Raw genomic sequence first — 72,089 nt, 5'->3', positions numbered from 1 at the left:
ATTGAAAGAAGTTGACAGAGAGTAAGAATAAAAGAGATGGTGAAAGAGAGAAGAGAAAGTAAGAAATAAAGAATGAGATGAGAGTGGATGAACTGAGAATCTTTGAGCTTTTCTTAGAGTCTATTTCCTTTGTTTTTTCCTTGCTTATATTTTTTAATTTTATATTTAATATACTTCAAATTGAATTTTTTCTTCTATTTTGATAAAATCTCTTCAAAGAGTGTATTTTAGTTGGAGTTCAGATGAGATTTGTGCTTCTCATGTTTTTCAATCTTAGATTTGTGTTTTTGATATTTGAAAATGTGTTGATTTCACATTTGTTGTTTGTTTTCTTATTCAAGAAAGATTTCAAATACTTGAGTGTTGACTATATATTTTTCTGATTTTCATATGTCTTCACTAGATTCTCAATCTATTCATCTAATAAGATATTCAGAAGGTTTGTTTTTTCATTGTTGTTTCTTAAGAATTTTCTTGATTTAATATTTTTCTTCATTATCAACAAGTTTCAGTTCTGACTCTGACAAAGCTTCATCTCTGCAATTATATAGTTTTAATAGAGATATATAAAATACAGAGTAAATGCTTCTGTATGAAGATAGCAATTTCAGTTTGTATACTTATTTCTCAATTGTATTCAGAATTTTGAAAGATCTGATATATTTGTGATCAAGTTTGTGAATAGAGTGTAGTATGTGAAGGTTTTTTGCATTGAGAATGATATAGTTATCTATATTAAATTGTTTGAGCTTATGTTTTGTATTGTAATAGGCTTTTTGTGTTTGATGTATGATTTCCAAGTTCTCTATAAGCTTTTGATGTATTTCATCAATGTGTTTGATGTATGTAGCAGTATGTATTGTGATCAGTTGCAGTGATTTGCTGATATTGATTTTCAAATCTGATTGATATCTTATTAGAGCTTCTGCAGATACTGTTTCAGTCAAAGTGTGTTTTGAAGTATTGTAGACAAATTGTGCTAGAGATAATCAATATACTCAATCATTCTGATAATAATTGACAAAATATTGAAGATAGTGTTTCAAGATTTGATTTTGTTGTTCAGTTTGACTGTTGATTTGAGGGTGAAAGACTGTTGATAGTTTTTGATATGCACTCAATATATAACAAAAGATAGATCAATAGTGGCTTGTAAACAGTGAATCTTAATTAAATATATGATTTTTTGATACTTTATAAATTATGTAAAACTTGGTATAGACAATTTCTGCTAGTTTATCAGCTGTAACACTCTTGATATAAGAAATATAGATTGTAAATTTTGTAAAGATATCTATAATAATCAAAATAGTATTATATATCTGTTGAAGAAATGTAGAGACTGGTAAGTCTGTAATAAAATTTATAGCAATGAATTCAAAAGAATTTGATGATAGAGAGATTATATCTAACTCTTCATATTGTCTATAATATTTTAACTTTACTCTTTGATAAATATTATAAATGAATATATAATCTTTAATATCTCTGACTAGCTCATGCCAATAGTATTTGTTCTGAATACTGTCTATAAACTTTTTTATATCAAAGTAACCTCTCTGCAGATTATTATAGTTTGCACTGATAATTTCATCAATGAGTGTCTTTTGTTGAGAGATATATGCACAATCATCAACATGCAATATATTATTCTCAGAGATTGTTTATAGCATATTTTCAGCAACAGTTATACTCTTCTCTGTTATCTTTTTTCTTTGTTTGACAGTATAAGAATCTATCTTTTGTATCTTGCTTAGAAATGAGATGAAAGATTCAGATATTTCTGTATAAGCTGAGTTCTCAAAAAGAGTCTTGTTGACTGCATTGTGGGGTATATATTGCTCAATATATAACAGAGAAGAAGAATTCATATAAGAGATATAAAATATTGATGTATGAAATGCTTCTGACTTATCAGAAAGAGTATATTGCTCATCAGAGACTCATACACAGATCACATCAGAAGAAATATCATTTTAAGAAAAAGTATCAGCTTTTCAGCCTAGTTTAACTCCATATCTCAGCTTCTGTTGCAGAGTAGATAATATAGTTTGATTATTATAGACTTCACTGTAGTCTGTGTAATGACTGAGCTCATCAGCAGAATTCTTTGATTCAGAGCAGTGCAGTAATATAAAGTTATAAGTAGATAAAGCTTTTATTCATCTGATCTGACATTTATTCAGTTTCTTAATTGTTATAAAGTATTATAGATTGATATAATTAGATTAGACTTGAATTGAATACTGGCTTCTCTTCAGATAGTGTCTTCAATTCTTAAATACTGCTATAATAGTCAAGAGTTCTTTATCATGAGTATCATAATATGTTTCCATATCAATCAATTTTCTTGATCAGAAGATAACTGAATGTCAGTGCTTATCATTCTGCAATTGTAATAGAATAGCAGCAACTGCAAAAGTAGATGCATCAGATTCAATCTGAATACACTGAGCTGAGTCAAAATGAGCTAATAGAGAAGCACATATAAAGCAAGATTTGAGCTCATTGAAAGTGCTTTGAGCACTTTCTGTTCATATAAAAGTGGTCTTTCTTTCTCTTTTTTTATTTCTCTTAGTTAATTCAAATAATGGGGCTGCAATAGATGAGAAAGATTTAATAAATTACTGATAGAAGTTAGCAAAGCTCAAAAAGAACTGAATCTCTTTAATTGACTTAGATATAGATTATTTCATAATAGTGGAAACTCTGTCTGACTTCATCTCAACATCATTCACATCTATAATAAACTCAAGAAATGAGACTTTGTTCACTTCAAATTCACATTTAGAGAGTTTTGCAAATAGATTCACATGCTCAAGACATTTCAGTATCTTAGAAACATGCATCTCATGTTTCTGTTTTGAACTGAAAAATATGAAAATGTCATTCAGATAGACAATGCAACATATATCCAGCAAATCAGACAAGACATTGTTAATGTATGCTTGAAATATAACTGAAGCATTAGCTAGTTTAAATGATATAACTATATATTCAAAATATTCATATCTCATTCTAAAGACTGTCTTTCAGCAGTCTTTTGCTGCAATAAATATATAGTGATAGATATTTCAAAGATTCAGCTTAGTGAATATCTTAGCTCTTGAGAGTCTATTAAGTAATTCACTTATTAGAGATAAAGAATATCAATTCTTGATGATAATTTGATTTAGATCTTGATAGTCTATACAGAGATAAAGTCTATTATTTTTTTTGAGAATAAAGAAAATAGATGCATCAGCTGAGCTACTGAATGATTGTATTCACTCTTTATCTAGTACATTCTTTAAATATTCTCTTAAAGCAGCTAACTCAGTTTCAGAGAGATTATATATCAGTATAAATGAAGATTGTACATCAGACTCAAGATCTATACAGTGTTCTGTCTCTTCTGATTTTTTTGCACTTATAGCAGCTTCTTCAGAGAAAATATATATGTATGATATAACATAATCAAATAGATCAGTCAGCAAGTCTGAGTATGCAGCTGAAAATATATAAAAAACATACTTAGAGTCTTTTGAATATTCTGTAGATAATACTATAAGTATTTTCACTTTAACTTCTGTGAAAACTTCAGCTAAAACATTCTGTTCAGAGATAATTTGAGACTGTTATTTATCTTCAGAATTTCTAAAAAAGAATTGTCCATCTGATCAATCTATAAAAGAATTTGTTTGCTTTAACTAAGAAAATTCTAAAACAAGATTGTAATTCTCTATTTTCATTACATGGAAGAGATAAGATGTCTGCTGTGTATTATTTTTGTGATTAGTGACAGTGATTGCAATGTTATACTCTTCAAAGAAGCATATTATATATTCATCAATCAACTTAATTATCTTGATGTTGCAGTGAGCAGCTTCTAAGTTGTAATCTTTTGCTTAAAATTTATCAACACAGTTCACTTCTGACTCAGAATTCACTAGTGTAAGTATCTTCTATAGACTCTTAGATATGAGAAGTTCTACTGTGATAATGAAGCTTAAGATGTTTTTACATCAACTTTCTATACTTACAGTGGCTATTGTAAGCTGAATGATATACTTTATGCATTTTTTGAATTTTTTAAATTCTTTGAATTCTTCAAATTGAGTTTTATGTCTGATTTAATGTTCTTGAATTCATCTTTCAGTTGTCTGAAATATGAATCAATGGTATATTCTGGTCATTTACAATAGCAGTAATATTTTAATTGTGTGAAGTCATTGAACTTGATAGAATCATTTCATCTGTATTTATTTTGAGATTGATTGTTAGTATTATTCCTTCTATTAAAATTTTGATAAGAGTTTTTGAAATTTAATTTCTCTCTAAGTTGCTTCTGTCTCTCTGGCAGATTTGACTCTGCAAGTGCAAGTTTTTGAAATGTCATATTATAATTCAAATCTTTTAGTTTAAGTATATATTTATCAAATTCACTGTGAACTGAATCAAGAACTTTTATATAAAGATGTGTTTTTCAATGATACTTGCTATAAAAATGCTGCAGATGTCTTTCAACTGATTGTAAATATAAAACAAACTGTTGAACTGTCTGATTTTCTTGTTGCTTTATTTTTCAGTAATCTCTGTCTGTATTCTGAAAGCTTTTGTCTGAATTGATGACTTGATACTACATTCAGCTAACAAATTCTTCTCAAGATGATAAAACTTATATATCATATGTATGTTGATATCATTATTGTTGCATCTTGACATTGAAATGAGTGACTGCTTTGATGATTTTGTGATGATCATGTTTGTTGTAATAATTAAGATCACTGATATGAAAAGCAATAGCAGTGGTAATAAAGGTTTCAAATTTTTTTATATTTCAGTCTTGAAACTTCTCTGCTTCTCTCTGAGAAGAGTGACTGCTTATACTGAGATTTTGAAGTTCTAATTATCAAAGTGATATCTGATTATATTTTCCACTGACAATAGTTATGATGCTCTTTACTAAGATATTGAATATTCTCAGTACAAATTTTGATAATCTGAGAGTGCTGATAATGTTTTCATGATTAAAATTCACACTAGTAGTATTTCTATCATGATTCAGAAATGTTTTGAGTATATTTTGAGTGATTGAAATTGTCTGATCTAACTTCTGCAGTAAGATATCACACTTGTATTGCAATTCTTACAATTTCTTCTCCACTTATAACTTTTTGATCTGTCTAGCTACAGCTATCTTCTTAGCCTCAATTGCACTCAGATCTTCAGAGAAGATGTCTTTCTCAGAACTATACTCTGAGCTTGATTTTCTTGAAGAGAAAGATATCTGTTGTGCACTTTCAGATTCATGAATGTGTATTTTGTGATTTTCTTTAGTGATGTTAGTTACTTCAGATTTGACAGTAGTATGAGTACAATGAACACTGTGTATAAAAGTTATAGCTATTACTCAATGAACTGTCTTTTGAAGATTGAGTGATTAGAAACTGTGAGAGATGATAACAGTGTGAAGAGTGAATAGTAGAAGATAGTTTATAGTGTGGATAATAGATAATAGTATAATAGTAAATAGTAGTAATACAATAATAGATAGTAGCTAATCACTAAGAAAGAAAAGAAGAAAAGAAAGAAGAAGATGTATGAAGTATATGCAAGCATATATGTATACATATAGAAATAGTAGTAGCGAGAACATAGCAATAAGATAGCAATAATAAGTGAGAATATAAGGAAATAGTAAATGAGTGTATTACACATACTTATCAATATTCATCTGTAGTTCTGCTTCTTATAAACAGTCAAGTATTTATTATATATACTTACAGTATTTGATAAGTAATTCATCAGTAAAGATCAGAATATTGTTTATATATACTGATACAATCTTATTGAGCAGATCTTATAGAGCTCAGTTAATGTATTTCTGAAATATACTAGAGGTATTCATTAACTCAAAGAGAGTCACTGTTCATTTATATAATCTGTAACATATATAAAAGATGATTAGCTATTTATTATTTTTATTGATTCTTATCTTATAGAAGGCTGCAGAGATATTGAGCTTTGTAAATTATTTTACTTTTTCTATTTATTTGAATATCTTATTAATAAGTGGAAGAAGATATTAATCTTTTTATATAATCTTATTGAGCTCTTGATAATTGATGCAGAATTATAGATCTTTATCTGATTTCTTTGCAAATAATATAAATACTGCAGCAGATGAATTGCTAATATAAATAAAGCTCTTATTCAGTAATTCATTGAGTATTTTTTATAGAATAAAAAGCTCATTGTGCAATATACTGTAGAGAGAGTCTCAAAATGATTGTAAATTCTTACTGTTTTTCTTGATAAGCTCAATTATATAATCTATATCACACTCTTGATAAAAGAGAAGTATCTCAGCTGCTTTTTCATCAAATATATCTGTGAAATCTTTGTATATTTCAGAGAGTTTTTTACAGAGCTTTTTAGAGTTCTTGAGTTCTAATTTTTCTAATATCTTTTTGATATCTATCATGCTAGCAGCAAACATCTGAATATTCTTTTTCTTATATATTTGATAAGTTAATAATTTAAATACTTCTGCTGATATCTAAGTAAAATCAGTGATTCTATCAATATTTTTTTTATAGATATAATTATCTTCTGAGAAAATAAAACAATAATTATATACATCTAATAAGATTTTAAATTCTGTAAGTTATAACAGACTAAGTATTAAATCATATTTAAGATTCTATACTTTATATATAAAAATACTCTTCTTTTTGTATTCTTCTATATTGATATTGAATCTTATCATATTGTAGAAGGCAGATCCTCTAGAGTCATTAAACTCACTCAGTTTATATAGCTTAAAGAAAGAGATATGCTGAAGTTTATACTTCTCTATCAGCTGAGTATTTATAAAAGTATAATGAAAAAAACCACTATCTATTATTGTGTGTATATTGACTAGACTATTTATAATGACAGAGATTATAATTGTATCTGCTTGTATCTTCTACTTGAATCTTCAGCTGACTTGTTGCTTTTTAAACTCTTATCTATATTTTAGAGTGAAAGCTCTTCTTTTCTCTGTTCTTATCTATTCACAGACAACACAGTGTTCACATGTGTGAGGGATTGACTTGAAAGAACTGTATTTGAACACTGATTTGCAAAGTGCTCTGACTTATCACAGTGTATATAGACTTCTCTGATGATTCAGTCAGCAGCATTCTTATCTAAGATATTGAAAACTCTTGAGTATTCAGTATTTATATGTGACAGATTAGCATCTGTTAGTAGTTAACTTACACAACCAACCCTCTATCACTTATTCACCCTCTCATGTGCTCTTATATATCTACAAAATACCCCTCTTCTTATAATCCCATTTCATACTTGTGTAGTCTCTAACAATTTCTCTGTATAATTTCTAACATTCTTCTGCTCTGTGCTTCACTGCAGTATGATCTCTGATATTTTTCTATTCTAATTCTTCTTTTATAAAAACTCTTTTATATAACCTCTTCTTCTGATCTTTCTTCTCTTTCTTTTTTTAATTGATTTATAAATTATTATCAGAATAGTGTCAAGTTTATTAATAGTGCTGTTGAAATGAATTGTATGAACTGTGCAGATGATATAAATGATTTAATCTGCAACATCAGTAATATCTGCTTAATCAGTAATATATCTGTTATATTATAAATTGATTCATCTGTGTTTAAGATCTGAGTGTCTAATTATTAATTTCTATATTCAAGTATGTTGATTATATTTAAGATCTGAGTGTCTTATTATCAGTTTTTATACTCAAATATATCAATTATATTAAGAGATCTGAGTATCTAGTCATTATATAAGTTTCTTATTAAATCTGAGCACTCTCATTATTAGATATATAGACTGTTGTATCTAAATATCTGTGATACAATCAACTGTCTCACAAAGAGATCTGAGTGTCTATAAACTGTATCACTGCAAATAGTATTCATAAAAAAGCTTGATAAGCTTAGTGCTGCAACACTGTGAATAGTATTTATAAAAGCTCAAATATCTATAAATATTCTATTCTCTAGAATTATATATCTTTAGATACTGAAATGAGTTATCAATAAATCTACAAGTATCTGCTGCATTCAAATATAATAAATAATAATCTAGATCTATAAAGCATTCTTCAGTAGTAAGTACTGCAGATGACTGAGCTATAATAATAGCTTACTGAAATAAGTATATCTATATTTACTGTTCTCTCTATATCTACATCTCATGAGAAGTCTCTGAGAGAAAAGCTTTCAATTCTTGATAAATATATAGAAGATCTAGTATTATATTTTATATAAAAGTTAAAAGCAAATGTCAAGTTGAACATTGATGATCAAGTAATAGACTCACTATTGAATCAAGTATGATATATCCACAGCAGATTAGATAGTGATGTGTTAGTGAAATTTCAACTCTGAATAAGCCACTATTCAGATAATCAGTATACATTAGAATTGATCTTCTGATAACTTGACACTCTTTTTCTTGATTCTATATTTTAAATTAAGATGTTAGACTGACTAAATAAAACTCATCAGAAGAACACTCTGTTGACAATCTATCTGTCTGAATTCAATCATAAACTCTTAGAAATAGATGAGTAGAACTGAAATGATATTATCAAAATCAATATACTGTTCAAGAATTTGAACTTTCAGTTGCATAACTGAAGTATAGAGTATCTGAGACTCTCAATGTACAGTGAATATTGTATGAATCTCTGTCTATTTGATAACAATCTGTCTCAATTCTGTATATTTCAGAACTGCAAAGAATTCTACTAAATAAATATATATATTTCAAATTGCTCTGCAATAACTTCTGCATCTGAATCAGAGTCAATGAACTGAATCTCTTATATAAACATTGAATATTTAAAAGTTTTCAACATCTCAGATAAGAATACTGCTGATCAAATTATTAGAAAAGTCTGTATATACTGTGATAAATCAGAGCACTTTATAAATCAGTGCTCAAATACAGTTCTTTCAAGTTGATCCCTCATATATATGAACACTGTGTTATCTGTAAATAGACAAGAATAGAGAAAAGAAGAGCTCTCACTCTAAAATATAGATGAGAGTTTAAGAAGCAATAAGTCAGCTGAAGATTTAAGTAGAAGATGTAAATGAATATAATTATAATCTCTGTTATTGTAAATAGCCTAGTCAATATATATGCAATAATAGATAGTGATTTTCTTCATTATACTCTTATAAATACTCAGCTGATAGAGAAGTATAAACTTCAGTATATTTCTTTCTCTGAACTATATAAACTGAATGAATTTAATGACTCTAGAGAATTCATCTTCTACAATATAGTAAGATTCAATATCAATATAGAAGAATATAAGAAGAAGAGTATTTTCATATATGAAGTATAGAATCTCAAATATAACTTAATACTTAATCTATTATAGCTTACAGAATTTGAAATTTTATTAGATGTATACAATCACTGTCTTATTTTCTCAGAAGATAACTGTGTCTACAAAAAGAATATTGATAGAACTGCTGATCTTACTCAGATATTGATAAAAGTATTTAAGTTATTAACTCATTAAATATATGAGAAGAAGAATGTTCAGATATTTGCTGCTAGCATGATGAATATCAAGAAGATATTAGAAAAATTAGAGCTCAGAGATCTTAAGAAGTTTCACAAAGAACTTCTCAAAATGTATAAGAACTTCACAGATATATTTAATAAAAAAGTGGCTGAGATATTCTTCTCTTACTAAGAGTGTGATATAGATTATATAATTGAGCTTATCAAGAAAAACAGTAAGAATCTGCAACCATCTTAAGACTCTCTCTATAGTATATTATGTGATGAGCTTTTTGTTCTACAAAAAACACTCAATGAATTACTGAATAAGAGCTTTATCTATATTAACAATTCATCTGCTGCAGCATCTGTACTATTTATAAAGAAATCAGATGAAAATCTACAATTCTGCATCAATTATTAAGAGCTCAATAAGATTATATGAAAAAATCAATATTCTCTTCTACTTATTAATAAGATACTTGAATAAATAGAAAAAGCAAAATGATTTACAAAGCTCAACATCTCTGCAGCCTTCTATAAGATAAGAATTAACAAGAGCAATGAATAACTAACTGTCTTTTATATATATTACAGACTATATAAGTGAACAGTGATTCTTTTTGAGTTAGTGAATGCCTCTAGTATATTTCAGAAATATATTAACTGAGCTCTATAAGATCTGCTTGATAAGATTGTATCAGTATATATGAATAATATTCTGATCTTCACTGATGAATCACTCACTGAACATTGTAAGTATATATAATAAATACTTGACTGTTTATAAGAAGCAGAACTACAGATGAATATTGATAAATGCAACTTTGAAATCAAATCTACAATCTATCTAGAATTTATCATTGAAGCTGAAAGAGATATACAAATGAATTCTAAAAAGATGAAAGCAATTCTCAACTGAGAGACATCTATCTTGATAAAAGAGACTAGAAGTTTTCTAGAATTTGTCAACTTCTATCAAAGATTTATCAAAGACTTCTTAAATATTATACAATTACTAACAGATTTGATATGAAAGAATGCTGTATTTCAATGAATTATTAAAATGGACACTGTTTTCAAGAAATTGAAGCATATATTCACAACCATCTCAATGCTGCAATCATTCAATCTGAATAAGTATACAATTCTCAAAACAGATATCTCAGATTATGTGGTGGATGAAGTATTAATATAATACAACAGTAAAGATGTTCTACAACTCTGCATCTTTATCTCAAAGAAAATATCATTCACTGAATATAACTATAAAATCTATAACAAGAAGCTTCTGATGATCATACAATATCTTGAAGAATGAAAATCCAAGCTTGTGAGTATAGAGAAGTTTGAGATTGTCACTGATTATAAGAATCTAGAATACTTCATAATCACTTATAAGCTTACAGAGAAGCATATACACTGATTGTTGTTTTTTAACTGTTTCTCATTTACAATCTGTTATCAATCAGAGACAGAGAACACTCTTGCAGATGCTCTATCTCACTGAGAATAAGACATACTCTTCAATAATCTAGATAATAGATGAAAACACTGAGAATATTAGTTAATTAACTCTGTAATTATAAGAAGTTTCATGTAATCAGATAGCTTCTGTGTATATATTAATCTGTCTCAAACTCAGAAACCTTTACTCAAAGAGTAATGAAAGTAAGCAGCAGAGATGAATGAATCTTAGCAATAGACTGTGAAAGCTGTATAAAGCAAAGCACTTCAATTTCTCACAAGTATATATTCAAGAATAGATATCTCAGTATACTCAATCAATAATGACAACTGTCTATACTTTTAAAATAGATAATGAATCTCTAATTCAGAACTCTTATAAATATAGATTATATAAAATATTCACAACTCATCAATAACTGAGTACTCAAAGTATAAAATTATATACAGTATTATTACTCAAGAATTCTACTGACTGAATATATTGAAAAATATACATCAATTTATACACAATTGTGACTGCTGCAGCTCAGTAACAGCATGATATAAATATTGAAAAAAAATACTAAAATCTCTATCTGTCTTCAAATAAACTTAATATAATATAACTATCAATTTTATAGTTTTCTTATCTGAGAGTAATAATTTTATAAATATTCTAGTTATTGTTGATTGTCTTAGTAAGAGTGTGATACTGCAGCTCTGTAATAAGATGAATACTGAAGTTATTACAGATATCTTTATTAGAAACTCATTCTATTATATATATAATCTATTTTTATTCATTGTATTAAATAGAGACAGTCAGTTTATAAACATACTTTGAATCTGTATATATCAGCTATTGAAAATTGAGTAAAAGTTGTCAACAGTATACTACTCAGAGACTGATGAAGTCATCAAGAAAATAATACAGATAATTAAAAATATTCTCTGAAAGTTCTACAACTATATATAAAATGACTGAAGCAATCTGCTGCTGTATACTGAGATTGCTATAAACAGCTAAGATTCTGCTATAATAAATGTAAGCTCTTTTTTCTTCTATACAGTTATAATTTAGAGATTCTGAACTTTCTTGAGACTCTCTGAGAGATTATATATATTTACAGTTCTGTGTAAATAGTAGAGAATATAGTTAGCAAGCTCAAGAAAATCTATAAATGAGCTGAAGCTTCAATAATCAGTATTTAATAAAACTATAAAAATCAAACAAATATTAGAAGAAATTCTGTAATTTAATATAATATAAAGAATAAAATCTGACTAGATCTCAAGAATATAAGAATAAATCATCTCTTATATATACTGAACTATCATCATATTAAATATATAATAGTAGAAGTGCTAGATATTCACAACTATCAACTGAACACTCTGTCTGATATTTATAATATCTTTTATATGAATCTGCTTCAATCTGCAGCTGAGAATCTATTCTCTTCACAAAAGATCTTTAACTGACAATCATCTGTTATTATAGAAGAAGATAATAAACTTGAATAAGAAATTGAAGTAATCTTCAGTGATAGAATCAATCACTGCTGCTGTGAATACTTTATCAAATAAGTAGAATATAATTGTTCAATCTGAGAATCTATATCTGCTATAAATGACACTATTATACTCAACATCTATAAATTCTCACTTATTCTGATAGAAGGGGATAATGTGATGAGTTAGCATCTGTTAGTAGTTAACTTACACAATCAACTCTCTATTATCTATTTGCTCTCTCACATACTCTCATATATCTACAAAACACTCCTCTCCTTGTGATTCTGCTCTGTGCTTGTGTAGTTTTTAATAATTCCTTTATATAATCTCTAACATTCTTCTGCTCCACACTTCACTGCAGTACAACTCTTAATATTCTTTCATTTCAATTCTTCTTCTATAAAAATTCTCTCATACAACCTCTTCTTCTGATTTTTCTTCTCTTTCTTTTCTTAATTGATTTATAAACTGTTATTAGAATAGTGTTAAATCTGTTGATAATGTCATTGAAACAGATTGTATGAACTGCACAGATGGTACAAACAGTTTAATCTGCAACATTGATAATATCTGCTTAATTGATAGCACGCCCATTACATTATATAAGAAATTCAGTTTATTGACTCTGATTTGAATGCAGAAGTTGTTACAGAGCAATTTGAAATATATATATTTATTTGACAGAATTCTTTGCAGTTCTGAAATACATAAAATTGAGATAAATTATTATTAAGTAGATGAAGATCTGCACAGTATTTACTGTATATTGAGAATCTCAAATACTCTATACTTTGATTATACAACTGAAAGTTTAAATTCTTGAACAGTATATTGATTTTAATGATATCATTTCAGTTCTGCTCATCTGCTTCTAAGAGTTTGTAATTGAATTTAGATAGATAGATTATTAATAAAGTATTCTTCTGATAAGTTTTATTTAGTCAGTCTAATATTTTGATTTAAAGTATAGAATCAAAAAAAAGAGTATCAAGTTGTTAGAAGATTAATTCTGATATATACTGATTATCTGAGCAGTAGCTTATTCAGAGTTGAAATTTCACTAATATATTACTATCTAATCTGCTGTGAATATACCATGTTTGATTTGATAGTGAGTCTATTATTTGATTATTGATATTCAATTTGATATTTGTTTTTAACTTTTATACAAAATATAATACTAGATCTTCTATATACTTATCAAGAATTGAGAGCTTCTCTCTCAGAGACTTTTTGTAAGATGTGAGTGTAGAGAGAATAGTGAATGTAGATATACTTATCTCAGTGAGCTGTTGTTGTAACTCAGTCATCTGCAGTGCTTGCTGCTGAAGAATATTTTATAGATTTAGATTATTATTCATCATATTTAAATGCAGCAGATACTTGTAGATTTATTGATAACTCATTTTAATATCTAAAGATATATAATTCTAGAGAATGAAATATTTATAGACATTTGAGCTCTTATGAATGCTATTCACAGTATTGTGATGCTAAGCTTATCAAGCTTCTTTGTGAATACTATTCACAGCAATATGATTTATAGACACTCAGATCTCTTCATAAGATAGTTGATTGTATCACAGATACTTAGATATAACAGTCTATATATCTAATAATAAAAGCACTCAGACTCAACAAGAAACTTATATAATGACTAAATACTTGAGTCTTTTAATATAATCAATACACTTAGATATAGAAACTGATAATGAGATATTTGAGTCTTAAATGTAATCAATACACTCAGATATAGAAACTAATAACTAGATACTCAGATTTTAAACACAGATGAATTAATTTATAATATAATAGATATATCATTAATTAAGTAGATGTTACTGATGTTGTAGATTAAATCATTTATATCATCTATACAATTCATACAATCCATTTCAACAGCAATATTAACAGACTTGACACTATTCTGATAACAGTTTACAAATCAATTAAGAAAAGAAAGAGAAAGAAGATTAGAAGAAGGGGTTGTATAAGAGAATTTTTATAGAAGAAGAATCAGAATGGAAGAATATCAGAGATTGTACTGCAGTGAAGCACAGAGTGAAAGAATATTAGAGATTACACAGAGAAATTATTAAAGACTACACAAGTGCAGAGCAGAATTACAAGGAGAGAGGTATTTTATAGATACACAAGAGCATATAAGAGGGTGAACAGATGATAGAGAGTTGATTGTGTAAGTTAACTACTAACAGATGCTAACCTGTCACAAAAATGTGTGTACAGATGCCCTCTTTCAAATCTCTGAATAAATTCACTGTCAAGCTCTTTCTGTACAGTAGATATAAGCTCTTTTTGTATCTCATCACTCTTATAATCATCTCTTTTAGACTGGCCGCTGGGACCATGAATTTCACATTTGATTTGATTTGATTTAATCTCAGTCCATTTCTTGGCATAATTTTAGTGGGATCAGAACCAGAATAAAAGTGTAAAGTGACTAGAATTATCAAAATATAAGTGAAATGGGACTAAAAAATCTTGATATTCCATGTAAAGTGACTGACTATCAAAAATAAAAACATAATCTGAGACTGATTATGATTTTGACTCAAGTTTGATCTCATTCTGATGATTATATAATACATCAATCTGATGATATTATTGGTGGAGATATTACCTCTATCTTGCTTAGTGCTGCTGTCAATCTACCCGCCGCTGCCAATCTATCTATCACTGTCAATCTATCTACTGCTGCCAATCTATCTACCGCTGTCAATCTATCTATTGCTGCTAATCTATCACTGCTAATCTATTGCTGCTAATCTATTGCTGTCAATCTATCTACTGCTGTCAATCTATCTACTGCTGTCAATCTATCTACTGCTGCCAATCTATCTACTGCTGTCAATCTATCTACCGCTGTCAATCTATCTACCACTGTCAATCTATCTATTGCTGCTAATCTATTGCTGCTAATCTATTGCTGCTAATCTATTGCTGCTAATCTATCACTGCTAATCTATTGCTGCTAATCTATTGCTGCTAATCTATTGCTGCCAATCTATCTACTGCTGCCAACCTACCTACCACTGCTAATCTATCACTGCTGCCAATCTATATAGAGTAAATCATGATCCCATTTGATCCCATTTTATAAAATGGGATCAAATGGAATCAGAATCACTAATTTATTAGTAAAATATGATCTGGGACTAGATTTTTAATATAAACAGTGTAAAGTAACTAATTTACTAAATACTATATGGGACCAGAACTAAGATATCTAATAATGAGACTAAGGAAAAATTTGATCCCAGTCCCATGCATGGTCACACAGCCAGTCTAATCTCTTTGCTGATGAAGTTTTAACTGCTGTCAAATTTGATGAAGTTTATGTGTACAAAGTTGAGACTCAGAATATTTTTGTTTAACAACAGATAGAATATCAGCATTCTGCAAGTTTTGTGAAAACAACTCTTTAATAAGATATTGAATTTCATCATTGACTTTTTATTTCTTGTATTTTCTAATATTTCATTTCTGAAGACAATGGCTAAGAGTAGATTGACTAACTTCAAGATTATGAACTTGTTTTAATTGAGAGATAATATGTTGATGAGTTTGGTTCTGTTGATGAAGATCAATGATAAAATCTTTATGAGAAAGAAGATGAGAATAGTCAGCAGAAGACATTGTAAAAGAAAGTGAAAGAAAAAATATTCATTTATCTTAAAAAAAAGAGAAAGAAGAGAGAAATAATAATATACTAAAAAAGTAAAAAAGAAATTGAAATAGAAAATACACTAAACTAGCTTAAGAGTTCTTAGTTATAAAAAAAAATTTTCACACAAAAAATTGATTAGTAGAATGATTGGTATAATCACAAAAACAAAACAATATATCAGTTTTCTGAAACAAAAAGTATACACTCATCTGAGTTTCATATCATTTGTATAAATTCCTCTGAGATCATCTTCTCTTTCAAGGCTCTATAAGTCTGTTTACAAGCATCAATGGTTTTTTTTAATTTCTTGATTATTTGCTTTTTCTATCATTCTTTTGTCAATTTTGATTCAATTTGTTCTGTACAAAGCAGCATTTTCAAAACAGAGAGCTTCTGATTTGAAATTTTTTTCAAAAAACTATAGTAGCTGGCAATATTATTGAAAGAATGATGTTGTAATTTCTTAAAAAGACAACTGCTGATATCTTTCCACAAGCAAATCTATTGATTGTATAAAATAATAGAAAGTTTTTCTTCTTTTTTCATCAGCTTCATTTCTTTCTTGTATGCAGTCTGCAAATCTTTCTTAGTTGATATATTTTCTTTATCAAATTGTTGTTCATCTTTCATCCATCATTTCACTTCTTGCATGGTTTTCTCAGAATCTAACAAATGATTCCACACTGTGAGTCTGTGATTGATACTTAGAATGATTAATATAATAATCAGTAGAATAGAGGATTTATTTTTCACTTAATTTAGAGACATCTTTCAGTCTCTATTTCAGCATTGATGCTGTAATCTCTGTGCTAAGTCTATATTCTATCAACATCTATATTAACAAAATTTCAAGATTTTGTTAATTATCTTTTACTCATGATTTCTGATTTTTTATTGTCAATTATTTTCTATTGTTCTTCAGTATTTGCTTTTCTGAATGCCTCAGTTTTTTTCAACTGTTGAATATAGTAATTGACAGCTGCACAATCTACATTTTTAATCTGTTCAACTGTGGCTTCTTCTTTATTTATTTTTGTTCATTGTTTTATTGCTTTTTGAATATGAGAATTAACTGAGAGTTCTGCTTCTGCTTTTTATTTTTTGTCAGCTGTGACTTCAGATTTTGATTCACAATGTATTATTTTAATAGATTTGAAAGTGAGAATCAACTGTGGCAGATATAAAGACTGAAAAATCTGAGACAAGAGGTGAAACTGAGGCTAGAAGTGATTGATTGATATAATGATTGATATAAAAATGAGCTCAGAGCAGAGAGCAGAGGGCAGTAGTAGTGATGATGAATGAAAAAAAAAAATCAAAAGAATTGAAGAATAAATGATTATATTCTATATAATGCATTATTATATTTTCTTGAATTGTCTATTTGAGTGATTTTGTTGTTGTGTTATTCATCAATTATATATAAATGTCAAATATCTCTTCTTTCTCTTCTGTCAATCTTTTCATCTTCTTATACTATTCTTACTCTATCATTTCTTTCTCTATACTCTCTACTCTCTCTGACTCCTCTCTCTTTTTCTTTTTTTCATGATTTTTAATTTTTTTTTAATTCTATTAATATAAGTGAGCTACATTTCATTTTTATACTAGTTATTATGCTAATCAATAAATTGGCAGCTAGAATCATCAAATAGTTATAAAAATAATAAGAATAAAAATGACAGCAAGAAGATGTGTTGCAGAGAAGAGATCTACAAAGAATTTAGTCAGTAAGATCAGAAAAGAAAAGAGTAAACACTCTTCAGAAAAACAGTATATCATTCATATGAGCTCAAAATACTGTTACTGTTGAAAGAGTGGTAGTAAGTATAAATATATTTATAGATTTTTTGATATATATGGCTGAATATCTAACTTAATTATTTTAGCAAATGCTCTATATCAAATCTGATATTATCAGAAATCTGTTGAGCTTTTCATCTGTAAAGTCCTCTTTCAGTGTCTTATCTGTGAAATTATATATAATATTTTTGATAATATTTGATTTCAAGTAACAGCACTTCAGACATTGTAAGAGGCTGCAGAGACAGTCTTAGTTGATGAATTTACAAGTATAAAAATGACTGGATTTTACAAGTTAATATACTAATCATTATACTAATTGATGAGGTGTTAGTGATCAATCTATATGCCATCCATGCTAAATATATCACAATTCAACAGAAAGATATGAAATTGATGCAATATCTGTGACAAATCATGACAGAAAGTGGTATGCCAGAATGTAGAAATACCTCAAATTAGTTCACTTTTTATTTTTGCTTTTTGTTTTTGCTTTTTGTTTTCACTTTTTGTTTTCACTTTTTGATTTCACTTTTTGTTTTCAGTTTTCACTTTTTTTGTTTTTTTGATGATATTCCATGAAGTTGATGTTTTTAATTTTTTTTTTTTTTTTTTTTTAGTTAATCAAAATGAAAATGAGATGTTTCTGCTGTAGACAAACTTTCATATAAATTTCTATTGATAGATGTCTATAGTGGAATTAAGTAATTACAGTGAAAAACATCAAAAAAATCTATTTGACATATTTGTCACTATAGGCTGCTGTACAGCACCACAAATCTTGGCAGAAATTCACACTGTATTTTATACTGAATACTCAGCTCTTGATTATTCCTTGTCTCTGCTGCTATTCAATATGGAATCTGTCTGTCAATCTATCTGTCAATCTGCATACCAATCTGTCTGTCAATCTGTGTGTCAATCTGTCAATCAGATAAATATTCTATTCCTTCATCTATCTGTACTGTCTTTCTTCTCTATACTCATTGCCATCTTCTAACTCTATAATCTTTTCAATAAGTACAGAAATCTGCTCAATTTATATCTGTATCTTCTCTTGTAACAGATTCTTTCATATCTGTTTTTATACTCTAACAGCTTCTATATGATTCTTAGAATGTTATAAACCTGCGGCACAAGCCAGGGCTTATTGGATAAGAACTGAAGGGATGCAGGAACAGAACAACCCTCAACCAAGATTAGTATGAGGTCACATGACTGCTCACTCTGATCACTGTGCTCACCATGATCATCAGTGAGCAAAGTGAGCAAGTGAGCAGAGTGAGCAGGATAATTTGTATGAGGACTCAAATGTATTTAAACACACTCATTACCCTTAGAATCAAGGAGCTTATCTTCTTGATCATGATCAATCTTATCATTCTCTCTTATCTCTACTGCACCTCAACTTATACTCAGTTACATAGTACAACTATAAGCTCACCTTAAGTATACTTCTTCACGACGCATACCTTAAGCATACGCCCTACCCTGTAAGCCCTACTAGGTATTCTTATTGTCTACCTTAGGCCGCCACCATAGCTATCACTAGTCATCCTAAATATTCCTCTTGACATTATATCTTAACCTGTGATAGTGGCACTACCTCCTGACTCAGTGAACAAGCTCAGCAACACTATATAAGCCCCGACCTTACCTTATATCCAGTGAGAAGCTTGCTGAGTTAGAGACTCAGTAGCATAGAAGCTTCTTTTCTTATTGTTCTGCACTTCATTCAGAGTCAAGCTGTCTCAATTGCATTGAGATCAGATGAATTCCCACATCAAAGCAGCTGTTGAATTCCATGAATATTGTATATATAATGTTGGATATAGTGATTGTATGAAGAGGTCTTATTCTCTTGCACAATAGTATTTGAATGATTGATTTGACACTCTTTTGTAAAGAGAAATAGCTTTGATAAGAGAATTTGAACTTGATAGCAATATCAATTAATTTCATCATCTTTGTTATAAGATAGCTTGTCTGTGATCTGTTTGAACTTTCATATTGATTTTTGATCTGATTGCTGACAATCAATCTGTAATCTTTGAATATCATTTGACAGCTCTCATTTTTGTCTCTTTATAGATTTCATTTCAGTATTTAAAGTCTCAATATACTCAAAAGATTGAACACACTTCTGCAAGGTTTCTCTGACTCAATAATAAAATGAATCCTTCTTATTGTACAAGAAGCAGACTCAGAATATGAATTCAGATGATCTTTTTCATTATTTATATATACAGCTTTGAGAATAGATTTCATAAGATGCATATTATATTCTATATTCATCTTATCAATGAAGAAGAATAACAGAGATTTCATCTAATCAGATAATATTCTTTCAATTCTTCAAGGTTCAATCTTTATACTTCAGACAGAATTGAAGTTGATCTAGTTATATCTTCTTGATAAATTCTGGCTTCTGTGTAGGCTTTGTTTTTCACAGATCTGCTTTGTAAAGAATCCTTTATATAGTTATAGAAGATATCTCAATTTCTTCATTACTGAATTCATTGACAAGATCAGTACATATCTTTTCTCATTCATATCAATCATATTGAATCTTTGTAAGAATAGTGTTCTTAATACTATTATTTCTCTGAGTTGATCAGTCAGATTTGAGGGCATCTCAAAGCCATTCATTGCAAAGTATAATATGAGACAGTTCAGAATCAAATCCACATTCAATTGCATATTTATATATACAGTTGATTTGACTCTTTGAGATCTGAGTGATTTCTGTGATTTCAGCATTTGACTTGTCAAAATAGAGTGATTTAAGAGTCACCACAAGAGTTCTTGTGGTAATATCAGTATTGGATGCCATATGAATCAGCAGATGAAATATTAGAGATGAGATATTTGAGAAAAAAGAGGAATCAATTCAGAATATGTGGCATTCTCATATAAATAGAATGTGGGGTCATTTGAAGCTAAATGTAATTACTCATTAAAATGTTGTGGCACTTCTTAGTTGTATAAATTGAATCTGAGCGGCGCAATTCTTTTGATAGCGCCCTCTGTATTCTCCAGGAAAATAGATTCGAAGCTGCAGCAATGAATAGGGGCATGTAATCGCTACTGCATCCCACGTGGATTCTGGAATAATTTCTTGATATGATTCTCTCCATTGATTCCGCCATTAATGCATGTACGTGGACAGTACATGTGCCTTCGGGTTGATTCAGTGAAGGACAAACAGCCATGCTCTGGTAAAAAAAATCTGGTTGGATCTCGTTCTTGTTCCCGAACGCACTTCTCCCTTTCGCTTTCCTGCGTTCTGATTTAAACTGGATGGAAATGGAGACCTGATTAGCTGATAGAAAGAGATCTACAGCAACAAAGAATTGTGGCACTCTTTCTTTGCAGGATGACCCCGGAGAACCACCAACCTCGGCACACTCCGATGCAGGTAGGATCGCGTGGAACAAACGCTTTTAACAACCACGAGTTCTCATGAGCACGCCAGAAAATGATTAAATTCCTTGCATTTTTCTTCTCCAAATAATCACCAAAATGGTGCCTTACACTTTCAGCGAGGAAATATTGCTTTGGGGGTGTGGTATATGAAGATATCATGTCGTTATTAACACTCACGGGCAAATATGGTGCTGGGACAAATCCCTTCTCATCGGAACACTCACCCGTGGATGAATGTCGTGCATCTTTGGTTTTGGGTCTATCGGGGTGTCTCACTGGGTTATCCATCCTTGTAGTTGTTTTGCGATGTTATTGCCGTGGCCAGATCGAGAGGCATTATTGGTATGATGACTTTGTCATATTTTTTGCCACGGTGAGACTTCCGAACTACTTTCACTCCAACATACTACTATTGTTTGAGTCGACTCACTAACAACCTTATCTAGATATGTTCAATTATCGTCCTCGCTTGTTTCATAGGAGAATCATACAGTGGCTTGGGATGCTATATTTTATTCCTTAGCTCCGAGGACCGCGAATACCTGGCAAAGATAGGATATATCCATGAGATATTTGGACTTCTTGGAATCAACGCGGTCAAAATATCCGCCTGCTTTTTTATGCTTCGGACTATAAGCCAAGCCAATATTCGGAATTCAGCTAAAGCAATGATTGGTGAGTATTTAGGGCCTAAAGCATTATTTATCGGAATATATTACTAGCTATTGAGTTTTTCTGAAATGCTAATTAAGTCTTATAAAAGCGTTTGTCCTGGCCTTCACGGTCCTTACGGTCAGCGTACTTATTTTCCAATGCGTACCAGCTACTACCCTCTGGAACTCCAGCCTGGAACCTGGTTCTCATTGCCTTTCGCTCAAATCCTACGTGACTATCGGCTTAGTCACCGATTGTATGTATGCTTCGAAGAATCCTGTGATGGTTTTCTGTGCTAATACTACAATAGCCGTTAACGCTGCAATCGATCTTATTTTATCGACCTTACCACTCCCTCTTTATTACAATTCTAACTCCAGCAAATATTCCCGAGTTGCATTGATTGGAATTGTTGCTCTTGCATACATGTAAGCCTTATATTGCTGTTTCGGCCTCAGTTGCCACAGCCCTCGATATCTAAGGAACTCTAATTTATTGGATGCAGAGCATGCAGCGCCGCCATTACGAAAATCGTTCGTCGAGCCAATTTGCTCGCAATTTCTGATTCGTGGCGGTAAGTTTATACAATGCAAATGTGCATCCCCTATCTCCGGAGGAAACCATCAGCTGACAGGCTATTAGTGAAAGTGATTACACCCTTTGGACTAGGTATTGCCTGCCTTGCTGCATTGTGCCCCAAAACTCCTTGCTACTATTTCTCTTACAAATAACCAAGGGAAAGATGCAACTGGACTAACCCCCGAATTCGCCTTCCAGTATCGAACTTCAAATTGGGGTCCTAGCCACTTCTCTACCGACTATAAACCCAATCCTCACAGTAATCCTTGCATCTATATATAAAACATTCAGGACTCCTAAATGGCCGACTAGCAGCCCTGACACGAACGACCACATTTCAGCCAACCGCCATATTCGAATGGGCTCACATTCCCTACGAAGACAAAGCCGATCCACCCTCAATGACCACCATGCGAGTAGCATCACTACTCAGCACTCCGATCCGGAACAACAGCATATCACTAGATATCCCTCAAGCCATTATAAAGTTGAAGTTAGCGCTTCGAGGCAACCTAGTTCTCAAAATGATATGAGACGAGATGCTATTCTTGCCGCTGGGCGGTCAGGGTTTCCAGCCATTGTGAGAACTACTGATGTATATATACACACGGCGAGTGGGAACAAAGGCGAATATGAGGAAGATGTTGAGAACACAAGTGCAGAAATTCCGCCTGCTAAGTGACAATGGAAGCTGCTTGGTGAGTAACTAACAATGTTTGAGAATGGAATGGGGCAGATTTCTGACACAAACATGCAGAGTTACAGGGTGGTGGTGTAAGTAGCGCGAAACCTCTTACAATCACATTGGTTTTTTCTTGTAAAAAATTTAATATATGCTGTCTTTAATGTATGGATTTCCGTTTGAAGATATCTGTATGCGTGTAAATATCCAGGCTTTATATACCATTGTTTTGCAATTTGACCCAGCTTTGTTGTCCTGTGGATTGGAATTTATGGTACCAAAACAGCGTGTTAGATATAGCTCCCCTCGCGCCTTTCTGCTAGTTACACTATCAAATAACTCTGCCCATTCGCATCGAACTGTCCATGAAGTTATAATGCTTTCCCAATAACCAGTAGTTTAGGGCCGTTTAGATGATGAATTGATACAAAGAGAACGGCATATCAGTAAATTAGACGTCTCTTGTAAATGAAATACTAGTTTGTAAATCATTCCACATATCAGACTTTACCAGCTGGCCGGGGCCAAATCCAGACAGCAGCTGGGATCGTCTAGCAGGAATCGCGATTGACGTTTTAACTAACTTTATTTAACCTTAAAACTCAAAAAAGGTTCTATTTCAGGTTACATGTCGGCTGAGCTGACCCACGCTAGTGTAGGTCATCTGACCCTATAGAAATGATTGACTATCCAGGTGTTGGACCACACACATATATTAGCTCGCCACTAGATAGATAAACAACCAACCAAGCTTCAACCCTCTTACAGGTTATGAAGCCCTTGATGAATGAACAAGACTCGGAACAAAACTCTTCCTCGTCGTTGACTCGATCCCGGGAGCCCCCAGACCAATGATAGATAACAACCCTGGCTTTAGCATGGACAGCTGTCGTTTGATTACTTTGTCTGCCAGCTTGGCGCCTTCGTCAACATCGGCGCGGGGTCCATGTACCAAAGCGCAGTCGGTTTCGACCTACCCTTCCGCTCCGCTTGGCATGACTTCGAATATTGTAGAGCCATTGGATTCGATTTCGCAACGTGATCGCCTATTCTTGCTTCTGCGAACATGTCAACTGCCTCCCCCATTGCGCTGGGGTCCGCAGCAATGATGTGTCGGCGCCTGATGACATGATAGGATATTGAACTGATTCCCTGTCTTGTTTATTGCTTGCGCTCTAACCTTGACATGTCAATTTATTGGATATTGCCTGTGGCATGGTCGGTGTTTAACAACCACTGAGTGCTGTGTGCCATATTTCTCAAAGGATGCCCTGTTACACCGAATCCCCGCGGAAGGAGTGGGCGGCTACAGTGGGTTTGGGTAACAGAAGCTGCCACTGAGGGTATCTATTGCTTTCTTCCTGAGCGTCAATTCAGTCGATAAGTTTCCCCATGAGGGATGGGTGCGAGACGCGCTACTATTATCACTGGATGCTGTTAGGTTGTTTTGAAATCAAATTGAGTCCCTGAGCAAGCTTCCGAGAAGGTGAGAACATCCACTGACGGTGGCCTCCAAGATTGCTTCGGGAGTCACCTGCATATTTTGTTGGCCCTTTCAGCACTGAGGCGCCAACTCAAACCACGGGTGTTGCATGTTGTTGCCGAGAGGCTGCAACATGCCCTGAAATTATTCTCAGGATCGAATTCTACGCGCTTTGTATTTGGAGGCTCAGCTAGCTCGTTTTCAGCTGGAGGGCGCTCTGCGCTAACTCCTTGAAAACCCCCACCCGAGCGCTTAGACCGCGTAAGGCTAGTCTGAGACTGGGTATTTGCTTCATTACCCAAAGAAACTGGGCAGTTGATCAACTCCTAAGTTTGAGGAATGGATGATCCATCAGTTCACGAGCCGTCTTCCTCTTCTCCGGAAGCCAGGTGAGCATCTGTCGAACAAAAGATAAAAATGCCTGTCGATCCTTCTCTTCAAGAAATGGGATTGTGTCCTCTAAGCTTCGGGAAGGGATCAATTTACTATGGCGGAATTCATCTTTAATGCAATCAGTATGCCAGGTATTGACGTACAAGATAGTTGTCAACCCACCTTCTGCATTAAAGAAAGGGCCGTAGAAGAATTCTTGAGCATTGTTGCAGAGTTTGCCAGCGTCGTTCATGACGGGCTCGGGCCAGTTGTGCTCTGACAAGGCCTTTGATTTCGCGAGTAACACATTGGGGGGGGGACCGAGTAGGGCAATCATTTCCGCGAGGTGTGACTTTGCGTCGTATTGGCCTTTTGTACCATGTACCTGCTGGAACAACTCCATGCTCCCAAGGATATTCCACAACTTGCCGAACAGGATTATTAGCATTAAGCCCACGCGAGTGAGTGTAACCAAAAGGGGGAAATAAAAAACCCCGTTGTTTTGTACTTTCACCTCCAGAAAGCAGTTACAGGGGTCTTACCAGCACACCAAAGTTCCAAATATCTGCCTTAAAGTCCCAACCGCAGCCAAGGATTACCTCTGGAGCACGGTAATAGTCCGGCTGGATAGGGTATATGCCAAGCTGCTCTCCTACCACTCCGTTTCGAGTAGAGGGCTTGTCGAGTTTTGCTGCAAGCCCGAAATCGACTATTTTAGGAACCATATTTTTGATATCTCTCACATCAAGAGCGCCGAGGTCGTTATGGCAGCGGTAGATAGTCCGACCACTCTCACTATCAACCTTGCATTGCATCGGTTGTTGTCGTTTAATGAAGTCGGTAAGAATGTTTCCATTTTCAAAACTCATGAGGATATTCCCTAGCTTTAGATCTGACGGGTAGGTAAGTTCTTTACATTCTAGAATAGGCACAGAAGAATGGCGACAAGCACTCACCTGTATGAATGACTTTGCACTCTGAGTGAAGATAATCAAGGCCAACAAGGAGGAAGTAGATGTAGGCCTTCGCAATGGGCAAAGGAAGCTTGCGGTCAACGAAACGCCTCTGTAAGATCCAGAGAGGCTCCCTCATCGGTTCATACACAAGGCACATGTGCTTCCCTTCCGGACCGGTTACTTCAAAATCATCCAGGTGTGTCCTTAGAATCACGCGGCCACGATGCTCTGAATTTTGCTGTATGATGTGGCGTTCAATCTCCTTCTCATGCCGAGCATTGTCGGCATTATTACTGTTGATTATTTTTAGGGCCACTGTTTGTTCAGATTGCCATTTGAGTCTTAATAAGCACCAGGTCAGTTTCTTGGTAGTTGACGTAAAGCAGGCAGCGCGGCTACCAATGTGGGTAGGTACCTTGAAATGTCTCGTGCGAGCCACACGGTTGATTGTGATCCCCAGCCGATTTTGACAAGTAGTTGAAATTTCTCGGCCAGTATTTCCCCGGCATTTGCAGGGTAGAAAGTCGCCCAATTGTACTCAGGACAAACCTCCTCATCAACAGGTTCCTGCTGAGGAATTGGAGGCCCCAAGTTGGGAGGTAACTGCCAGGGCGACTTTTTAGCGAAGGAGAACATAGTACGCCGCGACGTCAGCCGCCGAAGAGGTGACATTAGGCCATCTAAGCTTTTATGCTCTGGAGATGACCAGGTACTGGGAAGAGCACAGGAGGCTGGGATCGCAGTTTCGGGGGCGATGAAGTATGACTAAGCGCCAGGCACTGGAGTCAGCGACTCAGAGGCGCTTCGAAATCAGTTGGGCAACTGACGCGTGATGACAGATTGCCCCGCGTCGTGGTAAATGGCCTCACGTAGTTAACTTCGCAGAGATTCGCGCGTTCACGTGACATTGATATATGTTAGGCATTACTACGGCTACCCCAGGCACGTGCCACCTAACATATTGTGTTGCTCTCACTTAGATAGTTAACAATCACACAACCAACATTATTCTCCTACAGGTTATGAAGCCCTTGCACTTCTACGAAGTGATAACTTGCAATAATAACTTCTTCTTTTGTTAAAGAACCTCTTATTCTATTCCTTTTGATACTCTTATACTTGATAATCAAATGCCAGTCAGCATGAGATCAATCAACTGTGAAGAAACATCAGAGAACCAGATAACCCCTGGAACCTTTCCAACACCAATAACCACATGAAGACCATGATATCAAGCCTCAGAATGTGAAGAGATGGCAGATCAACAAGATGAAGCTGCAATACTGAGGCATTGTATTGCTCAGTTAGATGATGAACTATATCAGATAAGAGCTGCTAGCACTTCTGCTGCTAGCACTTCTGCTGCTGACACTCCTGCTGCTGCTACTGCTGCCCATGATGACAATGAACTAAGCTCTGACCTTGCTGCTCATCTGTATGATCAAGATGATACCTCTGCCTTGAGCAGAGTTCTTCAAGAATTCTGTGAATGAGTCAAATATCTTCAAAAACCAGATCTTCTCAAATCAGTATCTGATTATCTGATTTGGAAGGAAGAGATTCTGCTTGCCATCAAGCAATTCTGTACAGAGGATATCCTCATCATCAAACCTCTGGAAAATGTCAGCAAGGATATGAAATGATACTGAGAGGAACACAACTTCTGACTATACAATTTAATATAGTCTTCAGTTTCTGTTGAAGTCAAATCTCTTTTTACTATACCCCAAGATTTTCTAGATTCTTCTGCTCTATAAAAGATTATAGAGGTATCTTTTTCAGAAAGAATAGAGATCTGCAGAGCTCATCTATTCAAAGAATTCAATAATATCATAGCTGCCATCTATAGAGGATCTAGTTGCTTCTTCATAGAACACCTTCTAGCAATTCATATTGAATATATCTGCCTTGAATATGAGGTTCCCAACTTCATTCTCTTTGATAAACTTCTCAATGGTCTCATCAAGGGTTGGTCATCATTTATCAAGAATTGTATGAATCATGCAGCAAAGAATGATAATATCAGATCATTTGAAGACAACTTTCTTGAACTTTGCAAAGATATATTACTCTGTCTGTTATTAGATGACAAGAATACCAATGCTGCTACAGACTATCTGAAGAATGATAAGAATATCAAGAATAAGAACATCAAGAAGTGCAACTACTGTAATTGAAAGAGTCATAATAAGATTCACTGTTGGGATAAATATTCAGAAAAGAAGTCAAAGAATCTATAAAAAGCCTTCACTGTGGAGTCAGTGAATATTATAGAAGAACAGATCTTCTAATATCTCTAGTTGAGATAGTCACTGTTGATATTCTCTAGTTGAGAATCACTTCTAGTTGGAGCAGTATATCATCTACAATCTCTAGTTGAGATAGTCACTATTGATATTCTCTAGTTAAGAATCACTTCTAGTTGAAGCAGTATATTGTCTACAACCTCTAGTTGAGATAGTCAGCTGTTGATATTCTCTAGTTAAGGATGGAGCTTCTAGTTGAGGCAAAGTATGTTTTTGATGATAGTTGATGGTAATGGTAATACAGCAGATTGGTGGATTTTGCTTGTGTTTTTCTGTTTTTATGGTTATTGCTATACAGGCATCTATTTCTAATAGAGAAATCAGGGTCCAAATTTTGTAATTAATTATTATTGTGTTTTTGAAGAATTTGAGCGAAGGGGGGGCTCTGCTGCCCTTTGTGGCCACACTGTAGCAAGGGGGGGTGTTAGGCATTACTACAGCTACCCCAGGCACGTGCCACCTAACATATTGTGTTGCTCTCGCTTAGATAGTTAACAATCACACAATCAACATTATCCTCCTACAATATATATGTTGTGTTGGGCACTAGTTGCCCAGATGGCCCTCCACTGCACATGATTACCTCTATATAATTAGCTAGCAACCACAACAATAACAAGATCAACCATCTCACAGATTATAACTCAGATAGCAGTTTTTTAAGAAAAACAATATATTTTGATTAGAATACACTGCAACTGATGTTATATTGAATGAGTTAGACATTATTTCTCTGAAAAGAGAGCTTTTTATCTATAAAAGTGGTGTAATTGACAGAATTACTGTTGAGACTGCTGCAGAGATTTCATTACTATCTTGAAGAGATTAAAAACTTATTTATTTATTTTTATTCAGAATTTTTCTAAATCAGATTGATTATGAGTGATTTTTGATTATCTGCAATTTTTATATCAGAATGTAAGAAGATATTATATTTGCAATCAAGAGTTCTTCAATTCTTTTTCTCTGTTACTGAGTAAAAATTCATCTCAGAAGCAGAGAATGATCAAACTGAATATATAATAATAGAGAAAGATATAACAATCTCTGACTCAGTATAAGATACTGATAAGATGTCAGAATGTGAGAAATTCAAGAATGGTATACTCAGTTCTATACTAATATCTATATTAAATTCTAATAGTATAGTGATCATAACAGCAGCAGATCTCATTGCACTCTGTGAGTGATTGATATCAGTATTAGACTGGCCGCTGGGACCATGAATTACACATTTGGTTTGGTTTGATTTGGTCCCAGTCCATTTCTTGGCATGATTTTAGTGGGACCAGGACCAGAATGGGAGTGTAAAATGACTAGAATTATCAAAACATGAGTGAAATGGGACTAAAAAATCTTGATATTCCATGTAAAGTGACTGACTATCAAAAGTAAGAACATGATCTGGGACTGATCATGATTTTGACTCAAGTTTGGTCCCATTCTGATGATTATATAATACATCAATCTGATGATATGATTGGTGGAGATATTACCCCTATCTTGCTTAGTGCTGCTGCTAATCTACCCGCTGCTGCCAACCTACCTACCACTGCCAACCTACCTACCGCTGCCAACCTACCTACTGCTGCCAACCTACCTACCGCTGCCAACCTACCTACCGCTGCCAACCTACCTACCGCTGCCAACCTACCTACTGCTGCCAACCTACCTACCGCTGCCAACCTATCTACTGCTGCCAACCTATCTATCGCTGCTAATCTATCACTGCTAATCTATCGCTGCTAATCTATCGCTGCTAATCTATCGCTGCCAACCTACCTACCGCTGCCAACCTACCTACCGCTGCCAACCTATCTATCGCTGCTAATCTATCACTGCTAATCTATCGCTGCTAATCTATCGCTGCTAATCTACTGCTGCCAATCTACCTACTGCTGCCAACCTATCTATCGCTGCTAATCTATCGCTGCTAATCTATCGCTGCTAATCTATCGCTGCCAACCTACCTACCGCTGCCAACCTACCTACCGCTGCCAACCTATCTATCGCTGCCAATCTATATCACTGCCAATCTATATAGGGTAAATCATGGTCCCATTTGGTCCCATTTTGTAAAATGAGACCAAATGAGACCAGAATCACTAATTTATTAGTAAAACATGATCTGAGACTAGATTTATAATATAAACAGTGTAAAGTGACTAATTTGCTAAACACTATATGGGACCAGGACTAAGATATCTAATAATGGAACTGAGGAAAAATTTGATCCCAGTCCCATGCATGGTCACACAGCCAGTCTACTAATTTATTAGTAAAATATAATCTGAGACTAGATTTTTAATATAAACAGTGTAAAGTGATTAATTTACTAAACACTATATAGAATCAGAACTAAGATATCTAATAATGAGACTAAGAAAAAATTTGATCTCAGTCTCATGCATGATTATATAATCAGTCTAAACATCTATAAATTCTCACATAATATAACAGATTAGCATCTGTTAGTAGTTAACTTATGCAATCAACTCTCTATTATCTGCTTACTCTCTCATGTGCTCTTATATATCTATAAAATACCCCTCTTTCTACAACTCTGCTCTGCACTCATATAGTCTCTAATAATTTCTTTATATAATTTCTAATATTCTTTCACTTCACACTTCACTGCAGTACAATCTCTGATATTCTTTCATTTCAATTTTTTCTTTATAAGAACCTTCTTATACAATCTCTTCTTCTGATCTTCTTTCTCTTTCTTTTCTTAATTGATTTATAAACTGTTATCAGAATAGTGTCAAATCTGTAGATAGTGTTATTGAAATGAATTGTATAAACTGTATAGATAATATGAACAGTTTAATCTGCAACATCAGCAACATCTGTTTAATTGATGATATATCTATTACATTGACTATTAGACTGATCAGTGGGACTATGAATTTCACATTTGATTTGATTTGATTTGATTTTAGTTCATTTCTTGACATTATTTTAGTGAGATCAGAATCAGAATGAAAGTGTAAAGTGACTAGAATTATCAAAACATGAGTGAAATAGAACTAATAAATCTTGATATTTTATATAAAATAATTGACTATCAAAAACAAGAATATAATCTGAGACTGATCATGATTTTGATTCAAGTTTGATTTCATTCTGATGATTATATAATACATCAATCTGATGATGTGATTGGTGAAGATATTATCTCTATCTTGCTTAGTACTCAATACTCTGATGGCTTGCTATTAGATTCTCTATCTATCACTGTCAATCTATCTACCACTGCTAATCTATTGCTGCTAATCTATCACTGCTAATCTATTGCTGCTAATCTATCGCTGTCAATCTATCTACTGCTGTCAATCTATCTATCACTGTTAATCTATCTACTACTGCTAATCTATCACTGTTAATCTATCACTGTCAATCTATCTACTGCTGCCAATCTATCTACTGCTGCCAATCTATCTACCACTGCTAATCTATCACTGCTGTCAATCTATATAGAGTAAATCATGATTTCATTTGATTTCATTTTGTAAAATGAGATCAAATGAGATTAGAATCATTAATTTATTAGTAAAATATAATCTGAGACTAGATTTTTAATATAAACAGTGTAAAATGACTAATTTACTAAACACTATATGGGATCAGAACTAAGATATCTAATAATGAGACTAAGGAAAAATTTGATTTCAGTTTTATACATAATCACACAGTCAATCTATTGACTATTATAGCAGTATTTAAAAATTGAAGATACTATCTGAAAAGAAGTTAGTATTTAATTCAAGTCTGATTTAATTATATCAATCTATAGTACTTTTAATAACTAAGAAATTGAATAGATATCAGACTAAATAAATGAAAGTTTTATCTACTTATAACTTTATATTACTACATCACTCTAAATCAAAAAATTCAGTTGATAAGCTCAGTTGTTATACATAGACTGGCCGCCAGGACCATGAATTACACATTTGATTTGATTTGATTTGATCTCAGTCCATTTCTTGACATGATTTTAGTGGGATCAGAACCAGAATGGAAGTGTAAAGTGACTAGAATTATCAAAACATGAGTGAAATGGAACTAAAAAATCTTGATATTTCATGTAAAGTGACTGACTATCAAAATCAGAACATGATCTGGGACTGATCATGATTTTGACTCAAGTTTGGTCCCATTCTGATGATTATATAATATATCAATCTGATGATATGATTGGTGGAGATATTACCTCTATCTTGCTTAGTGCTGCTGCCAATCTACTCACTGCTGCTAATCTACCCACTGCTGTCAATCTATCTACCACTGCCAATCTACCTACCACTGCCAATCTATCTATCACTGCTAATCTATCGCTGCTAATCTATTGCTGCTAATCTATCACTGTCAATCTACCTACCACTGCCAACCTATCTACCACTGCCAATCTATCTATCACTGCCAATCTATATAGGGTAAATCATGGTCCCATTTGGTTCCATTTTGTAAAATGAGATCAAATGGGATCAGAATCACTAATTTATTAGTAAAACATGATCTGGGACTAGATTTATAATATAAACAGTGTAAAGTGACTAATTTGCTAAACACTATATGGGACCAGGACTAAGATATCTAATAATGGGACTGAGGAAAAATTTGGTCCCAGTCCCATGCATGGTCACATGGCCAGTCTAATCAGTATATATATCATCATTTTTTTTATCATCTTTTTCTTCATCTTCATCTTCTCTGAACTCTATATCAGAAGAAGATTCAAATATACTGATTTATGAATATCAGAAGAAAGTACAGATCTTATTAAATACAAAGTTCATTATTATATTTGATAGCATCAATTATCAGATATAGAAGATGGTATTTTTCTTAAATATAGAGATAATTGATGATGCAGATATTTTCAATAAGAATCAATAAAAATCATCTAAAGATTTATTAATATTTGAGCAATGATATTGAATGATATATTCAAAACTACTCTTCTGTTATATATTACAATCTCTAATAGATTCTGTCTGTTTGACTATAAAATCTATTCAATCTGATAATGTGATGACTCTATAGTATAAGATAAACACAGTATATACAATATCTCTAGAAGAGAAAAGAATTAATATTCTCAAAGAATTTATTCATTTATATGTCAAGAATGGTGATTATCTGATGTATATATATTGATATCACTATCTATCTGCTTATATATAACAATTAATGAAGAACTGTAGTGAGAACTATTTTTATAATTTCTTTATTATTAATCTTCAAAATTATTAAAGAATCTATATCAAATTATGTTTTGATATATTCTATAAAATGAGTCAGAGTCTGATTATCAATCTAAATATTAATAATCTCACAAAATAAATTGCTTACTGAATGAGTAAGTCAGAGGATTCTGAATATCTCAAAGCTTCAAAGATCAACACAGTTATCAATGATAATAATGATAATATTACAATTATTATTATAATCTTATAATACAGATACTGTAAGATTTCAGAGTATATAAAGATTAATTATTATTATCTGAACTCTGACAAAGTATCTGAGTAATGAAGAAAGAAGAATAAAAATAATAAAAGCACTGATAATACTAAGAATACTAAAAAAAAGAGAAAGAATAAGAAGAAGAATAAGAATAATAATAAATCTACTGATATCAGAGTATCAGATTTTCTTGTCTTACAATCTAGTGTCAATACAGTATTTGCTTTATTTATATTATTCACTATAATATTCAAATCTTGATATCTCAACATCTGCACAAGCTTTAATATGATAGATAAAAGACATTTATTGATATATACAAAGTTATTTGAGAGGGATTTAGAGATAATCACTGTGAATAGTGATGTAGAATGAGTTGAGAAAATAGATGATATTCTTCTAAAATCAGAAGAGAGGGATATCTCAGTGAATTATATTCACTGAATTTTCAATCTCACTGTCAATCTTCTATTCTTTGCAAAGCTAGAAGATCAAAGTTTCAGATATCAATTATCTAATATCATCTCTTTTTATTTTACAATAAGAGCTCTGAATAGTATCAACTTCACTACTGTTTGTATATTCAAAGAATCAGTTTATAAGATAATAGAATGAGAATCTCAAATAGATATTTATCATCTGTCTCAGACTGTTTATTTTATGGTTAAATCTTACAATTACAGAGATATAATGTTGACAACTGTGAGGAAATCTAGTGATCAATCTAGTAATTACAACCCTCTGATAAAAACACTTATAAAATAATATATTACTCTAGAGTATATTTATACTGATATGATCATTGCACTAGTGAAGAATCTATTATCTGATATTTATATCAAAGAATCTAAAACAGACTTCTTCTGTAATAGCTGTATTAAAGCAGATATAATATACAAATTCTTATAAACTTTCATATCATGAGTGTTGTGAGCAATGCAATATATTTATATCAATTTTACTGATGATAGTCATACACTGAATGATATGTCTGATTACTCTATAGAATCTTATCAAGAGATTAAATATTATATACTTATCACTGATGATATCATTTATTATAGATGAATCTATTTTTTATATACTAAGAATCAAGCTATTGAATTTTATACTCACTGAATTCAATTCATGAAAAATCTCAGCTTTATATCACTGATGCTAGTTAGAACTGATATTGATGATATTTTTTGATCAAATAAAATAACAATAATAATGATCAAAGATGACACTATCTGAGAATCTATTACATCTCAATTCTCTTACTAAGATGATATTTCTGAGAGAGAAATCTGCATAATAATGATGTATACTAGAGCAGTGTTTATAGATATAGATATATCAAAGAAGTTCTGAGCAGATATTCTTGAAACAGTAGTTGCAATTATCAACAATACTCTGATATCTATCACTTTATATAATAAGAAATACTGATCTATCAACACTGAAGAAGCATCTATATAATATCTCTATATTATTTCATTCTCAGCACTAATCAACATTTCATCTCAACTTTGTCATTTTAGAGAGTTAGATATTAATGTTTATATATATTTTTATAAATCTTAAAAATCTACTGATAAGCTGTCTGTCAGAGCAGAAATATTTAAATTTATAAAATTCTGTGATAACTCAATCTACTGTCTCTGAAGTTCTACAATTAATAAAATAATTATTATTAGTGATGTTATTTTCTCTGCAAAAAAATCTACAACTCTGTAGATTGATATTAATTATATAATATCTGAAGCTGTAAGTTCAGTGATTTATCTTATTAATAATACTATTATTCTTAAATTAGTTAATATTAAATAAGTAAGATCAGTAAAAGCATTTATCATCTATATCTCTTCTTCTCTCATCAGTTTCATTCTGAAAGAATATAAGAATGCTATTAGTAGATATAGAGAGATTGATGAATATTGACAAAAGTTGATGAAATATAAGATTGCAGATTTGAAATGAAGAAATATTTGAATAATGATTTCATATTCTGATATCTCTTCTAATAAGTCAGTGGCTCTCAGCTGCTGAATTTATATTGAAAAAGATTGCTTTTAGAATTTCAATATAAATTTTGATGATATATTATAAAAATCTTGATAAATAGTATGCAGCAATTGATTAAAGAAAAGTGTATGTGAAGAAATATATATATCTGTTGTCAATAATACTACTAATTGTATGATGTTTGCAGTAGCAGTGAAATGAAATTGAATTTTATATTAGATTGATATAATTATAATCTATCTACACAGCTGATTTGATAAAATGATTTATATACAGTAATCTACTGAATTTGAGATGAAGATTTTATATACAATAATTTGTACTGTTGTAGACTCTCTATACAGATTGAATCTCACTGCTAAGATTTGATATATGTAACAGATGTGTCACCGATTAAGCAGATATTACCAATGTTGCAGATTAAACCATTCATACTGCCTATGCAGTTCATACAATCTGTTCCAACAGCACTATCAATGAACTTGACACTATTCTGATAACAGTTTACAAATTGATTAAGAAAAGAAAGAGAAAGAAGATTAGAAGAAGAGATTGTATAAGAAGATTCTTATAGATAAGAAGATTGAAGTGAAAGAAATATCAGAGATTGTGCTCTGAGAGAGCATGAGGCAGAAGAATCATTAGAGTGTTAAGATATACATGATTGTGGAGTGGAATTGTGAGGAGGTGTGGGAGAACTTTATAAGTGTGTGTGAGCACATGAGTGTGTGGTAGAGGGTTGATTGCATAAGTTAACTATCAACAGATGCTAATCCATTACATTATCCCTCTCTACTGAGATAAATGAGGATTTGTAGATATCAAATGCAGCAGTGTTCTTTATAATGAATGCAGATTTTCAGATTGAATGATTATATTCTATCTATTTGACAAGATATTTACAGCAGTGACAGCTGATTCTGTTATCAAGAATTGCTTCAATTTTTCATTTGAGTTCATTATCTTCTTCTACAATAGCAGATGATTGTCAGTTGAAGGTCTTCTATAAGAGGAATAAGTTCTCAGCTATAGATTGAAACAGATTTATATGAAAGATATTATGAATATCAGATGAAATATTCAGTTGATAGTTGTGAATATCTAACATTTCTGTTATTATATATTTGATGTGGTGGTAGTTCAGTATATGTGAAGAATGATCTATTTTTATATTCTTGAGATTCAATCAGATTTTATTCTCTATACTGTAACAGATCACAGAACTTCTTCTGATATTCACTTAATCTTTATAGTTCTGTTGAGCACTAGCTATTGAAGTTTTGACTCATTTGTGAGCTTTTTTGAGCTTACTGACTATATTCTCTGCTGCTTGCACAGAGCTGCAGATATATATAATCTCTCAGAGAATCTCAGAGAAGTTCAGAATCTCTAAATTATAATTATATAGAAAGAAGAACAGACTTATATCTGTTGTAGCAGAATCTCAGCTGTTTATAGCAATCTCAGTATATAACAGCAGATCACTTCAGTCATCTTATATATAGTTACAGAACTTTCAGAGAATGTTCTTAACTGTCTATATTATTCTCTCAGTAGCTTCATCAGTCTCTGAATAATACACTATCAACAACTTTCATTTAATTCTCAGTAGCTGACATATATGAGTTCAAAGTGTGCTTATAAACTGACTGTCTCTATCTGATACAATGAATGAAGATAGACTGTGTATACAATAGAATAGACTTCTGACAAAGATATCTGTGATAACTTCAGTATTCATCTTATTACAGAGCTGCAGTATTACACTCTTACTAAGTTGATCAACAATGACTAAGATATTCATAGAATCTTCACTTTTAAGTAAGAAAACTGCAAAATCAATGGCTATATTATATCAAGTTCACTTGAGAACAGATAGAGGCTTCAGCATTTCTTTTTAATATTTATATCATATTATCACTGAGCTGCAGTGATCACAGTTGTGTACAAATCAGTGTATATTTTTTGATATATTCAGTCAGTAGAACTCTTGAGCAATGATGCTGTATATGATTTTATACTCTGAGTATCTGATTATTAATAAGTCATAAATTTCTTGTATAATCTGTGTTTATAGAGATTCTGAATTGAGGATTCATTGTCTGTTTTGAAAGTGTAAGCAGTTGTCATCATTAATTGAGCATGCTGAGATGTTCATTCTTGAATATATGTCTGTGAAGAATCAGAGTACTTTGCTTTGTACAGCTTTGACAGTCTATTGTCAGAGTTTATTCACTTCTGCTGCTTATCTTTATTACTCTTCAAGTGAGAGATCTTAAGTTCAGAACTGATTAATATATATATGAGGTTCATCTGATTATATAGAACTCTTTATGATTGTGAAGTTGATTAATCAATGCTCTCAGTGTTTCCATCTGTTATTCAGATTGTCAGATGATATATCTTATTCTCAGTGAAATAGAGTATTCACAAAAGTGTTCTCTACTTCTGATCAGTAACAGATTGTGAATAAAAAACAGCTGAGAAATAATAATCAATGTATATGCCTTTCAGTGAGTTTACAAGTGATTGTAAAGTATTTCAGATTCTTATAATCAGTGACAATTTCAAACTTCTCAATACTTATGAGTTCAGACTTTCATTCTTCAAGGCATTGTATGATCACTAGAAGCTTCTTATTATAAATTTTATAGTTGTATTCAGCAGACAATATTTTCTTCAAGATGAAGACACAGAGTTGCAGAACATCTTTATTATTATATTGTATCAGTGCTCTGTCTACTATATAATCTGAGATGTCTGTTTCAAGAATTGTATACTTGTCTGAGTTGAATGATTGCAGTATTGAAGTACTTATAAATATATGCTTCAGCTTCTTGAATGCTGTGCTTACTTTGTTGATTTATTGAAATACAGTATTTTTTTGAATCAAGTTCATTAGTGGTTGTGTGATATCAGAGAAGTTCTTGATAAATCTTCAGTAGAAGTTAGCAAATTCTAGAAAGCTTCTAGTTTCTTTTATTAAGACTGATATCTTTCAATTGAGAATTGCTTTCATCTTCTTGAAATCCATGCATACATCTCTTTCAGCTTTGATGATGAACTCTAAATAGATTGTAGACTTAGTCTCAAAGTTGTACTTATCAATGTCCACTTATAGTTCTGCTTCTTATAGACAGTCAAGTACTTGTTGTATATACTTGCAGTGCTCAGTAAATGATTCATTGATGAAGATCAGAATATCATTCATATACACAGAAGTGATCTCATTGAGTAGATCTTATAAGACTCAGTTAATATATTTCTGAAATATACTTGAAGCATTCACTAATTTAAAAAGAGTTACTGTTTATTTATATAGTCTGTAGTGTGTATGAAAGATGATTAGTCATTCATCACCTTCATTAATTCTTATCTTGTAGAAGGCTATGGAGATGTCAAGCTTTGTAAATCATTTTGTCTTTTCTATTCACTCAAGTGTTTCATTGATGAGTGGGAGAGAATATCAGTTCTTTTATATAATCTTATTAAGTTTTTAATAGTTGATGTAGAATTATAAGTCTTCTTCTGATTTCTTCACAAATAGTACAGAGACTGCAACAGATGAATTGCTAATACAGATAAAGCTCTTGTTCAGTAATTCATTGAGTGTTTTTCATAAAACAAGAAGCTCATCATATGATATACTGTAGAGAGAATCTCAGAGTGGTTGTGGATTCTTATTATCTTTCTTAATAAGCTCAATTATATGATCTATACTGTGTCTTCAGTGAGAGGGGAGCTTTTCAGCTGTCTTTTCATTAAATATATCTGCAAAGTCTTTATATGATTCAGAGAGTTCTTTGTGAAGTTTCTTGGAATTCTTGAGCTCTAATTTCTCTAACATCTTTTTGATATTCATTATACTGATGGTGAACATCTGGATATTCTTCTTCTTATATATTTGATGAGTTAACAATTTGAATACTTCTGCTGATATCTGAGTGAGATCAGCAGTTCTATTAACATTCTTCTTATAGATACAGTCATTTTCTGAGAAAATAAGACAATAGTTGTATACATCTAACAAGGTTTCAAATTCTGTAAGTTATGACAGACTGAGTATTAAGTCATACTCAAGATTCTGTACTTTATATACATAAATATTCTTTTTCTTATACTCTTCTACATTGACATTAAATCTTACTATATTGTAGAAGACAGATTCTCTGAGGCTGTCAAATTCACTGAGCTTATATGATTCAGAGAAGAAGATACACTGAAGTTTATACTTCTCAATCAGCTGAGTATTTATAAGAGTGTAGTGAAGAAAATCACTGTCTATCATTGCTTATACATTGACTAAGCTATTTACAATAACAGAGACTATAATTGTATTCACTTATATCTTCTATTTGAATCTTCAGCTAGCTTTTTGCTTCTTGAGCTCTTATTCATATTTTAGAATGAGAGCTCTTCTTTTCTCTGTTTCTGCTTATCTGTGGACAACACAGCATTCATATATACAGGAGATTGACTCAGAAGAACTGCATTTGAGCACTAATTCACAAAGTACTCTGATTTGTCACAGTATATACAGATTTCTTTGATGATTTGATTAGCAGTATTCTTATCTGAGATGTTGGAAACTCTTGAGTATCTGATATTTATATGAGAGATTCAATTCATTGACTCTGACTTGAATGTGGGAGTTATTACAGAGCAATTTGAAATATATATACTCATTCAGCAGAATTCTTTGCAGTTCTGAAATATATGAAATTGAAACAGATTGTTATCAAGTAGACAGAGATCTGTGCAGTATTCACTGTATATTGAGAGCCTCAGACACTCTACACTTCAGTTATACAACTGAAAGTTCAAATTCTTGAATAGTATGTTGATTTTGATAATATTGTCTCAGTTCTGTCTGTCTGCTTCTAAAAGCTTGTAATTAAATTCAGATAGATAGATTATCAACAGAGTATTCTTCTGATGAGTTTTATTTAGTCAGTCTAATATCTTGATTTAAAGTGTAGAATTAAGAAAGAGAGTATCAAATTGTTGAAAAATCAACTCTGATGTACACTGATTGTCTGAGCAGTGACTCATTCAGAATTGAAATTTTGCTAATATATTGTCATCTAATCTGCTGTGAATATACTATATTTGATTCAATAGTGAGTCTATTGCTTAACTATCAATGTTTAACTTGATATTCACTTTTGATTTTCACACAAAATATAATACTAGATCTTCTGCATACTTATCAAGAATTGAAAGCTTCTCTCTCAGAGACTTCTTATAAGATGCAGATATAGAGAAAACAGTGAATATAGATGTGCTCATCTCAGCAAACTATTATTATAGCTCAGTCATCTGCAGCACTTGCTGCTGAAGAATGTTTTATAGATCTAGATTATTATTCACTGTATTTGAATATGATAAATACTTGTAGATTTATTGATAACTCATTTCAGTATCTAAAGATATGTGATTTTAGAGAATGGAATATTTATAGATACTTGAGCTCTTATAAATACTATTTGCAGTATTGCAGTGCTAAGCTTATCAAGCTTCTTCATAAACACTATTTACAGTATTACAGTTTGTAGATACTTGAGCCTCTTTATGAGACAGTTGATTGTGTCACAGATATTTAGATTTGATGATCTATATATCTAATAATGAGAGCACTCAGACTCAACAAGAAACTTATATAACAACTAGACACTCAGATTGTGACGGGTTAGCACCCGTTAGTAGTTAACTTACGCAACCAACCCCCTATCGCCCGTTCGCCCTCTCACGTGCTCTCGCGTACCTACGAAACGCCCCTCTCCTCGCGATCCCGCTCCGCGCTCGCGTAGTCTCTAACGATTCCTCCGCGTAACCCCTAACATTCTTCCGCTCCGCGCTCCACTGCAGCGCGACCCCCGATATTCTTCCGTCCCGATCCTCCTTCTATAAGAACCCCCTCGTACGACCCCTTCTTCTGATCTTCTTTCTCTTTCTTTCCTTAATCGATTCGTAAACTGTTACCAGGATAGTGTCAAGTCCGTTGATATTGCCGTTGGAACGGATCGTACGAACTGCGCAGGCGGTACGAACGGTTTAATCTGCAACATCGGTAACATCTGCTTAATCGGTGGCACGCCCGTCACATTACGAATCGATTCATCTGTGTCGGCCCGAGTGCCCCGTGTTTACGATCGCACCTAGGTGCCCAAGTTAAAGTTTAAGAATAAGTTACCCAAGTCCTACGAAGCCGCACCACTGTGATAGTGCTGCGAAGAAGCCCGAGTGCTTAGAAGTCCACAACCGCGTGTCTGTGAAGAGGCCAGAGTGCCTACGAAGTATTTCCTCCAAAAAGAATAAGAACTGAACCTCCTGGTCTCCAAGTTACCAGGACCAAGAACCATGGCCTCGTACGAAAACGAGATGAATTACGAACACCCCTACGAACACCCTTCCGCGGGCGAAAACCGAAACCTCGCAGAAGACAACGCTGAACTCTGTAGCTTCCTCCAGCAGCAATCCCTGCAGATGGCGGAGCTCCAGCGACAACTGAATAACCTGAATACGAATACACCAAGAACCACGCAAGCACCAACACCCCTTATGTACGAAAGAAGAGAACGCCTCCCTCTCCTCGACAAATTCGCGGGAGAACTCTCGACCTACTTAGCCTGGAAATGGAAGGCGAAAGCCAAGCTTGAAGAAGATGGGTCTGTGATAGGCTCTCTGCTCTCGCAAGCTCGCTATGTTCATAGTCGGCTAGAAGGAGATGCTCTAGCCAAGTTCCAACCTTGGATCGAGTCGTGCGCGCACGAGATGTGCACCCCTGAAGAAGTCTTCCGCCAACTAGATGTCCTGTTCTTGGACCCTACACTCCAAGCGCGCGCGATGCAATGGTTGAACAGGAACCGCCAGAGGAACACACCACTGGCGAACTATCTACCCGACTTCGACAGCAAGATACGCGAAGCAGGAGGTCAGGACTGGGACGATGCTGTCAAGATCAACCTCCTGAGCCAGCATATTAGCTTTGAACTGCTCAAGCTCTGCACCTCGCACCTCATGCCCACGCGTTACCATGACTACTGCACCCACTTACGCCAACTCGACAACAACCTCGCACGCTTCCATGCTGTCCAAGGAAGACGTAACAATTATAGGCAGAACTACACGCCTACTAACGCGCCAACTGCACCAGCTGCCCCTGCGGACGCCATGGATTGGACCCCTCATGTGAGCACAGGACGACCAAAGATACCTGGCCTCTCTGGACGAGAAGTTACTGATCGAATCGCCCGAGGCGTCTGCATTCGTTGCAACAAGCCAGGGCACTTCGCAAGCCAGTGCACCAATGCAGTAGTTCCTGCCTCTACGCCGCGAGTGAACACAACTACGCCCACGAATGAACAAGGACAGGGAAAAGAAGAGCTCTCGCCCTAAAACGCGGACGAGAGCTCAAGGAGCAAGAAGCTAGCTGGAGGTTTGAGCAGAAGATGCAAGCGGACGCAATCATGGTCCCTGCCATTGTAAATAGCCTAGTCAACGTACGCGCAATGGTAGACAGTGGTTTCCTTCACTACGCTCTTATAAATACCCAGCTAGTAGAAAAGCATAAGCTCCAGCGTATCCCTTTCCCTGAACCGCGTAAGCTCAGTGGATTCGACGGCCCCAGAGGATCCGCCTCCTACAACATGGTAAGATTTAATGTCGATGTAGGAGGGCACGAGAAAAAGAACGTTTACGCATACGAAGTGCAGGACCTTGAGTACGACTTAATGCTCGGCCTGTCATGGCTTACGGAATTTGGAACCTTGTTAGACGCACGCAACCGTTGTCTTATTTTCCCAGGAAGCGACCGCGTCTATGAGAAGGATGTTGATAGGACTGCTGATCTCACTCAGATATCGGCAGAAGCGTTCAAGCTATTAACCCGCCAAGCGCGCGAGAAGAAGAACGTCCAAGTGTTCGCTGCTAGTATGGCGGATATCAAGAAAGCGTTAGAAAAGCTAGAACCTAAGGACCCCAAGAAGCCCCGCAAGGAACTCCCCGAATCGTATAAGGACTTCGCAGACGTGTTCGATGAAAAGGCGGCCGAAGAGCTCCCCCCCCACCGAGGACGCGGCATAGATCATACGATTGAGCTCATCAAGGAAGATGGCAGGGACCCGCAACCACCCTGGGGTCCTCTCTACAGCATGTCGCGCGATGAGCTCCTCGTCTTACGAAAAACACTCAATGGATTACTGGACAAGGGCTTCATCCGCGTTAGCAATTCACCCGCTGCAGCCCCCGTACTATTCGCGAAGAAACCAGGAGGAGGCTTACGATTCTGTGTCGACTACCGAGGACTTAACAAGATTACGCGAAAGGACCGATATCCTCTCCCGCTCATCAATGAGACACTCGAGCGGATAGGAAAAGCAAAATGGTTTACGAAGCTTGACATCTCCGCGGCCTTCTACAAGATAAGGATTAATGAAGGTGACGAATGGCTAACCGCCTTTCGTACGCGCTACGGACTATACGAATGGACAGTGACCCCCTTTGGACTAGCGAACGCCCCCAGCACGTTTCAGAAATATATCAACTGGGCCCTACGAGACCTGCTCGATGAGATCGCGTCAGCGTACATGGACGACATCCTGATCTTCACCGATGGATCGCTCGCTGAACACCGCAAGCACGTACGACAGGTACTTGACCGTTTACGAGAAGCAGGACTACAAGTGGACATTGACAAGTGCGACTTCGAGACCAAGTCTACGACCTATCTAGGATTCATCATTGAAGCTGAAAAAGGCGTACGAATGGACCCTAAAAAGGTGAAAGCAATCCTCAACTGGGAGGCACCTATCTCGGTAAAAGGGACTAGGAGTTTCCTAGGATTCGCCAACTTCTATCGAAGATTCATCAGGGACTTCTCGGATATCGTACGACCACTAACGGACCTGACACGGAAGGACGCTGTATTCCAATGGACCACTGAAGCGGACGCTGCTTTCAAGAAATTGAAGCATATGTTCACGACCGCCCCGATGCTGCAGTCGTTCGACCCAGATAAGCATACGATTCTCGAGACAGATGCTTCAGGTTATGTAGTAGGTGGAGCACTGATGCAATATGACAATGAAGGTGTTCTACGACCCTGTGCCTTCACCTCAAAGAAGATGTCGCCCGCCGAATGTAACTACGAGATTTACGACAAGGAGCTCCTGGCAATCATACGATGCCTCGAAGAATGGGAATCCGAGCTCATGAGCGTTGAGAAGTTCGAGATCGTCACCGATCATAAGAACTTAGAATACTTTACAACCACTCGCAAGCTCACAGAGAGGCATATGCGCTGGTCACTGTTCCTCAGCCGTTTCTCGTTCGCGATCCGTTACCGACCAGGGGCAGAAAACGCCCTTGCGGATGCCCTATCCCGCAGAGAACAAGATATGCCCTCTGACGACCTAGATGACAGGTGGAAGCACCGAGAACATCGGTTAATCGACCCCGCGATTATAGAAAGTCCCAGGCAATCAGATAGCTCCCGCGTACGCGTTAACCTGTCCCGAGCTCAGGAACCTTCGCTCGAAGAACAATGGAAGCAAGCAGCAGAGGCGGACGAATCCTGGCAACAGGCCGCGGAAGCCGTACGAAGCAAAGCACCTCGATTCCCCGCAGGCGTATACCCAAGAACGGACATCTCAGCATGCTCGATTGACGATGACAACTGCCTACGCTTTCGAGATAGGCGATGGGTCCCTAATTCAGAACCCTTACGAACACGGATCATGCAGGATATCCACGACTCGCCGATGACTGGGCACCCAGGGCGTGAGATCATGTACAGCATCATCGCCCGAGGATTCTACTGGCCGGATATGTCGAAGGATGTACGCCGGTTTGTACGCAATTGCGACCGCTGCGGCTCAGTAACAGCATGGCGTGAGCGCCGAAAAGGAATGCTAAAACCCCTGCCTGTCCCCGAACGAACTTGGCGCGATATAGCTATCGACTTCGCAGTTTCCTTACCTGAGAGCGGTGGTTCTACGAATGTCCTAGTCATTGTCGATCGCCTCAGCAAGGGCGTGATACTGCAGCCCTGTGACAAGATGGATGCTGAAGTCGTTGCGGACGCCTTCGTCAGGAGCCCATTCTATCGCATGCACGGCCTACCTTCGTCCATTGTATCAGATAGAGGCAGTCAGTTCGTGAGCGCACTTTGGACCCGCGTATGCCAGCTACTGAGAATCGAGCGAAAGTTGTCGACAGCGTACCACCCAGAGACCGATGGAGCCACTGAGAGGATGATACAGACAGTTAAGAACATCCTCCGAAAGTTCTGCAACTACGCGCAAGATGACTGGAGCGACCTGCTGCCGCATGCTGAGATTGCCATAAACGGCCGAGATTCTGCTACGACAGGTGTAAGCCCGTTCTTCCTTCTACACGGTTATGATTTAGAGATTCTGGACTTCCCTGAGACCCCCCGAGAAACCACGTACGCCCGCAGTCCCGTACAGGCGGCAGAGAACATAGTCAGCAAGCTCAAGAAAGCCCGCGAGTGGGCCGAAGCTTCGATGGCCAGTGCTCAACAAGACTATGAGGACCAAGCGAACACCAGAAGGAGTCCTGCGACCCGTTACAGCATAGGAGACAAGGTCTGGTTAGATCTCAAGAACATAAGAACGGACCGCCCCTCGCGTACGCTGGACTACCGTCACGCCAAATACACGGTAGTAGAAGTGCTAGGCACCCACGACTATCGACTGGACACCCCGCCTGGCATCCACGATGTCTTTCATACGAACCTGCTCCGACCCGCGGCCGAGGACCCGTTCCCTTCGCAAAAGACCTCCGACTGGCAACCACCTGCCATCGTAGGAGAAGACAATGAACTCGAATGGGAAATTGAAGCAATCCTCGGCGATAGAACCAATCGCCGCCGCCGCGAATACCTTGTCAAATGGGTAGGATACGATCGTCCAACCTGGGAACCCGCGTCCGCCATGGACGACACCGTCGCACTCGACGCCTACGAATCCTCGCTCGCCCCGGTAGGGGGGGATAATGTGACGGGTTAGCACCCGTTAGTAGTTAACTTACGCAACCAACCCCCTATCGCCCGTTCGCCCTCTCACGTGCTCTCGCGTACCTACGAAACGCCCCTCTCCTCGCGATCCCGCTCCGCGCTCGCGTAGTCTCTAACGATTCCTCCGCGTAACCCCTAACATTCTTCCGCTCCGCGCTCCACTGCAGCGCGACCCCCGATATTCTTCCGTCCCGATCCTCCTTCTATAAGAACCCCCTCGTACGACCCCTTCTTCTGATCTTCTTTCTCTTTCTTTCCTTAATCGATTCGTAAACTGTTACCAGGATAGTGTCAAGTCCGTTGATATTGCCGTTGGAACGGATCGTACGAACTGCGCAGGCGGTACGAACGGTTTAATCTGCAACATCGGTAACATCTGCTTAATCGGTGGCACGCCCGTCACACAGATCTTTTTTTAATATAATCAATATGCTTAAGTATAGAAACTGGTAATGAGACACTCAGATCTTAAATATAATCAATGCATTTGAGTATAGAAACTAATAACTAGACATTCAGATCTTAAACACAGATGAATTGATTTGTAATGTAACAGATATGCCACTGATTAAGCAGATATTATCAATGTTGTAGATTAAACTGTTTGTACTGTCTGTGCAGTTTGTACAATTCATTTCAACAGTACTATCAACAGACTTGACACTATTCTGATAATAGTTTATAAATTGATTAAGAAAAGAAAGAGAAAGAAAATCAGAAGAAGGGGTTGTATAAGAGGGTTTTTATAGATAAGAGAATTGAAGTGGAAGAAATATTAAAGATTGTGCTCTGAAGAAACACAGAGTAGAAGAATTATTAGAGTGTTAAAATGTATGTGATTGTGAGGTGGAATTGCAAGAAGATGTGGAAGAACTTCATGAGTGTGCATGAGCACATGAGCGCACAGTAGAGGGTTGGTTGCATAAGTTAACTATCAACAGATGCTAACCCATCACAATATGATTTTCTTATAACATTACTCTATAAAAATGACTTCAAATCTAGTTTCTATAACTCTGCTCTATAATATTACACATTCTGCAATCATTTTTATATGATAATCTATATAAATAATCTTTATATTATAGCAGAAGATTTGACAGATGCTGATTGACTAGTTAATATTCTTATCAATAAATTAGAAATAAAAGATTTGAAAGAATCTTTGAAATATTTGAATATAAAAATTGAATGTTGCTCTGATAATGTTATAAAATTGATATTGAGATGTTATATTGATTATTTAGTACAAGATTTCTGTCTAGACAATGCTGTCTCTGTCTCTATATCAATATTTGAGAGAATGAAGATAGATGATATCTCTGTATCAGAATAAAAAGAAGAATTTATTAAAAAATAATATTAATACAGAGTAGAGTGCTTGTAGTATCTGATAGTTAAATTATACTCAGATATTATATAAGCAGTATCTCTACTAGTACAGAAGAATACTGTGTCTATATCTAAAATATAAAGAGCTTTTTTTCACATTATATAATATCTAAAAGAAATGAGTAATCTAGATATCTTATACAAAGATTTCAAGAATAAGATTGATGAATTTCTCAATGTGTTATATTTACTGATAGATTATACAGATTCAGATTGAGCAGAATTGTTGAATAATGAATATAAATCTATCTTAAACTTTATATTCAAGTTAGCAGATGCATCAATTTTATGATGTTTATTCAAACAATTTTATATTTCTTTAAATTCAAATAAGATAGAATATATAGCACTCAGTGAAGCAGTATATAAAGTAATATGATTGTATAATATAATAATAGAATTAGAATTTATTACAGCAAAGAATCTCTTGTTCATCAAAGTAGATAATAAAAATTTAATTGATCTAGCTACTATTGCTGTGATCACAGCACACAGCAAGTATATTGATACTTACTTTCACTATTCTCACACACAACTGAATGAAGATGTTATTTCAATTAATTATATTTTCACTGAGAATATGATAGCAGATGAATTAATCAAATCTCTGAATATAGTGATATTTAGATATTTCATTAAATTACTAGAACTTTTTGCTGACAACAGTGAGAATAATTAAATTTCTGTATATAGCATATTTTTGAGATGATCTAGATTAAGATAGTTAGCATGGAATATTTGTAGGAACACATCATGCACATTGGCATGTGGGGGGGTGTTGGGCACTAGTTGCCCAGGTGGCCCTCCACCGCATGTGATTACCCCTATATAGTTAGCTAGCGACCACAACAATAACAAGATCAACCATCCCACATGTTGGCCCTAGGCTGCCTATCACGGACTAGCGTACCGCACATATATGCCTCAGCTGCCTACATAGTCTTCACAAAATCCATGAATCACGTGCTGGGAACAAATTATTTCTGTCTCCACAGATATGGCAGTGATTGACTGGGAAATTATAGAGTAAGATAGCCGCCAGCTGCGCAAAAACCGCTTTGTTCAACTCGATCCCCGATGTGGCGTCTCAGGATTTAGCTCGCTTCCATGAAGAGATCTTCCACGCTGCCCTGCACAGGAGATAAAAGAATTCATGATACATTGATGCCTAAAACCCGAACGAAGGATATGAACAACCAATCACTACCTACATTCGCCTTAGAGTGGAACGCAATGGTATTGTATAAAACGTCCTGGAATAAACAAAATGTAGTGATGAGATATTATGACGGAGAACCTTACACTGGCTGGTCCTGCTCTATTCCTAACGAGCCATCCTTTTTATCGAACCCATATTCCCGCTTGACCCGTTAGACATCTAGTCTGTTCTACTCCCCTGGGCTGTAAGTGGCACCGAAATGAGTCAAAATTTGGCCGTTACGCATTGTACTCAGCACGGATTGTTTAGGAAAAAGCGGCGCGTTATATTCGAGTTTACGTCCTTAACTTGAGCCCCTAGAGACCACCTCATACCCTCCTATGGCAGAGCAACAAACAATAAAGGCAGAAACACAAGTCAAAGAAAAAGCGGACGAGCAAGCAGAAGAGCAAGTGCAAGAGCAAACAGTGAGACGATTCTAAAATATGACTCATATCAAACGCTGACTGGCTGTTAAAACTAGAAAGTTTACGACGTGTGGATGCGCGCAGACGGATTACATGAAGGCGAACCAACTGTAAAATGGATATTCTTTAAAAATGGATTCGTGTGAGTTCATAAGAGGGATTGGGCCACAATTCTCATGGAAGGATGGGCAAGTGAAGCAGAGAGGTTGTTCTATGTCCCACTGTGGCATTCTTGCTAAGTGTTAGGTCCAGAGATAAAATTCACTAGAGCTTAAGTTGGGTAAGCCCAGTTGATGGACACCTCGCATCATATCCTCGCGGCCGATTGTGATGGTGAAGCAGCAGTCTTTATCGCCAGTTGGAATCAAGGCTGTTATGAAGCTGGAAGTTTCTTGGCCCCGTTCTCTCTCTGATAACCACTGTTGGCTTGTCTCAACCCCTTTATGCATAATATGGAACAACTTCTTGATGCTTTTGGGTGGTATGTCGGAGAACACAAGTTGAATTTCTGCGGAGCCAGTGATTAACAGTGTAGCTAGTAAATGAAAACATTTTACTCATGTCGCTTGTCTCCTATTTCAAGTTAGCCTCACATCAGTTATCAAGATGAATAAGGTGCTCTACAACCAAATCAAAACCTGTTTGAGCACATTCTGTTCGTGGGACAGCCAAGACAACAGCAAGGAAGAGATGATCGTCTGCTTCTTGAAGCTTCAGGTATCCACGACGCGCTCGGGCATTTCGCCATGCCGTTTGTTTGGAAGTTCCCCAAACGAAGTTTAGACGGTCCGGCAACAGGTCTTGATCACTATCGTCAATCCTATCGTTCTCAACTGCCCCGCTTTATTGTCAATCTTAGCAAGGGTTTTGACCCGCCTGTTAGTATTCCGTGCAACCCGTTATGTAGCCTGAGACACGTGTTGCTCCATAAAGCTGAATCGGATGAAAGCATTAAATGGAATGATGTGTACTGGAATGATATGGGTTGGAATGGGAGCGAAATATATGGTAGTGGGGTTCCCCACGTGGATGGAGAATGTGACTTTGGCGGGCGTATTCCATACCATTCCATTCCATCGTATTTCATCTCATACTACAAACTACTGACAGCCAAGATCGATCAACACACATAGTTATTGGCTGTCGGAGTACCCAAATGCATATCAGGCACACTTAATTACATGGATACATTCAGATTATGCACATATTTCAAGCTATTTCAGGATAGCCAGGTTGGAACATTCTCACACAACTCGGTGTGATCAATGCCATGACCTTGCATCCTGTGGCACATGTGGATGGGATGGCGAAAGGGAAAGCGACGTATAGCTCTGAAAGTGTAAGATATCCTGCATATTGGTTCACTGGACGACAGATATATAAGGAGGCATGATGCCCTTTGGCTTGCCTAAACTTTTGTCTTGTCAATGACATTCAAGTTCTCATTCGCAACTTGATCCATATCGTACTAGTCTCAATTCTCAACCCATCCAACATGGAATCACTTCAGAAAGCGGCCAACAATTCACCTTCTGCTTTGCAAGCCGCCAAGCCTTCGCACCATTTCAAGGCTCTGGTGGTGGCCCGTCGCCCAGGGTCGGTGTTGGCGAACTGGAATCAGTCATAGTCGACTTGGTCAAAAAAGCTTTGTCCGACCCAGGATCATGGCCTGGAGGGCTGCCACCTACTCCCGCTTTTTCCATCAGACCCCCCACGCCACCACTTGATGCAGTTGAACTGGAGAAGCGGTTGGTACAGGCCGCTGGCCTTGACATGGTTCGACTGAAGCAGTTGATGGTCAAGCTCAACCACGATGAATGTGCTTCGGTTGAGCTGTCTGTGACAACTAAGCCTGCCCTGTCTTGTCCAGCAAGCAATGAACAGGGGGAGGTCGTTCAGGTTGCAGTTAAAACTGATCTCAACAGTCCGATCTGTACTACCCCAGACGATTTCAAATCATTCGAAAAGTGGGCCTCGATACCCCAATTCAAGACGGTCGTGGAAACGTATGAGCCACAAGCCAACCCCCTTCCGTTAGAAGATGGCTGACACGGATCTAGCTGGAACAAAGAAACATGCAAATACAAGATAGCAGAGCCGGTAGAGACCAGCAGTGGTCTGGACAACTATGCTGAATATGCATTTGTTGTCCGTGAGCGTGTTGGTACGTAATGTCTTTGCCTAGCGGACTGAGACCATACTAATGGTATAAATAAAGCGAAATTCTGAGGTGACGCCCTACATAGACATCAAATCGGAAGGCCTACGTGACATCCTGCGTGTGGTGCTGCACGAGATCAAAGCTATTAGCCTGATGGAGGACAAGCCATCGGTAATTGAGACTGAGTGAAATCTCGAAGAGAACGCTGACGTGGATTTAGATCGAGCAAAACGTCCTTTTTCATTTCCTCCCGGAGCTCGACAGATGTGTGGAGAACACGGACAACAGTTCGGACCATGACTCGGCACATACGGAGCATCTCCGCCGCCAACTCAAGCAGGCATATGCTTCTATCTCGCAGCGTCTCGAATCAATATTGCAGTACGGTCATATTACATATGACCTCCTTTGGGCGCTTTTCAAGCCTGGTTGCCATGTTTATACCACATGCATCGGCACAAAAGAGCCGCGATGTGTCAAATTCGACGCGGGAGAAGAAGTAACCCAAAATGACGAGACGTGGTTTAATCTCGAATGCCGATTTCTTGATTATGACGGAGTCGAGTTCGGTGAGGCCGGAATCTTTCTACGTGTGCCAAAGTTCCGAGGGTCAAAGCCGATTACAACCCTTGAGGCTTACCCTCTCCGCCACCATCCGAGTCACGAGCGGGTCCGAAAAGACCTAGTTGAGAGAGGTCAAAGATTTCGGGATTTGGCTGGCTCGCACATTCAGCACTGTAAAGGCAGTGCATTCTTTGTGAGCAAGGGGAAGATTTTCAAATCAACATCAACAACCGAGTAGCAGTGGACGCTGCATTTTTCCATGAAATGCAGCCAAACTACTCACGACCGTCACTCCGCGATCTAGGGGTCAAGGACAAGGGTGGAATTGCTGTTTTCGATATAGGTGCGATATTTATGGAGGACCGCGAGCGAGAGAAGGAGAGGATGCAAGGAGACGGTGTGGAGGCACGAAAGCTGAGAGAGACCGATCTCTTGGTCGCCTGCCCAACAGTTTGTTGTTTCAGTTTCAAGGAGAAAACGTTCTGTATGTGACACGATTGATAATGATTGAGGACCTGCTAATGTGATTCCAGTGGAGTGCTCAGTTAGTGCTCTTAGGGACGTAACCTGGTCACCTGAATCATTCGACTGCCTGCAAATTCCGCCAGAGAACAAGACAATCCTCTTATCAATGGCAAAAACCCGCTTGGGTCTGATACCGACGGTACCCTTTGACGACGTAATTGATGGAAAAGGTCAAGGACTCAACATCCTTCTGGAGTATGTCAGCGAATTGTTTATGTGCTATATTGAGGTTTCCGTCCTAACCCGTGCCAGTGGCCCACCTGGCGTCGGAAAGACGTTTACGGTTGAAGCAGCCTCGGAATATTTCAAGCTGCCTCTCTATTCGGCACGAGCCAGTTGTGGCGCTGATTGTGGCCTGGCTGATTTTCCCAGATATCCGCGGGCGAGCTCGTTGTCGACCACGGAGATTCCAATGCGCTTGAGCAACAACTTGAAACTGTATTCAAGATCGCTAAGCACTTTAAAGCCGTGCTTCTCTTGGATGAGGCAGATGCGTTCATGGAGCAGCGTACATCTTACCACGGTACTCACAATCGCCTGGTGACCGTTTTCCTCCGAAAACTGGAATACTATCAAGGAATTCTTTTCTTGACTTCGAATCGGGGTATTCAGTTTGATGATGCAATCCTTAGTCGGATCCATTTAATCATCAAGTATGAAGATTTGAGCAGGGAATTTCGCAGGGGTCTCTGGTCAACTTTTCTGACCAACGCACGTACAGTCCAAGGACCTGCCATGATCGAGGAGCACGACCTCCGACGATTGGAGTCTTTAGCTCTCAATGGACGAGAAGTGGGTACCAGAGCCTGCTTTGCACTTCTCACTTGCTGACTAACATGAACTAGATCAAAAACATCACAGCAATCGCACATGCTCTCGCTGAGGCGGATGCTAGCTAAGTGAGCTATAAACACCTGGAGTTAGCCGCGGAATGGAATAAGAAATTTTCGAAAGAGTTCGGCAGACAGGAGATGTGTATTTAGTAGCAGTATACCTGGGAAACTCATGTAGATAATTTCGTTTCTCGCGGTTGTCGAGCGGTTCAGCTCTTATTGCGATATTTTGCTTAGTACACGACAGTCAATAATATCAGTCCTGAAGCATTATAGTTGAATCCACGTTTTCTTATGATTCATCGCATCACACAAAAGTCAAGTCCGAGAGCCAGAATTAGATGATGAACTCGTGATTGTCAACGCATATAGAATCGTATATCACCTGAGGCCAGTAGGTGCAGTAGAGAAGCGGGGATCAAGAATTATAATAGATAGAAATCCTGACATTCATGCAGATGCAGGCCGGAAATGCTTCATGCTTTATTATCATGTATAATTGAATTGCTACTGCAATAAAAATAAGCACCTGTCCTCACATCACACAGAGACATTTTGAATGAACTGAGAGAGCAGCCTCTCTCTATCTTTGATAAAGTCTTTCAGGCATGGCAGCAGTGACTCACAGAGTTCACACTATAGCCTCACTATGAATGACCATATGTTGGGTCAGAAGCAGATGCACAGTTTGCAGGAACTGAGTCTTCTCAAGAGTTGTCATCTGGATTCTGTTCCCTTCCTTTGTGTATATAGAGAACTCTCCAGCTTAGCACACCTCTAACAGTATAGTCTCGTCCTATTTCAACATCCACCGCGGAGACTAAGCTCACCATCTAACAGCAAGATGTAAAAATAAACATTTATTCGCAATTGCATTAGCAATGCATCCATTGGATATGTTATTTCCTTTAATCACTGCTTCAGAATTTTTTTGTTTGTTGATTGTATTTTCTCAATACTGTAATGGGTATGAGGGCTCTAGGGGCCTAAAACCCAAGAACCCTGATCCTGGGTAATACCAGTGGCTTCCGGTATTCAACTAATAGTTTAATTACGAGTAATTGACAATGTAGATAACTAGTTGTCTATCATTCATCATGCGTGAGGGATCAAGTGGCATTGCAAGGTGTAGCATAATATGTAGAATGCAACAACGAAAGCTTCAAAACACAACCAGACCGCCCACGAGTCTTGCGTTCCCTCAATGACTTCTTCGAACAGCAGCGTTAAAAGTTGCTAACGGCGTATATTCGCAGGATGTCGTAATGGCCAGAAAAGTTGCTTGTTCATTGAAAAACGTTGGTTGAATTTCGCGAGCAGGCAAAGTTGTAACTCGTACAGCTTTCCACACTAACCTCAAAGGTCGACCCTTAATTACTACTCCTCATTACCCCGTAATTGATGCGCAGTAGGGTCGGGGTTCCGCAGCAACAAGCAGATATATAGAGCAAACATTTTACTAGCTGCCGTCACCGCAATCTGCACGAACACCCACACCACAAGCTCAGCAACCGTTACTGCCATTATCGACGTGAATATGAGGGTTCCAGCCACGTAATATACTCCCCAGGCAAGTTGGACGGGCCAAGCTTCGTCTGCACCTTGCACCGCAGAAACGCTACCAGTCGACATCGGATCCAAGTCGCCCTTTTCTCCTCCTCGCCTCTTCGCGAACACGGCGTGTACAAACGCTGGTAAAATACCAATTATGCACCAAGTAACCGCAAACACAGGGTATATGCAGCCTAGAGAGCTACGCTTGGAAAATATTTCTACAACTGCCAGCATCCCATATGCTGTCAAGAGAAGCAGAAGGCTCGCGCCCACGCGCACGGTCGTCCAGATGCTCGAGCGCACCCCAACATTGGCGAACATAAACCCATTCAGCCAGTGCAGATATCTCTGTACTTGAGCACCGTCAAGTTCACCTACGACAGTCGGCTCGAGTCCCAGAGCTCTAACAACGACAGCAGCCGCAAACGGTAAAGGCGCGGATACGAGCGCAATTCGTCTCTCAGGCCACGCGACGTCCTTGAGAGTCAATGGGATTAAACCCATGATTAACGCGGTGGCGCCGAATTGCTGCTTGCGCGCCTCGTCGGCGGATTCAAGGGCGCAGATTGATGTCTTCCAGCAGAGTTGGTTGCTGCCGCTATAGAAATAGAACCATGGTTTGAATGGAGAGTACACGATGGCTTCGGTGGGAGGGCAAGTTCTGCCATCTGTGATTTTGTCGGCCGCAGAGACGGTGAGGGTCAGGAGGAGGAGGATGGAAAGGGGGAGGATTTGGGATCTTTGGCCCATCGCAATTTTGATTATTAGCCTTCTCACCCCTCAATATTTCGGTAGCTCGCCTAGAAAAATGGAAGAGTTTCGGATGGTATATCAAAACTTTGCGGAGAGATTACAGGCACTGTTTCCCGCAGAAACACAAAATGCCAGGAACGTCGGAAGCTGGGGATGCTCAACGGCTCTGCACCACGACGAGCCTCCCTTCAAAGAGAAAACTGAGGACGCCTGTTACCCAATTGGATAGGATAGGTTAGTCTGTCTGCGTAGCTGCATTTTTAGAAAAACAAACAACTGGTTCTCATGGGGTATCGATCAATCATTCTATGCCTTGGCCCCGCTTCTTCCCTATTAAAGGCGCTTGGGGCCAAAGAAAAAAAAAGGAAAGAAGGAAAGAAAGGAAAGGAAAGGAAAGGATAAGAGACAGGGGCATTCGGAGCCTAAAATAGACTGATTTTAGTATGCAAGACCCGAAGCTCTAATTCGCTAGCAGCTTGAGAAGGATCCCTCATCAGCATGTCTTCAAACGACGGGGTTTTGCTTCTGGACTTCTTGAACTGTTTAAGAGCCTGAAGCATTTTGAATAGATAACTGTTTTCTTTGTTGCCAGAGGCTTCACAACGTCATGATCATCCAACACTGCTCTTGAGTATCGGCATGTGTACATCGGAGCATTTCTGTGGAATGGTCACGTTAACCCGCTGGCTTCAGCCTCATCCTGCGGGATCCCGGGATCCTTGCCAGTGTCTGCTAGTGACTTCGAATACGATTCCGTTGATAAAGTCCGTCGTTTGGCCAAGAGGTTTGCTCCTGCACAAGATGAAGGTTTCTTGCAAGGAATCTTGCAAGGAAAAACTCATGTTGTTAAATCACTTGTCATACAGAATCGACGTATTCTTCATCATCCTTCAAACAACCTCTCAAAAGGATTTCCGAAGATTTGATTGGCTTGATATATCTTGCCTCTGTGTGCCGAATCAGTTCTTCGACCACGCTTAGAAATATCGTTAGTGAGAGAGAATGATTCGGGCTGCCATGGACGAATCGTTTGACCCGTTGAGATAATCCTGAGAAGCATGTGAGCTGGGCGGGGTGAATTGACGAACCTTCCACCTCCATCAAATCAGAATTAAAATTTTTTGTTTGGCCGTCACACAATGCTTTCAGCTGTCGAGTCACTCGAGCGATCAGTTTGCCATGATTTTAGGAGAGTCATATTATCCAAGTGTGCAATCTGGCGAACTCTCAAAAAAAGAAAATCCGATAGGTATCAATGAGCTCTCATCATGCCCGCATAGCATGACATGTGTATGACGCTTTCACTGCAGTGGGTGGCCTGGAAAAAATGTGCGCCTCTATGTAGGGCTGCGATGCAAAATGAGTATTAGATATGTGGAGCAGATGCCGATGTCTCATTGGGGACGGGCTGGACGGAACGTTTGAAACCCATCTTCTCAAACCCACAGCTGTTGGCAGAATACCAATTGGCTGGGAATTCCAGTAAAGTTTACGCGCGGGGTCTCGATATCTTTTGTTCCACAATCTGCTTTGCAAGCGTGATGTCTTACGAAATTTCAGATGATAGTTAAACATGCTTCTTACAAATACCTCACAACGAGTGACTCCACTTTCAGTATTGATCCATTTGACGTAGTAGAGAAACCTCATGTTGCGAGTCTCATGGTTTTTGGTAGAGATGGACATTTGTATCATTATCGCAGCTATCTAATATCACATATCGACTCCAAAAGGGTATATGAATGGCACTCGCCCGCTTGAGATACGTGAAATATAGCTCATGAGATAAACACACATTTGGGCAAAATCATGATTCGAGTCAACCATTGCGTAACCCCATTTTTAGCTCTCCTTCAAAAAAGCTTGAATCTGGAAAAAGTTGTACAAGTCTGCACTTCAAAGGAGGTTGTGTCCCCAAGCCCAGATGGGCCCCTTCGAAGTAATTTATATTTTGATGAATCCAGAACCCTGCGAATGAACCGGTTATCCGGGACCGACAGAAGGGGCGATTAATCCGAAGGTTTCTGGGGGTTTGTTCTTTCTGCTGCAAGCTATTATTTTCAAGCAAGATAGGGCAGCACAGTTCCTGTGCTTTCGTAGCATATGCAAAAACTACCTCCAAAGATCTCAAAAGCATTTCGCAAAGCAACCTCGGGAGGTTGTGATTCCGAACCAACGCCATATTTAATCTTACTGATAATCAATACAGATTGGTGACACATCTTGGAACGGCACTAGCTGCCGGCGAGAACGAAATGGGGCAGAATCACGCCTTCTTCCCTGTATCCAGCAGCCATAGACGCTTTACTGCTTGCGGGCATCTTGATAACCGTGTGCCGAACGAGACCGCTGTGACGCTTCTGATTGGCTGATTTGAAACAAATGCTGAGTTCTCAGCCACCGTTGGGTCTTGGCAGGTACGGTGGTCCCTTCTGTCCAAGATGGCCATGATGATAAGATTTCGAGAGCGCCAACATTGAAAAAATAGATGGGTCTTTTTGCCTAGTATCATGGCCCTCTCCACAGGGTCTACCCACTGCCGTTGCACCGTGTTATCCGCGGAGAAACCGATTGTCCAACCAGGCGGAATATAAACTCCCGCTGTCGGGCCCGGCGTCCTGTGAGAAGATTTCTTTCGCCCGCTCCAATCCGTGATGTTTTGACTGTTCACCGTCAAACTCGGCATGTCGCAACCGCGAAATGCCCAGGCCTGGAACTCTTGACTCAGCTCAAGGGCCTCAGTCTTTTTCTGGTCATTTCTTCTCTCATGTTTCCCTCGTCGATTCTTATATAGAAACTGCTTGGCTGCTCCCAAAGGGTTTGGTGGTCCGATCCAGGCCTCTGAGGGAATTTCAACCTTCTTTTTTTTTTCGTTGATTTTTCCTTTATTTTATTTTAAAATTTTTTTTTCTTCCCTAAAACTTTTCTCCTCTTATCTCATTTTCATCATTCTTCCACGCTTCCATTCATTCTGAGAACTAAATCTGATGCCTGTGCCCAGCTTGTACGATTGTGACCTGGATATTGACAGGCTTCTCAATCGTTATGTTCCCTATCCTCGATGGCATCTTGTACCCCGCCCCGTGGCCCACTTCTTAGGCCATAGGACAGAACCACCAAGAAAACCAGGCAATGTCCTTATCATGCTCTGGTCTGTTGTCGGTGTATTCTCTGGGCTGGCCATCGTTTCTGCAGTAACAAAACATATTCCCCTTTTCCAAGAACATGGGCATTATACCATAATTAACAGCTTCGTGAGTCGACAACCCATCCGGATAACATCAAAATTTTTCATTTGTTCACTCCAAGTCCCTTTCCTATAACCATTGTTTCAGCCAAAAGCTGGTGTCATCTTAGTTTTTGATTTGATTTGTTTCATTCTCACTTCGGTATCAATAGTGAGTTGTTGACCGGTTTATCAACAGGGTGCTGCCGCCGTGCTTGAATACTGCTCTATTGATTCTCCACTTGCACAACCTCGAAATGCTTTTCTAGGACAAATAATCGCATCGATCATAGGGGTCGGGATCGCAAAATTGTTTGCATTGCATGCTTATGCAGAGTCTTGGTTCTGGCTTGCTGGACCGGTAGCATGTGCAGTCGCTGTTGCGGCCATGATATTCACAAAAACGATACACCCACCCGCCGGAGCCAGTGCGTTGTTGGCATCCATAGACCCGGGAACTAGACGTCTGGGATGGCTGCTGATTCCCCTTGTAATGTTAAGCGCTTCGCTCATCCTCGTCACAGCCCTCCTGCTTAACAACATCCAGAGACAATTCCCTTTGTACTGGTGGACTCCGGAAAGCCTTCGACCGGCGGAGAGGACGGAGAAAGATCTAGAAATGACATCCTCCGATGACGACGAACGTACACCCACAGGGAGCGCGATAATAACGAGACAGTTTCCAAAACAGGACCAGATGATAATGATACGGGGTGGGCGGGTGATAATGTCGGATGACCTTTTCCTTTCACCTGAAGAAATTCAATGTTTAGATCGGTTGAGCAAACGGATATAGATGGAGAAAACAAATACAGCTAGAGCTTTCCTTTTAACAAAAAAACTATATAGAATAATAAATGTAATGATTTACGACCTTCATATTCTGGCGACCACCGCGGGGTTATCTAGGTATCCCTGACACCGCAAATAATCCAAATTCAGTCATTAGCATAACGAATGCAATTCCTATGAGACAGAAAATTCATACCTACTATCTTTGGATCAAGATCAGAATGGTTGCCTGCATTCTCAATGCCTGCAACACGGTGCCACTCGAGGCCAAGGCTATGTCTTCCCCACCTCTGCATTTTCATTGTGGATTCTGGACCGACTACAGCACCCTTCTTCGATAAATTACCTCAGCTATAGATGCCTCACGTCGTGGTTTGATTTTGCGCCATCCACCACGGCCCCTCAAGGTGGAATAATTGACGTCAAGAGGAACTCAAAGCGCCCAACTTGGAAAGCTCCAGCTCCACGTGATGGGCCGTGGCGTCTTACTAAGCCACGTCAAACTCCACTCAACCTTGACAAAAATTTATCAACTTCAATGTCAACCAACATCATCACTCCAACTCTCTGCTTTGCTTTTAACGAGTTTCCTACCCGGTAGCCAGAGACTCTAGGCCGCCTCCCCCTGTTTACCAAAAGTCGTCTATGTTTGATTTTGTGTTAAAAACTAGATTTTTCTGGGCCCTTGTTCATCCCACTATCAGGTCCTTTTTCTATCGATAAGGCCAAGACCCCGCTATGTGTGCAATTCCCCTCCCAATATTTTTCCGCTAATTCGTTTTTGATATTTTCTGTCTTTCCCCAATATCGACATAGATTGTCGTATTTAAAAAGAAATTTTCGTCCTGTTCCGTCGAGAATAGTTAAGCATATTTGCTAACGATATTGTCAGCTCTTTTTCTTCTTTTAAAAGAAAAATCTGGAAATATTAATACTTTGATTTTAATTCAAGTACCACGCGAAGAGGAGGCAGGAAATCACAACAATGGTATCAGCGTCGAAGGCTGCACGTCAGGCCAAGCGTGCTGCGGAGGGAAAAGATGACAAAAAGAAGTCCGCCACATCGAGACTGTCGTCCAAAGTCAACTCAAAAAACGCCTCTGAAGCCTCATCGGTGAATGGGGAAGAAGAATATGTCCCCGAAGAGTCGGCAACCTCCGCAGCCAAGCTATCCGATGTCAAGAAGTTGACTTCTCAGGTAGACAAATTTGGCTTGTCGGATCGTGTGACGACTGGTGTCCTTGCATCCCTTCCCTCCAGCCGTGATGTCAAGATCAACTCCGCATCTCTCGTGTTCCACGGCAGGGTGCTCATTACCGATACAATCCTCGAGCTTACGTATGGCCGACGATACGGCCTCTTGGGTGAAAACGGTTGCGGAAAGTCGACATTGATGAAGGCCATTGATAAGCGCGAGTTTCCCATTCCCGAGCACATCGACATTTATCTGTTGAATGAAGGTGCGCCTCCAAGTGATCTGGGAGCGCTTGAGTGGGTTGTCAGGGAGGCAGAGAACGAAATGAACAGGTTGGATAAATTAGCGGAGGAGATTTTGGAAAAAGAGGGACCGGAGAATCCGATCCTTGAGGACCTATATGAGGTGTGTAATTTCAACATCGCCATTTACCGTCTATTTCGTTTTTCTGAGTGCGAGTGCGAATACTAACTTCTCTGCTTCAGCGTATGGAAACCATGGACCCTTCAACTTTCCACACGAGAGCATCCCTTATTTTAACTGGTCTGGGGTTTAATAAAAATACCATTAAAAAGAAGACAAAGGATATGTCCGGTGGATGGAGAATGCGTGTGGCTTTGGCCAAGGCTCTTTTCGTCAAACCATCTCTACTCCTTCTCGATGACCCTACAGCCCATTTGGACCTCGAAGCTTGTGTGTGGTTGGAAGAGTACCTGAAGAAATGGGATCGCACTCTCGTCCTCGTTTCCCACAGCATGGACTTCTTGAACGGAGTTTGCACCAACATGATTGACATGCGGCAAAACAAGCTCATCTACTACGGTGGTAACTACGATGTTTACCACAAGGTTCGCCATGACCAGGAAGTCAATCAGATGAAGGCCTATCACAAGCAGCAAGAAGAAATCGCCCACATCAAGAAATTCATCGCATCCGCTGGTACATATGCTAATCTTGTCCGACAAGCTAAATCCCGCCAGAAGATCCTCGACAAAATGGAGGCAGACGGTTTTATCCAACCTGTCGTCCCAGACAAGATCTTCACATTCCGTTTCGCAGATGTCGAGAAGCTTCCGCCCCCAGTTCTCTCCTTTGATGACGTCACATTCTCCTATAGCGGAAAGCCAGAAGACAACCTCTACGAGAACCTCGACTTTGGTGTGGATATGGACTCCAGAACCGCCCTTGTCGGACCAAATGGTGTTGGAAAATCAACCCTTCTCCGCATCATGACAGGCAAACTCAGCCCCACCGGCGGCCGAGTCTCACGGCACACCCACTTGAAGCTTGGAATGTACAGCCAGCACTCCGCAGAGCAGCTCGACCTCAGCAAATCCGCTCTCGAATTCGTCCGTGACAGATACCCAGAGAAGAGTCAAGATTACCAATACTGGCGCCAACAGCTGGGCCGATACGGATTGAGTGGTGAAGCACAAACAGCCCTCATGGGCACTCTCTCAGAGGGCCAGAAGAGTAGAATCGTCTTCGCATTGCTCGCAATTGAGGGGCCGAACATGTTGCTTCTAGACGAACCTACAAACGGTCTCGACATACCTACCATTGATAGTCTAGCTGACGCTATCAACGCATTTAGCGGTGGTGTTATAGTTGTTTCCCACGATTTCAGGTTCGTAATTTTTTATGATTGTTTTTCCTCACCTTCAACCCTCTCGAGTCGGAACCCCCACTAATAATATTTCCCCAAACCATAGACTCCTGGACAAAATAGCGAAGGACATCATGGTCTGCGAGAATAAGACAGTTCACCGATGGGACGGTTCCATCGGAGAGTACAAGAACTACCTACGAAAAAAGATGTTGTCGGCCGGACAAGTTTAGATAGATTTCTTTTCCTATTTAAGTTGGGATTTGTCTCTTTCATAGCTGGTGGTTATCATCTATCACTTACTGGCTCTGGCTTTTAGCATTTACAAAACGAGTCTGTTATTATTTGCGGAATATTGGCCAAGCACCATATGGGAAAGGGGCTCAATTGTTTTTCCTTCTTAAAACTACATTGAGCCAAAGAAAAATCCACGGTACTCTTTGTTTCAAGTTAATTTTGCCAGCCTTCTTGCTGTATATGTTCCAGCACCAACCACACTGGGCATACTTTGTTTTCATCCTTTCTTTCCCTCTTACCCTTCTGTTTATTCTATAAACGAAGAAAGAAAACAAAATATTTCAAGAGGAAAAAAAAAACAAATATATTCGTACTTCGATTTACTCATGCCTACTGCCATTCTGACCCACGTATGTGTGAATGATTACAGAAAACAGGAACTCACCTAACGACTACCACGTACTGTACAAACTGTTTACACAAGTATATCAGAATCCAAGCCACAGCCAGCCCCAGGGCTTACATAGATAAGGCATCGGAGGTAGTTGTTAATTATTTAAAACAGGTAAGCTATCAGGGAGCATTGCATCATAACTATATTATTATCCCGCATACGAACAAAAGGAAAAATCCTTGAAATCCCCCTCCACAATTCTTTTTCCAATTTATTTGCAGCAGCAGCCTGCTTTTATTTACCCTGCCCTTTATTTTAATTTTCCGCCCCAGCAAATTTATAAGAAACCAAAGGGGCCCCATCGTCATAGGAGGAAATGCGTATGTTCTGATAAATTTGATCGTAGCATCATACCACATACAAGATGAATTTGACTATCTTGACCTTTTGAAACGCACACCAGCTGCTTTCGACTATACATGTGTTGTACCTCTCTCGGTTGATGTTGTTTACATCGTACGGAAGAGTCGGGACAACCCTACTGAAAGCCGGAATGGGGAGCATGAATATCACATGCGGATCCCGAAATAGGTGCGTAGCAGGTATCGAAGTCTGGATCTGTTCTTAATGAGCTGTAATTTTCCACCCCGGGGATAGTTGTATTCAATAATTTGTGGAAGGGGTCCCAAAAACACTCTTTCCACCAGGGCCAACGATACCAGTACCCCTATCTCTGCGGGCGCTAATCCCAATTACCCCCGCCCCAGGTAGTAGCGCATCGCTTCAATCCGCTTCTGCCTTTTTCTTCCTTTGTTCCACCAAATCTCCCCCGAAAAGCCTCGCCCCTTCCTGCTGAAACCTCTCCCTCTCCAGCTTCCGCTTCTTCGCCGCTCGCTGCAGTTCCGCTTCATCACCATCACCAGCAACACCAGCGCCAGCTTCAGCTGCGGCAGCAGGTGTCCCTGTCCCAGTCCCAGTTCCTCTCACGGCAGCAGCAGAGGAACCCTCACGCTTCGCGGCGCGGTTTAAATTTCGCAAGTCAATCTTCTCCGGATTCTGGCAATGGTATAGTTTTCTGCCGATGCGTTTGAGGTTTTTCATAGTGGCGGGTGCGGTTGATGGCATATGGTTCGTCTGGTAGGTGGAGAGGATCGTGGAGCAGGAGTTGAGGATGAGGGAGAGTTTGGTGCGGAGGGCTGAGAAGACGTCTTTTGAGGGCTGTGATTGCGATTGCGATTGCGATTGTGAGGTGGAAGACGGTAATGGGATGAGTTTTGTGTCGATGTAGAATTCCGCGATCGGCCTATCGGCCAGGAGGAGAGCGGAAAGCCATATTTGAGATGGTGTGTAGAGAAAATATACATCCGTCAATTGTGCTGCGGACCGGAGTATTTCGCGAGTGTTATGATGTGCCTTGGCGATGCGAGAGGTAATGGACCCACTACCACCGGGTTTCTTCTGGTCTGGATATTCCGCCGCCGCCAGGGTAAGAGGAGGGGGCGGCGGAAGCGATTGGATTGCCTGTTGCAGACCGGCTGCTGTTTGCTCAGGGTGGTGTGGGCCCGGAGCGCCATCCCCTCGCGCAATGGCGTTTAGTTCCATGATTCCACCTTCTAAGCTGCGGAACGGGTGGCGGACGTCAAAGGTAAAGCGAAGTCCCTGTGTAAGGAGAAATTCGGGCGCGATGATATCCTCTGGTGTAGAGTTTGGGATGTGCTCCGCAAATGAGCGCAGGGACATGTAGTAGTTTTCTGTCTTTGTAGCGAGGAAGAGAGCGCAGGGCATGATGGACTTGGGATGATAGGTCATGGGGGAGTTGGTAAGATAGAAGCGGCGGAGGTATTGGATCGCAGTAGCCTTTCATACGCAACTCATTAACAGCTAATTCATGGCCAAAAGAAATATTGCGCTTCCTGAGTAGGCTCCCCCCAATCCATCGACTTGATGAAACAGTGATAACAGAACTATATCATGTAAAATATAACATACCCTAACAACCGTCGGCAACGGCGGCTTGTACTCATCGCCCAACTCCATCGTCTTTTCGCAATAATACCTCACCAACTCCAGCTCCTCCTCCATCGTCAAGCACTCAATCTCCTTATCCTTCTCCTTCTCTGTTGTCTGCTCACCATTGCCTATCGTCGCCTCTGCAGTTTTTCCATCATCAGCATCGCCGGTCGCATTTGGGGTACCGCTACTGGATCTAGCACCTGTGGTTGCGGGCTGCTGCGATCGCGCATCATTTTTAGCACGCCGTATCGCATCTTTAACACGTTCGCTGGCAACGGTATTGGAATTGGCCCGTATTAAGCCGAGGGATTCTTCGGTGAAGGACCAGAGGCGATACTGCGATGATGTGCGGTAGATCTCGTCTTCGAGCATGGTAGTGGGAAGGAGGGAGGGTGCGGTTTTGGTGGTTGTTTTATTTCATGACAACGCTTCTAGCATGATTGATATATAACATGCAGAAAAATCGGCTTTGGGCTTTGATGGAGGCAGTTATTGGTATACCATTTTTGGTGGGAAAGTGAGGTTGGGAGCTTCAAATTTGAGGTTGCCGATCCATGGCTGATGTCACTGCCCTGAACTAACTCAAAGAAACTTAATTGCGAGTATCAACGCCAGAGCATGCCTACAACCGGATAATGCTTACGAAGCGTGGTATTGTTGAAAATATGATTATATAGCCCTGACCAAAAGTACTCATTTCACCAATCAATTAATCAATCGAAAAATCGAAATCAAATCAGCTCAAACCAATAAACACAAAGAAGTGAAGGTAAGTAATAACAAAAATTTCCACAATAGGGAGATGCGAGAGACTCTTTCAGTTTCCTTGCTCCAAACAAACGATAACATGAAGAAAAGAAAAGAGGCTATAGGAAGATAGACTTTGAGAGGAAAAAAAGAAGTTAGAAGCAAAGGGAAACAGATCATTCGCCAGGCACCATACGCTTCCCCGCTCCTCCATCAATATGCTCCAGGTTGTGTCATATTTAAAATATGATTTGGACGAGAGGGATGTAATAACAAGAGGCAATAATAGTCGAAAGGAGATAACAAAACAACAGAAAAATTGGCGGAAGTCAGTAATAAAAAAACATGCGTAGAACGGAGGGCTCTCAAGAACACCAATCAAGAAAGAGCAAGCAAAAAGAAACAGAGATTTAAACATTGGAACTTGAGGGCTGTGTGGAACGGATTACTCTTCCCCCTCCCAAAAAAAGGAGCTTTCTCCACATAGATTTTCAAATGCAACATGCAGAATAACAGGTTGGGTGTGTATCTGTGTTAAAAAGAAATAGAGGTAAAATAATAAGAGCATCCCTTCATGGCTCCCCAAGCAGACGTGCCGTAACATCACCCATATATGCTTCTTCCAATTCGTAATCCTCGCCATCCATCCGATCAATGCCAACATACTTGAAAGCCGATACTACCCGTGACACGTCGAATCCCATATGACAGAATCGATCGACGAGGTCCTTGTTGTAGCCGTCGTACCTGTAGTTAATGTGGTTAATACATAAAATCCTTTAGCGGAGAGCTTAAAAGAAAGAAATATAAAATAAATAGGTAGAAGCTTGCTAGAAACAGAAATGAAGGGGGTAAGAGATCGGAAAGGGGCACCCATACGCAGCCAATTGCTCTTTTTCCTCCTCTTCCTTCGACTTTAGTTGCTGTTTACGGATGGATTCATCAGTGGCGCCGCCGCTACTTTCACCTAGTTGCCGTTTGGGGGCGCCTGCATGCTGAACAGCCCACTGTCGGGCAACCCGCTCGAACTCCTTCGGGTTTCGCATAAGCATGTTGGCCACCTCCGCATCTTGAGGGTCTTTAGGTTCGGGTGTGCTGAGGAGGGACTGGAGGGAGAGCAGAGCAGACTTGATGGTCAGGACGGGAGACCAGGCGGTAGAGAGAGTGTCGAGGCAAATGGCACCCTATGACATGACATGACCATGAAAAAATGCCTTAGCACAAAAATCCTTACTATTTCTGCGAGGAGGTGGGGGTTTTGAAGATGCGTACGGTCCCTTTCGGGGTACGTTGCACTCATGACTCACAGTTTGGCTACTGATATTCGGATGCCAGACTTTGGTTATAAATTTCATCACAGGCGGGCGGAAAGGGTATTCGGAGGGTATCTTGATATCAACATAATAGGTTCCTTCCTCGTAGGGAGTTCCGGGAGGCCCTCGAAAGGAGCCTCTCAAATGTGTCAAATCATCTCCGCCCCCAACCGGATCAGCCAAGATTTGCGAGTGCTGGTCTGCATGGATATCTGCGAGCTCCTTGGCGATACGGCGGGTACGGTTCGATGTCATGGTGAAATGAGAGGGATATCTGGTTCTTTCAAAAAAAAAAGGGGGGGTTTTTTGTGATATTTCTTTGGGTATATTTGTGGTGGGTCTTTAAGATCCTTTCGTGGTTTGGAGCAGTTCGGTGTTCTAGAGGATGCTTGTGGGTTGGTCGAGAACCCTAAAACGCTGTGACGAAGGGCAAGAGCGACGGACTGATTGACTTCCTCTGGATAGATAATTTGGAAGCCCCGCGGTATCAGTTATCAAAAGCATAAAAGAAAATCAATGAAAACCGAGATAGGGGTGTAGGTTCAAAGGAGTGTGAAGTTTAGAAGAGCTGATAGGGGCCGAGACTTTCAGGTAGTCAAGGAAGAGACGTGCGGGGATATATATACATACATATATTTATATGGTCTTCATTTGGTGGCTAGAAGAGAGCTAACCACACATACCAGGTTTTCAGTAACTAACGTATAAGCGGAACTAACGCATAAGCGGCTTGGTTGGAGGGCCAATGCGAAAGAGAGGTTCGGAACAGCAACTCGGGGTGATATCAAATAAGAAGAACTGGAAGCTCACTCAAAGCCAGGAGTAAAGTGAGTCAGGGATCCACCTGGGCTGGGAGGAGCGAAGTGATGCGAGGCAATACGATGACAGGGGGAGGCGGGACTTGTTGACACAAAGAAGAGGAATGCTGGAACGCAGAGATGCCAGACTGAGTTGGATGCTTTTAGGATAGACACTTGAGAGAAGAAGGTGGAGAGGATGGCCAAACTGCGAGGAGACGTTGAAAGTTCGAAGAAGAAGAAGAAGAGGAAAAGGAAGAGGAAGAAGAATGGGAAGAAGAAGAGGCAGAAGTGCTTTGGGGTAAGAATGCCGGGTGTTGGCTTTTCGTGGTGACAGGCAGCGGCTCATAAGGCTAGTTCACGATTGGCTTTGTGGGCCCAACACCCGATTACATGACCCGTATTGCTTGTATTGCTGGGCAAGGCTGCAGCCATACAGATATCATTCTTTAATTAGAAAGCCCATCATCATCTAGTAGCTCTGGCTTGAATCAGGACAGAGGAAATATATACAATAATAGCCACCACCACCACCACCACCACCACCACCACAGAAAGACCTCCGTTCATGAGACACAACACGCTGGGCAGCTACACGTAGGGTGAAATGACAACCTTCGTTGTCGATCGATTGGATGCCACGGAAGATGGTTCTTGACCTTCTTTTGGGAGCGGGAGGGAAACTAGACCGCCGTTGATGCCTTGCCGTGGAAGAATGATAGGGCAGAGGGCCTGATCGGCATTGCCTGGCTGCTGCACTACTGCGTATGCAGTAGATTGATCTGATTACAGGGTAAATATAGTTTTTGTTACCTGGAAATATCCATCATCTGGTACGGACCCGTGAAAGCAGACATGGAGCTGGACATGGCTGTTGAGAAATACGTAAGATACATAGATATGTCGCACACTGCACCGCATTCCACGCCATTCCATCGCCTCTGTATGTAAGAGTATCAAGTATCACAGGACGGACACCAAAGCTATCCGTCCTGACGTGGTTGGGAGCGTCTGTGCGTCTCGGCTGCAGGGCCCAGACCCAAACAGGCAATGTCCAAGATTCGAGGATCACATGATCGGTATTGCTTGGCACCTGCATGGATGCTGGACGCTGACTAAACTAGCAAGCTTTGCCAGCTCCCAAGGAAACCGAACCTCAAGAAATACAACTTCGTTCAAACAAACCCTAACTCCTTCTCCTCCCTCCCTCCTCCTTATCCGTATTCAGGTGCTTGTCCAAACTACCTGTACCTCGAGGGATACGTCTTCACGAATTCAGCCTTTTTTCCCCCGTTTCTCCGGTTCATCGTCCTCTCTTCAACACAGAAGGAAGAAGGAAACTACTCCTTGCCGCGTTCTAACCTCTCCAACCTAAGCTTACCACAATGGTCTGTTGGCTAGCCTCATCATTTCATAGCTTCAGCCAATCTGGATTTCCTAGTACTCTTGATACTGACGTGGGGACTTCTGCAGGGAAATCAACAGTCAAATATGGGCGGCGGTGGTCCGGGTGATGGCCAGGATGAGAAGGACAAGAAGGTACAGTTTTCTATCGCATATCCGCAATCGCAGCAACCTCCCATTCTCCCACTTTCTCATGTGCCTACTACTTCCTCCGCGGTGATCTACTTATACTAACTACTACCGCCGGAATAGAAGGAAAAGCCAAAGTATGAACCTCCTCCACAGCCCACCACCAGAATCGGCCGGAGGAAGCGTAAGCAGGCCGGCCCCAACGCTTCAGCAAAACTCCCTGCCATCTACCCAACTTCCCGCTGCAAACTGAAATACCTCCGCATGCAACCATCCACGACCATCTACTACTCGAAGAGGAATATGTCGAGAACCAGGAGCGCATTCGCAAGACAAAGGTTCATTCATCCTTATCTCCCTCAACCAGTGATGATTTCGAGACCACGGATCGAAATGCAGACGAGCGAAATCGCGTCGATGACATGCGCGGAAGCCCCATGGGTGTAGGTAATCTGGAAGAGATGATCGATGATGACCATGCTATCGTCTCTACCGCGACGGGGCCCGAGTATTACGTCTCGATCATGTCCTTTGTCGACAAGGACCTCCTGGAACCGGGTGCGAGCATCCTGCTGCATCACAAGTCCGTCTCCGTCGTCGGCGTTTTAACCGATGACGCGGACCCGTTGGTCTCCGTCATGAAACTGGACAAGGCACCCACGGAATCCTATGCAGATATTGGCGGGCTGGAGTCGCAGATCCAGGAAGTTCGAGAAGCGGTCGAACTGCCTCTTCTCCATCCAGAACTCTACGAAGAAATGGGCATTAAACCTCCCAAGGGCGTCATTCTCTACGGAGGTCCGGGAACGGGGAAGACACTACTAGCCAAAGCCGTCGCCAACCAGACAAGCGCCACATTCCTAAGAATCGTCGGCAGTGAGTTGATACAGAAATACTTGGGTGACGGGCCTCGATTAGTCCGCCAGATTTTCCAGGTGGCTGCCGAACATGCCCCGTCCATCGTCTTCATCGATGAAATCGATGCAATAGGAACAAAGCGATATGAGTCTACGTCAGGCGGCGAGCGGGAGGTGCAACGGACCATGTTGGAGCTACTCAATCAGCTTGACGGCTTCGACGATCGTGGCGACGTCAAGGTGATCATGGCCACGAATAAGATTGAATCTCTCGACCCCGCCCTGATCCGCCCAGGACGTATCGATCGGAAGATCTTGTTTGAGAATCCGGATCGTAAGTTCTTTTATTTCTTTATCCCCCCCATTTTTTTAATGTGTCCTCTCCGACCAACCGTGTGTTTAACTAACCCAATCCCACCAACTCCCCTCTCACGCATACAGAAAACACCAAGAAAAAAATATTCACCTTGCACACCTCCAAAATGTCCCTGGGCGATGACGTGGATCTGGACGAGTTCATCAATCAAAAGGACGACCTTTCCGGCGCGGATATTAAGGCCATATGCTCCGAGGCAGGTCTGATGGCGCTGCGCGAGCGACGGATGCGTGTGCAGATGGCTGATTTCCGCACAGCGAGGGAACGGGTTCTGAAGACAAAGAGCGAGGGCGAACCGGAGGGGTTGTATTTGTAGTTCACTTGGTTAGGCTAATATCTTTGAAGCATGGATGGACCCATCCCGTCTTTTTTTTTATCCGTCATTATTCCTGACATCTTCCAATGTCTATTACTACAGACAAACCAAGAGATGATATCATATTGGTGTGATTATGGCGGGGAGGGGAATGGGGATGGAAATGGTTTTAGATATCTAAATGCATAAATACTTGGGATTTCCCCATTTTACCCGGTTTCTTCTATCTCCCCCCTCCCCCCAAGGCTGCTTGATTGCATGTCCTTTGTCTTCCTATGTTGCCATGAGCATGACTTGACTGAAGGAGACCTTACA

General features: G+C 38.3%; 12 protein-coding genes across 12 annotated transcripts; 4 read left to right on the top strand and 8 right to left on the bottom strand.

The window, feature by feature from the left end:
- Positions 1-21,572: 21,572 nt before the first annotated feature.
- Positions 21,573-23,330, top strand: HCBG_01984 (uncharacterized protein; the record flags this gene model as incomplete). The annotated part of the gene is made up of 6 exons (XM_045429033.1): positions 21,573-21,788; positions 21,862-22,090; positions 22,179-22,325; positions 22,380-22,497; positions 22,712-22,738; positions 22,940-23,330. 6 exons carry the CDS (start codon positions 21,573-21,575, stop codon positions 23,328-23,330), a joined length of 1,128 nt encoding a protein of 375 aa, XP_045290819.1.
- A 783-nt stretch (positions 23,331-24,113) lies between these two features.
- Positions 24,114-24,847, bottom strand: HCBG_01983 (uncharacterized protein; the record flags this gene model as incomplete). Its single annotated transcript, XM_045429032.1, has 1 exon — positions 24,114-24,847. One exon carries the CDS (start codon positions 24,414-24,416, stop codon positions 24,228-24,230), a length of 189 nt encoding a protein of 62 aa, XP_045290818.1.
- Positions 24,848-24,932: 85 nt separating this feature from the next.
- Positions 24,933-27,049, bottom strand: HCBG_01982 (protein kinase; the record flags this gene model as incomplete). Its single annotated transcript, XM_045429031.1, has 6 exons — positions 24,933-25,314; positions 25,369-25,609; positions 25,728-26,077; positions 26,142-26,482; positions 26,557-26,906; positions 26,969-27,049. 6 exons carry the CDS (start codon positions 27,047-27,049, stop codon positions 25,133-25,135), a joined length of 1,545 nt encoding a protein of 514 aa, XP_045290817.1.
- A 22,846-nt stretch (positions 27,050-49,895) lies between these two features.
- Positions 49,896-54,131, top strand: HCBG_01981 (uncharacterized protein; the record flags this gene model as incomplete). Its single annotated transcript, XM_045429030.1, has 12 exons — positions 49,896-49,982; positions 50,039-50,124; positions 50,570-50,699; positions 51,116-51,240; positions 51,422-51,988; positions 52,043-52,146; positions 52,229-52,314; positions 52,364-52,900; positions 52,978-53,191; positions 53,241-53,515; positions 53,605-54,024; positions 54,078-54,131. The coding sequence occupies 12 exons, from the start codon at positions 49,896-49,898 to the stop codon at positions 54,129-54,131; spliced, it is 2,685 nt and encodes an 894-aa protein (XP_045290816.1).
- Positions 54,132-55,442: 1,311 nt separating this feature from the next.
- On the bottom strand, positions 55,443-56,369 carry HCBG_01980 (uncharacterized protein; the record flags this gene model as incomplete). The annotated part of the gene is made up of 1 exon (XM_045429029.1): positions 55,443-56,369. The coding sequence occupies one exon, from the start codon at positions 56,367-56,369 to the stop codon at positions 55,443-55,445; it is 927 nt and encodes a 308-aa protein (XP_045290815.1).
- A 673-nt stretch (positions 56,370-57,042) lies between these two features.
- Positions 57,043-58,058, bottom strand: HCBG_01979 (uncharacterized protein; the record flags this gene model as incomplete). Its single annotated transcript, XM_045429028.1, has 4 exons — positions 57,043-57,195; positions 57,237-57,319; positions 57,461-57,521; positions 57,957-58,058. The coding sequence occupies 4 exons, from the start codon at positions 58,056-58,058 to the stop codon at positions 57,043-57,045; spliced, it is 399 nt and encodes a 132-aa protein (XP_045290814.1).
- Positions 58,059-58,638: 580 nt separating this feature from the next.
- On the bottom strand, positions 58,639-59,556 carry HCBG_01978 (uncharacterized protein; the record flags this gene model as incomplete). The annotated part of the gene is made up of 2 exons (XM_045429027.1): positions 58,639-59,213; positions 59,448-59,556. 2 exons carry the CDS (start codon positions 59,554-59,556, stop codon positions 58,639-58,641), a joined length of 684 nt encoding a protein of 227 aa, XP_045290813.1.
- A 369-nt stretch (positions 59,557-59,925) lies between these two features.
- Positions 59,926-60,692, bottom strand: HCBG_01977 (uncharacterized protein; the record flags this gene model as incomplete). The annotated part of the gene is made up of 2 exons (XM_045429026.1): positions 59,926-60,350; positions 60,587-60,692. The coding sequence occupies 2 exons, from the start codon at positions 60,690-60,692 to the stop codon at positions 59,926-59,928; spliced, it is 531 nt and encodes a 176-aa protein (XP_045290812.1).
- A 683-nt stretch (positions 60,693-61,375) lies between these two features.
- HCBG_01976 (ATP-binding cassette protein) lies at positions 61,376-63,710 on the top strand (the record flags this gene model as incomplete). The annotated part of the gene is made up of 3 exons (XM_045429025.1): positions 61,376-61,990; positions 62,071-63,212; positions 63,298-63,710. The coding sequence occupies 3 exons, from the start codon at positions 61,376-61,378 to the stop codon at positions 63,422-63,424; spliced, it is 1,884 nt and encodes a 627-aa protein (XP_045290811.1).
- Positions 63,711-64,605: 895 nt separating this feature from the next.
- HCBG_01975 (cyclin-dependent protein kinase regulator) lies at positions 64,606-66,330 on the bottom strand (the record flags this gene model as incomplete). Its single annotated transcript, XM_045429024.1, has 2 exons — positions 64,606-65,679; positions 65,812-66,330. 2 exons carry the CDS (start codon positions 66,205-66,207, stop codon positions 64,606-64,608), a joined length of 1,470 nt encoding a protein of 489 aa, XP_045290810.1.
- A 665-nt stretch (positions 66,331-66,995) lies between these two features.
- Positions 66,996-68,844, bottom strand: HCBG_01974 (ubiquitin-conjugating enzyme; the record flags this gene model as incomplete). The annotated part of the gene is made up of 4 exons (XM_045429023.1): positions 66,996-67,329; positions 67,462-67,766; positions 67,890-68,352; positions 68,579-68,844. 3 exons carry the CDS (start codon positions 68,148-68,150, stop codon positions 67,155-67,157), a joined length of 741 nt encoding a protein of 246 aa, XP_045290809.1.
- Positions 68,845-68,891: 47 nt separating this feature from the next.
- Positions 68,892-71,831, top strand: HCBG_01973 (26S protease regulatory subunit; the record flags this gene model as incomplete). The annotated part of the gene is made up of 7 exons (XM_045429022.1): positions 68,892-68,993; positions 69,380-69,457; positions 69,830-70,084; positions 70,166-70,231; positions 70,349-70,530; positions 70,593-71,416; positions 71,524-71,831. The coding sequence occupies 7 exons, from the start codon at positions 68,892-68,894 to the stop codon at positions 71,772-71,774; spliced, it is 1,758 nt and encodes a 585-aa protein (XP_045290808.1).
- Between the last annotated feature and the right edge of the window lie 258 nt (positions 71,832-72,089).

The sequence above is a fragment of the Histoplasma capsulatum genome, assembly GCF_000150115.1.
Source record: "Histoplasma capsulatum G186AR genomic scaffold supercont2.2, whole genome shotgun sequence".
NCBI lineage: Eukaryota > Fungi > Ascomycota > Eurotiomycetes > Onygenales > Ajellomycetaceae > Histoplasma > Histoplasma capsulatum.
Note: the sequence above shows the minus strand (reverse complement) of the source record. Positions and strands in the feature narration are given on the sequence as shown.